The following is a 72089-nucleotide window of genomic DNA, read 5'->3' on the forward strand; positions in this document are numbered from 1 at the left end:
CCAAGTGTGTCTAGTGTTGGGGTCTCACAGAGACTCCGAGGTACCACAGCATCCTGCTGCCCAGAACCGGTTCACCCCTCACCTCAAGGGGGCTCAGCCTCTGGATTCATGGGAATTGAAGTGGGTACAGGTGATGGGATATCACCTCCAAGACTGAGTTATGCCAAGTCCATGACCCCTGTCTGCATCCCTGTCTCCAGCACCACTCCCCCCTCTCTCTTTCCTCCTCAGAGCAAACAAATCCATTTAGCAAGTGTGTCCTGTGATAAAGACATGACGGTCACCCATCCTCTCATTACAAAAACACTGAGGCTCAGCCAACATGGATCCTACAGGGAACACAGGCATAAACTCAGACTCCGATCCTCCCAGCCGAGCCTCAGTGGAGCCTGGACTCCCAGCCTCCTGAGTCAAGGAAACAGAGGTTCCTAGCCGAGCCACCTTGGATGCAGCCGCACACAAACTGAACTCATCAATGCCCCTTGCTCTCAGTTGTGAGTAAGAGGGGAAGTGGTGTTTCACAACCCTGGACATCAAGTGCAGTCTCCAGGCTTTGGGGTGTGCCCTGGCCTCTGTCTATCTGCCCAGGCTCTCCAACCCACACTGGCCTCTTACCCAACCTCCTCCTAGGGCCAAACTCAATCCTGCCTCTCAATTTCTGCTGCCTTCCCCAACACACTGCTCCCCAAAATGAGCAGGGCTGGCTCTCGGTTATCATGCTGGTGCCAGCAGCAATGCCACCCCACTGACATAATTCTGAGTCCCAACCTAGGCACTCCAGCTGTCTTTGCCACACCTGGCCTGTTTGGGCTCTGGCTCTTGCTCTTTTCTTTCATGTGCATGTGTTTTGAGGTTTTAAGTTTCTCCCACTGCAGAACTGCAGCTGTGGCAGGGTAGAGCTCATGAGGGTGACATTCTGAGCCACATCCAATCCCATCAGGACTGTTCACTGGGGTGACTGCTGGAACACAGTGATGAGTGAACACATGGGAGGTGGTTGGACCCACCTTGCCTCTGAGTGGCTTCCTTTCAGGACAGGAATGTAGGCATGGGAGCCCCTGGCGTGGGATGCTTTGCACAAGGCGTGACCATGGGCTCTCTTTCCTGGCAAAAATGGCTCCACTCAGCATGGAGAGCACTGTCATTCCTGGTGGCTAACAACAGCCCTGGACCCCAGAAAGGAACCCACACTCAAGATTAACGTCTGAGTGTGCGTGTCCTCGAGGAAATGAGGTCTCCTGATCCCAGGTGCAAAGGGGTAAGTCCTCTAACTCCAGGGGCCATGAAGGGACATCTGAGTTTCCCTCGTCCTTCTTTCCCTCTCTAACTAACCACAGTTAGGACCCTGGCCTCATTCCCCAGTGAGGATCATTAGGCTCCATAAAGGACAGTCTCTAAGATGCTCAGTGGACCAACACCCTCTGCACAACCCATAACCCTATTCACCCAAGAGGCAAGAGGATTTCTATTCAGGAAAACCAGGAAAGGGAGAGCCTTTCTCAAGGACACAAGGACATTAGTGAGTGAGGGAGTGATTAATGGATGGAGAACTATTTCCAACACCAACTTCCAGGAGCATATATGGCCCCCTGGAGAATTCTGCAGTGTGTTGGTGATTAAGGAGAACGTGTGAATTCAGGGGTCACTAGGTCCTCTCAGCCATAAGGAGGGAAACTGCCATAAAGGAACTAGGACAAGGGTGCGAGGAATGCTCACTGGTGGGAGATCGGAAGGAAGGAAAGTGTACTCATTAGAAAAGTGTCGCCTGAAAATTCTTAGCCAGCCAAAAGTCATGCGAACTTGTGTGGGAAAAGAGTCTTTGCACAGTGATGAAGCTAAGAGCTCACATGATGGAACACAGCATCAACTGGGACCAAATCCAATATCTGATATTCTTGTAGGAAGAGGAGAGTCTGGACCCAGATACCAGGGAGACTGGGGGATACCGGATATGTGAGGTTGGAGCCAGGGCGGGATGCCCATATGGGAACCACAGATCGTGGGCAGCAATAGGAGAGTGGGCAAGGGCTGGGAGAGTTGGGGAGACAGTCCCCTTGAAACCTGGGAGGGGTTATGGCACTGGGACAGCCCAACACCTACTGTGTTGAGCCTCTGGAGCTCAACGGAAGACACTTCCTCTGTTGTCGGCCACCCAGTTAACAGAGTTTGGTTGCAGCAGCCTAGGACCCAGCTGAAGGTCTGAGCATGTTGGCCATGCAGGTTGGATCTGGACCACAGACACCCTCATCAGAGATTGTAGGGTCTCAGCCCTGAGGCAAGACAGGCACTAAGTCAGGCCAGGTGGGGAAACGGATAGGCACACACTCTGGGGGCTGGTGCCTGTGTTACTGGGAGCACTTCTGATCGCAATTCCCTGATCTGCTGCCAACACAGGCTACAGAGGAGGGTACAGAAACACAGACCACGGATCTGCCCCACTCAGTGGGCCCAGGCCAACACCACACCCAGCAGCCTCGTGCCATACCCAATGAGTCTCGAAGCGGCCCCCTCTTCCCATCCTGAGAGCTCTTCCCTTCCTCATGTGCCAATAGCTCCCTACTGTCACTGGCAATATCTACTCTGTGAGATGTCAACATCCGTGGGTACTGTTCTCTCATCCCAGGACAGTGTGGTCCCACACACCCTGGTGAAATGGGCCACCTGGAGGCTGGACCTGGAGGTTGTTGAGGCTGAATGGCAGCGGTGGTCCTCTGGCACTTAATATTATTTAAGTTAAAAAAAAAAAACAAAAACAAAAACAAAAAACGGGTCTTGGTGCTCAAAAATGTTTGATTTGCATATTCTCATCCCCTAACCCCAATATTTTCATTATTTCCTCACATATGAAATCTTACTAGCATAAAGGTAATTTCGTATTAAACAAAGTGGATTGAAATAACATTGGTAAAAATAATCAATCACCATACTTTCAATTTTTGTTCTTCTTTCCTATTTGAAACCACTTGGATACAAGAGAACAGAGGACAGACTCATGGAAATGCTTGAAATGACAAGAAGCTCCCACTCAAGCTCAGCATTCAGTCCTGGACAGGGTAAGACCAGGCCACTTTGACATCTGTGCCAAAGAGTCTACCAGACAGAATCCTCTGACTGATCCCTGACTGAGCCATAGGAACTGGCTAGAAAAGCCTTCACATCCTCAATACATTCTTCACGTCAGAATACTTGACAACCATTGATATCCATCTCTCGTTAACTTGCTCCCCAGCCAACCATTCTTCAACAAATTCAAAGGAGTAACTCATGCAAGCACACAGAAAGGGGTGTTCACTACACACATCCATGTGCGAAAAAGACAACTGGTATTTCTTGTTTGGGCTATTTCAAATGAAATCCCTTCTGCATGACCTCCACAAACCAAAGGAAAATATTTGTGAAATTCCCACGTAGAAGACAAGATACACTTGCCAAGGAGGCAGTGGCAAGAATTTTGACACTCCAAATGTAGAGTGTGTGTTTAGGAAGCAGTCACAGTTTCCATGAGAGAGTCCCATGAAATCAATTAGGAAGATCCATGCTCTAGCCCTACCATGCAAGTGATGTGACTTGAAAGAGTCACTTAGTCTTAGTAACCATCATCACTAACAACTAAGTCAATGAATAAAGGTCCTCAGGTGCCAAGCTACAAAATGTGGGATGAGCATGGATGAGGATGGGTGGGAGAAGTCTCCAACTCTAACACAATTAGGGAAGGATGTGCTGACCTCAAGTGGCTGGGGGGCTGGGATCCTGCCACAGAAGGGGATTCCAAACCTCACATCCCCTGACCCAGGCCAGAAGACCAGGTAGAGTCCAAGGACCCTGGGGTGGCCCAATGGCAATAAAGGTCAAAAGGAACTAGGGATCTGCCTGGTCCCTCAATCCCCTACTCTGAGCAGGGCTGCATGACGAGGCCAGAGGCCATCCACAGCAATCTGCCTTTACAGGAAAACAGGGACTGCAGGCTGCCTCTGGCTCACTGAATCAGGGTGGTGTTTTCATAAAGCAAGACCACTTCCTCACATTTGACCAGCAGCTCATGTGTTGACAGCACAATGACTGACTTGACTCAGGCCCTGATGAATGAAATAGAAAATTCATAGCAAACCCATCTTTAGCTCTTCCACATCATCAGGGGCTCTGATTCAATTCCGTCCAGAAAGGTGTCTGAAATGATTTCTAAACATGCTGGGGACTCACCTCTGTGTGGAACTTTTCAGGAAAAAGGGGATCAAATCTCATGAAGCAACTCTTCTCTCTTCTAGCCCATGGGCAATGCAAGGAACCTGCATGATACCAGAGGCTCACTTCTCCCTTCTCATGTCTTCTGGAAAGGATTCGTTAATGCTTCCTGCAAGGTGAAGCAGAAGCCTGCATCCCCAGCTGCACAGAAGTGTTTTAGGGCAGTGTCTCCCTTAAAACCCAAAAATAAAAAAACAGGTCATTCAACAGGCACATGGATTCGAGTACATGTTCAATGATCCCTCCTCCCTGGAGCCTTCCACATGCCCATCTTCCACATTCACAGAGCAATGCTTGGCCATTCTCAAGACCAGGAGACCATGATGCTCATCACCAGGAAGTCAATAAGGAACATGAAGAGAGCAGCATGGATTGCAGAAGGTGGCACATCAAGGATCTTCAGCTCTGCTGCTAGAACACAAGAGCTTAACTTCAGTATTGACTTTTTGCCAACTACCAAGTACGATAGCAGTGTCAAGCCCAATATGCAGATATGCAAGTAGTAGGTGACACCCCGCATCCATTCACAAAAGTGGGCAACATCTGCATCAGAACAAGGAAGTATCTTACCCTTACTCATAAAAATCATCAGAAACAAAATAAAATGGATGCAAGACTTCTCATTTCACTATTAGGTAGCTGTTGGAATTCCCTATTAAATAATACCTCCTCCAAAATAAAAAGTATCTCAGACATGTGTCAACTATTCAATGGATGACATTTTAAAAACTATGGACTTTACTTAATATTTATGTATGCTATATCCCTGCCTAAGGCTCTATGAGAAAGGAGCACATAGAATTGGATCTTTGAAAATCTCACATTTGCTGATAAATATTACTGCTGATCTCAGGCATGGCGAAGTGAAAAGTGGGACTTTGGATATTCCAAGAATGCTATGTTGTGGGATTGGTGTCCCTGATTCATACATAGCATATGGTTTCTATGAAATCCAGTGAGGGAGCAGGAGTAACGAAGCTGATTGCACAGATGACCTCAGGGAATACTGACAGATAGGCCAAATGAAAAATATGCTCCAGCTAACCATTGGTATTTGGGCTTCTGATCCCAGTCCTGTTTTTAAAAAAGGTGCAGACAGGCAGTGTTCATTAAAAACTGTCTACCATGTAAAAGTGGGTAATTTAAATGGCATCTAGTTACACATCTGATAGAATGGTCTGGCAACATATGAATTTCATTCTAACAACAACAACAACAACAAAACATAGAAAATGAGACATAAAGATAAAACCTTGTCTTCACCAGGATGCCTAAAAATAGGTTTTATTTGGCTCATGCCAATAAATATCTTTCAATAGAATTTCTGATTTCTGAATGAATCCATTCAACTTCATACTGCACAGATCACAAGGTTTTCTTTACAGAATATTCTCTTCTTCTTCTTAAAGCCTCACATAGAAAATGTCTCACAGGACATAGGAGGGGAATGACCCAAAGGATGAGAGAATGGCTGGAACCGTTCTCAAATGTGCCCATGTAGCCTAAAGTTTGAAGGCATCTAATTGTACTCTAAAACAATTATGAACCTATTCGATCCATTATTAATAAATATCACCACTTTACCACTTGAACCAAATCACAGAAAATTGGAAACAGATGATCATTGGCTTTGATACCTTTACTTCTGTTTCATTACTCAGAGTCGATCAACTCTATACTTCAAGTGACACAGATTTATTACAGAATGCCTAAGACCCTAAGGATCTATTTCAGCTCAGCCCATGGTATTGCTTCATTATTTTATTATTTTGTAAGTAATAAAATATAACTTCATGTTGGATGATATATTCAAGCCATGAATATATCATCCAACATTGTTCTTCCCAAAATATTAGCCCAATTTCTGCGCGCGCTCACTTACTGTTCAGGAATTTTACTAATTGTTTGAAGGTTCTAGAGGACCTGTTAGACTCCTAATGGACAAACCATACAACATACTCCAGAGAACGGACGAGTGCCATAAGAAGAAAATAAGGTCAGCCTACAGCAATGGGCAGCTGCCTGCCCTCGGCTGGGAGGAGCCCTGGCCATGGCACCAGGGCTGCTGGGCAGCAGAAGCCTCCACAGCCCTGCAGGGAGCCTGGAGCACAGCTCTGCCTAACCATGCTCAGCCCTGGACAGATGCACATGAGTTCCCATCACAGGCTCGAGTGTGACAGTCCCAGGTGCATGCCTGTCATGCCAGCCACCAGGGAGGCTGAGGCAAGAGGAACGTTTGAGGTCAGCCTTGGCAACTTAGACCCCGAGGCAAAGGGGAAATACTTTTACAGGGGTCTCTGAGGGTGTAGCTCAGGTAGGTCACTTGCCTCACAGGCTCAAGGCCCTGGGTTCAATCCCCAGAACCCACGTACACACAAAAAGTGAACTTGGAATATTGTTTAAAATGATGGGTCAGGTACACACAAGGACTTCAATATGACCTCTCAGAGGAGCTCAATTTGAGATCAGACTGAACAAAAGACCACCTGGACCATTGACTCAGTGTCTGAAACCCTCTGTGAGCATGGGAAGCACTGCTGGCAAGACACCAGAGGGCCAAAGCACTTGTGCCCCCTGCAGGGGCGTCTCTTGTCTACCGCCAAAGACTGTTCCCCTCCTGGGGCAGCTGAGAGCAAGCTGGGCCTTGGAGCAAGGACTAGTGCTTTAGATATAGACTATGCAAGCAAGGGGCAATGTCTTTAATAAAACTAAAATTAAAAAGTCACATTGAAAAAATTTTAAAAAGAAGAAAATAAGGTCAAGTAGAGGAAGCCCATTTTCACAGGAAAAAATCCCCCAGTGAAAAGCATCAGAATAGATACCAAGAAAAATACCAACAAACACAGTGTGCTCCCCCTATGTATCTACTCAACATGCAAAAGTTAGAAAGCTAGATAATACAATCCTGGCCACAGGTAGAGCTATGCATAAGAGCCACCTGGCAGTGCTTAGTCAAAGAAGTAAACATGCACACTTTGACCTAGAAATTCCACCTGTGTGTAAACCAGGCGGTGCTTAAGCAGTTTCACAAGGGGACATGCACAGGGAAATTTATCCTCAGGTTCTTATAGAGTTGTCTGTGCTTACAGGGAGTTGATGGTTGTCAAGATGCCCACAGCTGCGAAAGTCAAAAGCTAAAAAAATAATAGATGCCAACCTGGATATATTAATAATCCCGTATCTATGATCACCTTCATAAGGTAGCTTCCCAACTTCTGTGTGGAAGTGTGTTTCTCCTTGGCCCTTACACTGTTGTGGAGACCACTAGGAGTTCAGGTTTGTGCAGGATCATCTGACCTGGACTTTTGGCAAGACCTGTACAGCCCTCACACATGCTCAGATGCTACAGGACTTTTCAGACCAGTCCAGACAACAGTAGGCATCCATTCATTGTCTGCACTCTACAGATTCCTAGATGCACGACATTCATTACCATCAAATGCAGAATTTTCATCAAAAACTAATATATATATATATATATATCATTCCAATCTGAATCAAGAAAATCGGAAATATCCCCAAATCCAAAGAGTGGATCCCCATTGTGATGCTACAAGTTGAAAATTCCACAGCTGACCTCATGGGATGGTTCACAGTCAAAAGACAGCTGCATGAATAATATTACATGACCTTCCTGCTATGTGAAAAGTGGCATGTGAAGTACACATGCATGTCTTCCTCAGACATGGGTTCATTTGCAAGACACCTTGTGCAATTGAAAATACTCCAAAAGGGGAGAAATCAGAACTATGTCTCCAAAGTATTTCAGCAGAGACCAACTCCATCTGTCTATCTATCTCTCAGTGAGTGTGTGTGCTCTTGTGTGTGTTTGTGTGTCTTTGTTTGTGTTTGTACCATCATAGCTGATACTTCATTGCCCCCATTGGAAAACTGACTCAGATAATGCCATCTGCCAAACTCCTAAAAACCAAAGTTCTTGCTGATAGAATGAAACATTCCTTCCTGTTGGTTTGGATGTGTCCTTTAGGAATCACTGCTACATTTAGTATACTCAAATCATCACAGTAGATCAGGTAACAAAAACATATATATTTTAAAATAATAATAATATATTAATGGAAACAACAAATACAGGATAGAGTAACAACTGTGTTACTAAACAAGGTCAAGGACAATGGCAAACTATAGATTCAAACTTTGATGAAAATAGTAATCAATGTAAATATTCCTGGGCTGCCTCAGCCCCGCCCAGGCACACAGCAACAGAATGGTTTTGCAAGCATCCTCAGGAGGGCAGGAGCCTTCTTTGCAGGACGAGAGGGAGGTTGAGGCTCGATCCACCCATCATTCTTTTGGGAGAGGCTCCTTTTCCTCAGCACAAAGTTGGATTTTTTGTGAGGATTCTTGGCATAAAATACGTTGGCCTCTGCTGGAATCCTCAGCTCTGGGGAGAGAGGGGTGTACAAAAAGAAGGTGGCACTCAGGAGGTGCTCCCTAGGACACGCCAACATCTGAGAGCCTGTGCCAGAAAAGGACAGAGCCACACACCTGAGAGCTCTCCAATTCAGCACCAATACCAACAAAGACAGCCTCCACAGTCCTCCCTGAGGAAGAACTAGGCAGAGCACTTCAACAGACCTAATGTCTGTTCCTACCGAAGGCTTTGGACTCCAGAATATCTCAGGTCCTCTTGCATCTGCCAACGCACACCACTAGGGTTTGCATCTGAAATCTCCCACAAAAGGCTCCTGTGCCGAAGATTCAGTCCCCACATGAGCCATCTTCATAGGTGGGTTTGGAGGGAAGCATTGGATGGTGAGTGCTCTGATGTCAACATGAAATTCTCATTCAAGATGAATACACTACTGGGGGGTGGGAGGGACTGGAAGAAAGGTTGAGCATGGTTGGAGTAAGACCTAAACAGGGTTGTGCCCTGGGCAACAGTACCTTGTTCCTGTTGGCTCCACTGAATCCTCATTCTCCAAGGAGAGGTCCTCCCTCTCCATCTTTCTCTCTCTCCCTCTCTGCCAGCCTCGTTCTCTCTCTCCCAGTCTATGCCTTTGTGGCAAGGGCTGAGGAGCTCTCCACTGCCACATACTAGAGCTTTATGGACAGCCTCAGTGCACAACCAAAGAGAAAGCTATGAAACCCAGAGAAAAAAGGCCTAGGATTCCTCCTCTGAGTTATTTTCCTCAAGTATGGCCACAGTGAGGACAGGCTGACCAGCACGGATACCACGTTAGAGCCATGCTTCTGCGTTGGTGGAGCCCGCCTCCATGTGAACCAGGCTTCTGAGAATGGAGGCCACATTCCAAATACTGCCCTACTGAGAACAATGGTTCCAAAGACCAGCAAAGGGACTGCTTCCCTCCAACATGGTGTATGGCCCAGTGGTGCCATGACCCCGAGTGGGGGAATACAACAGCCGCTTCTCCTTCCTCTGAACATGTGTTTCCTGTCGCCCTCCTCTAACCTAGAGCCTGTTCTCCATCCCTTCTGGGTTGGATGTGGAGATCTCTGCTATGAATTTCTTAGGCTACCAAGGCCCCAGACAGACTTCCTCTTCCATAGACTCTACTAACCTAACAGTAGGTTAAGATAGGAGACAAGTGATCCTAGAACTCATAGGGATGGTGGTCTTCAGGGTACATAGGCTGGGATAATGGCTGCTGTGGTGTTTGGCTCACAAAAACCAACCAACCAACCAACGAAAAAGCGCTGGCATTATTATCAGATGAGCTCTGTGGCTACGTGCTCAGGAAGCCCTCATCTGACTTTAGTTAGGGATCACAACCTGGCTATTGTGATCACTCCTTGCCTAGTGGACTCAGGTGCGTAAGACCATGGAATTTATGCAAAAACAGATGATTCAGGCTGTCTCCCAGGCTGTGTTTTCTTCCCAATTTCATCCTGTTACTGCTTGCTAGAATCCTGGCAATGCTCTGCCCAGGCAGTGGTTTTTTGGTCACACAGAAGGCTTTCAATAGTACTGCTTCAGTCCACAAAATGCCAGTTCCCTCTTTAGCCCATGCATTCCCATGTTCCTTTGAAACCACTCCTATCCCAGACCATGAAAACATACTGCTCCTGGAGAGAGGCTTTCCTCCTCACTCCTCAAAGATGTCAGCTTTGGATGCCTGTTCATGTCCAGGGGAGGGCACCTGGTGGGGAGCCGCAATATCCACCGGGGTATACCATTGGACCTCAAGACCTTCCACCAGCAGAAGTGCAGTTGGCTTTGTGCACGAACCCAACACACCTGTTGGAGTGTTCTTGGGGGTCAGAGACTACTCTTTGTTGCTAAGAGTTGACCTGAGTCCACATCCTGACCCTTGCTCTCTGCTATCTGATTGTCTCACTTACTCTGACGGCGAGAGATGATTTGGCCCAGCTCATAATCCTCTGGATTCTCCTCAGTAAGGAAGTGTAGGTCGAGGGCGCTGCGGATGACGACAGGAGCCCTATCGTGGCAGGTCACCTGGAACAGCATGGGAGACAGGCCTTCAGGAAATGGGCCTTGAAGTGACTACTCAAGGACAGTGGGCAGGGGCATTCTGGAGGCACCTCCACTCTAAATACAAGGGCAACATCCATGACCCTACTACCCGAGGCTGACCTCCTGCTCATCGTGTGGGCTCTTCCCACAGGCTACTAGCCCAATCCTTGTACATAGGACTTCCTGGGCCTGCCATTGCTCTTTGTGGAGCTGCACTCCTCTCGGAGTGAAAGGACCCCACTACCTGCATACAGATGCAATCTCATCCCACAAGTTGGGAGGAATGGGACAATAGCCTCCAAGATCCCAGGTCTGCCCGAGGATGCAGGCGGCATTGGGAATGGCCTAGGCACAAAACCTAGAGGCTTTGGTCTGGATTGCCAGGGCCAAAAACAGACCCAGGAACATGACCACACACAGGAGAGCTGAAAGATAGCCACGAGAGCTCCTGGCCTCCAGAGGCTCAGTGCTGGCTGGGATGTAGGAGGGCACCTCATCCGGCAAGGGTGGTCATTGGGTTACCTGGACATTTAGTGTGCTTGCTCCACATCCATATCGACTCTGCAGAGAGACTCTCTCAGCTCCTTGTTCAAGGAACATGGAGAACCTCACACTGCTGTCCTCCTCCATAGACGTCAGCATCCCATACAAGGGAACCTGCAACCTAGTTCCTGTCCTATTCTCATCTGTCACCCATACCTGTCCCTGCCCTTCTGGACTGCATGCTGCCACCTGACACACAGACTCCCTCAGACATGGCAGTGGACAAGCTGCTGCACTCGCTCATCTCAGCTCCAGCCCTTCACACTGACCTCTCCCTTCTTGATTCCCATCTATCCTCCTGATCATCCAGAAGCTCCAAATTCAAGAGGGCATGAGTAGTCCATGGTATTGGACCAGTGTCTGCTCCCCACCCAGGTGTAAGCACCACGGGACACCCCTGCTCCCAGGCTTACCAGAACACTCTTGGCCATCTCTGGACTTTGTGTTTCTAAGTGGACACGAATTAAGCAGGTGTCTCCCACCTGCTTGTGGGAAAGCGGCCTGGAGGACTTGCAGGTTGATTCTGAGAACTGTGGGGGATGGAACATCAGCAAACCCAGAAACAGAAAGCCACCCCAGACTGTCAGTTGGCTCTATGGGCTTCCAGCAAATATGTCCAGGTGCTGAGGCTTCTTATTTCCTCAGGTCGGAGTGGAATGGCAGCACATGCACAGCTTGAATAAGGTAGGTGTTTACCTCCTTTCCCTTGACCTGGGGGCGTTTCCTCACGATGAAATATTGTATTCCCAGATTCATGGACAGACACACGAGTGAGTGGTCAGAGACCTTGATTTCTGCAGAGCGAAGTGGAGAGAATTGTTAGGTGGCACTCAAGGATTATACCACAAAACACCCACAACCCCTGAGAGTCTCCGCCAGGCCCATCACACTTTGGTATTTTGGGGCCAAGGCCCACTTTCTATTGGCTGTCAGTTATCCTGAGCCCACTGTGGATCATGTCTCCCCACTGTCTGATTGTCCTACTTACTCTCATCCTCAGACATCATATACAGCAGCTCAAAGTTGTCCACATCCTCATGCTGCAACAAATTTTGGTCCAAGGCCCTGCGGATGAGGCTTGTCACCGTCTCCTGAAAGGTCACCTGGATCAGGGTGGGACAAATGTCATCAGAGAATGGCTTTTAGAAGAGCTACCCAGAAGACTGTGGTCAAACATTCAGGAGAAATCTCAGCTACATATACAAGGGCACAATCTTGTTATCCTGCTACCTGAGTGTGTCCTCCATATACCACCTGGGTTCTTGCAATGTGCTACTAGAACAATCCTGGTACAAATATCTGCCTGTACCTGCCATCTCCCCTCCCCCTGGGGAGCCACATTCCACTCATGTCAAAGGACCAAACTGCCTATGCACAGACACACTCTCATCTCACTGAGATGAGAGCAATGGGCCAGGGATCTGCGCACCAAGTGTGATCTGGGATGCAGGCTGCCTTTGTGGGTGCAAGAGGCAGATGCACTGAAAATTTGGGTCCTGACTGCCACGACACAAAACAGACTCAGATACAAGAGTGTGCACTTGAGTGCTTCATGATAGCGTTGAGAGGCCCTGGCCTCTGGAAGCTCGGTGCGGGTCTGGTTGTCATGATGTACTTGACTCAGCACTGGCAGTCACTGAACATGTCTCCTCTGCAGCTGGACACCTGCAGCATTAGCGTGTCTACTGCACATCCATAGAAATTCTGCCAAGAACCCCTTTAGCTCCGTATTTACATACATGCAAAGCCTAACATTCCGAAGCTTTGGCATGACCCCCCAGGTGATCCCGACCCCAAATTCCTACACCTAGTCATGCTAAGGAGGTTCTCTTCCCTGCCACCAGGAACACATCCCCTCCTACACATGTGACAAGTCACTGCCACCTCCTCTGCTCCAACTTCACTCATTGAGAATACCAAGTTCTAGGCACTGCAGCCTGCACCCTGGACATATCTCTGCCTTCATCTGTCCACAGCACTTCCGTCTGCACTTCTGGCCTGCAAAACCCACAATACACAGGCCCACTCACCACTGAAGCTGGGCATGCTGATGCTCTCCCTCCTCAGGTCAAGCCCTTAAGACGGACCTCTCTCTTCTTTATTTCCCACCATAGCCCTGGGGTTGGCTGTGTCTCCTGCCTTCCACTGTGTGGACACCCAGGAGGCAGCCCTGCTGTCGGGCTTACCGGGATGCGCTTTGTCTCCCTCAGGCTCTGTCCCTCTAGGAGGACGTGAACAACGCGGCTGTCTTCCACCTGCTCGCTGGAGTGAAGCAGTGAGGAGCTGCTACTCACAGCTGCTGGGGTCCTGGATGCCACTGCCACAGAAGGTTCCAAGAACTGTGGGGGATGACAACATCAGCAAAGCCCAGCAACTGCACCCCACCCAGCCTGGCAGTTGGCTCTGTGGGCATTCTACAACATCCATCCAGAACCTGAGGTTCTTGTCCCCTTGGAGGATGTGGAGTGGCACCAGGAGTAAAGACTGAAGAAGGTGGCTGTTTTGGGAACAAGAGATCCAGCACCTGCTGGGTGGGGATGAAATCCCAGGAGATTAACCCCATGTTGCTGCTGAAATGTAGGTTCCTCCCACAAATGACAGGCAGGAGCTCATTCCTAAGCTGGTCCTGCCTGTAAGGTTCAAGGCTCTGAACCCTGAAGGGCTCCTCCGTGTTCTGATCATTTTCACCCTGGGTTGGGACCAAGAATGGTGGGTTCAAAATGGAAATGGTGACAAACAGAAAAATGACTTGTGCCAATACACTAGAGTCAAAGCACAATGGGACAGTTCCCATCAGTACAAACACACACACACACACACACACACACACACACACACACACACACACAGAGTCAGAATAGGAGTCCTGGGCCATTCATCAGGGATCAGACTAGAGGGCCTGCTGGGCTCACCTGCCCTGTGCTACTCACTGTTACTCTTGAGCTCCTCTGCGACAATCGCCAGAGGCTCTGGCGTCTAAGATGAAGCCTCACCCAGTGTATCCACAAAAGGGCTAGTTGGCCCCCCTGAGATTCCTGGGAGCCTGAGGCTCGGCATTGTCTGCAACCACAGGAGAACATCCTTCTCCCTCCAGTGGCTCCAACCAAGTGAGCTCGGATGGCTTGGTCAGTGAAGTGGGTGCCTGGATACCAGGGTTCCATGTTCTGTTTGATCCATTGTCAAGGCAATGATGTCATTTCCTGTGCCCATACCTGAGCCTCTTTTCACATAAGACCACTTTCAACAGCCCTATGGGCTGCCGATTTCTCCTCCATGCCTACCCATCTCAGGTGCGCAGGTGTTCACCAACAACTACCCAAACATCCCCACCAGCATCTGCCCTGCTTGGTGCCACTAGAGTTCCAGCTTGGAGCCTTCAAAAATGCATTCACAACCAGTCCTTCCCTCTCAGCAGCTTTTGGACCCTGGTCCCATCATTGTGCAACTCATGGTGTGCCCAGTCTTTTCTGGAAAGTAGGGTAGCATCTAATCTCTAGGGTTTATTGTGTCTATTGGCCCATAACACCCTCTGTTCTCTCTGAAACCAGAGATGGGACTCACAGGTGGCTAAAGCACAAATGTAGAGATGGGATAATCACAAGAAAGGGAGAGACAAAGAATGCACCCTAACTCAATCAGGCCTGTGTCCCACACAGGGACATGGCCAATGTCCGTCCCATCGTGGCTGCAGTTCCCTCTCTACACCATGGCAAGTTGGAGGGGACTGAGATGCAGAGGCTGCTCCCCTCTGCCACACAACTTCCCAAGGCTTCTCCTAAGATTTCAAAAGGGCCAAGTGTGTCTAGTGTTGGGGTCTCACAGAGACTCCGAGGTACCACAGCATCCTGCTGCCCAGAACCGGTTCACCCCTCACCTCAAGGGGGCTCAGCCTCTGGATTCATGGGAATTGAAGTGGGTACAGGTGATGGGATATCACCTCCAAGACTGAGTTATGCCAAGTCCATGACCCCTGTCTGCATCCCTGTCTCCAGCACCACTCCCCCCTCTCTCTTTCCTCCTCAGAGCAAACAAATCCATTTAGCAAGTGTGTCCTGTGATAAAGACATGACGGTCACCCATCCTCTCATTACAAAAACACTGAGGCTCAGCCAACATGGATCCTACAGGGAACACAGGCATAAACTCAGACTCCGATCCTCCCAGCCGAGCCTCAGTGGAGCCTGGACTCCCAGCCTCCTGAGTCAAGGAAACAGAGGTTCCTAGCCGAGCCACCTTGGATGCAGCCGCACACAAACTGAACTCATCAATGCCCCTTGCTCTCAGTTGTGAGTAAGAGGGGAAGTGGTGTTTCACAACCCTGGACATCAAGTGCAGTCTCCAGGCTTTGGGGTGTGCCCTGGCCTCTGTCTATCTGCCCAGGCTCTCCAACCCACACTGGCCTCTTACCCAACCTCCTCCTAGGGCCAAACTCAATCCTGCCTCTCAATTTCTGCTGCCTTCCCCAACACACTGCTCCCCAAAATGAGCAGGGCTGGCTCTCGGTTATCATGCTGGTGCCAGCAGCAATGCCACCCCACTGACATAATTCTGAGTCCCAACCTAGGCACTCCAGCTGTCTTTGCCACACCTGGCCTGTTTGGGCTCTGGCTCTTGCTCTTTTCTTTCATGTGCATGTGTTTTGAGGTTTTGAGTTTCTCCCACTGCAGAACTGCAGCTGTGGCAGGGTAGAGCTCATGAGGGTGACATTCTGAGCCACATCCAATCCCATCAGGACTGTTCACTGGGGTGACTGCTGGAACACAGTGATGAGTGAACACATGGGAGGTGGTTGGACCCACCTTGCCTCTGAGTGGCTTCCTTTCAGGACAGGAATGTAGGCATGGGAGCCCCTGGCGTGGGATGCTTTGCACAAGGCGTGACCATGGGCTCTCTTTCCTGGCAAAAATGGCTCCACTCAGCATGGAGAGCACTGTCATTCCTGGTGGCTAACAACAGCCCTGGACCCCAGAAAGGAACCCACACTCAAGATTAACGTCTGAGTGTGCGTGTCCTCGAGGAAATGAGGTCTCCTGATCCCAGGTGCAAAGGGGTAAGTCCTCTAACTCCAGGGGCCATGAAGGGACATCTGAGTTTCCCTGGTCCTTCTCTCCCTCTCTAACTAACCACAGTTAGGACCCTGGCCTCATTCCCCAGTGAGTATCATTAGGCTCCATAAAGGACAGTCTCTAAGATGCTCAGTGGACCAACACCCTCTGCACAACCCATAACCCTATTCACCCAAGAGGCAAGAGGATTTCTATTCAGGAAAACCAGGAAAGGGAGAGCCTTTCTCAAGGACACAAGGACATTAGTGAGTGAGGGAGTGATTAATGGATGGAGAACTATTTCCAACACCAACTTCCAGGAGCATATATGGCCCCCTGGAGAATTCTGCAGTGTGTTGGTGATTAAGGAGAACGTGTGAATTCAGGGGTCACTAGGTCCTCTCAGCCATAAGGAGGGAAACTGCCATAAAGGAACTAGGACAAGGGTGCGAGGAATGCTCACTGGTGGGAGATCGGAAGGAAGGAAAGTGTACTCATTAGAAAAGTGTCGCCTGAAAATTCTTAGCCAGCCAAAAGTCGTGCGAACTTGTGTGGGAAAAGAGTCTTTGCACAGTGATGAAGCTAAGAGCTCACATGATGGAACACAGCATCAACTGGGACCAAATCCAATATCTGATATTCTTGTAGGAAGAGGAGAGTCTGGACCCAGATACCAGGGAGACTGGGGGATACCGGATATGTGAGGTTGGAGCCAGGGCGGGATGCCCATATGGGAACCACAGATCGTGGGCAGCAATAGGAGAGTGGGCAAGGGCTGGGAGAGTTGGGGAGACAGTCCCCTTGAAACCTGGGAGGGGTTATGGCACTGGGACAGCCCAACACCTACTGTGTTGAGCCTCTGGAGCTCAACGGAAGACACTTCCTCTGTTGTCGGCCACCCAGTTAACAGAGTTTGGTTGCAGCAGCCTAGGACCCAGCTGAAGGTCTGAGCATGTTGGCCATGCAGGTTGGATCTGGACCACAGACACCCTCATCAGAGATTGTAGGGTCTCAGCCCTGAGGCAAGACAGGCACTAAGTCAGGCCAGGTGGGGAAACGGATAGGCACACACTCTGGGGGCTGGTGCCTGTGTTACTGGGAGCACTTCTGATCGCAATTCCCTGATCTGCTGCCAACACAGGCTACAGAGGAGGGTACAGAAACACAGACCACGGATCTGCCCCACTCAGTGGGCCCAGGCCAACACCACACCCAGCAGCCTCGTGCCATACCCAATGAGTCTCGAAGCGGCCCCCTCTTCCCATCCTGAGAGCTCTTCCCTTCCTCATGTGCCAATAGCTCCCTACTGTCACTGGCAATATCTACTCTGTGAGATGTCAACATCCGTGGGTACTGTTCTCTCATCCCAGGACAGTGTGGTCCCACACACCCTGGTGAAATGGGCCACCTGGAGGCTGGACCTGGAGGTTGTTGAGGCTGAATGGCAGCGGTGGTCCTCTGGCACTTAATATTATTTAAGTTAAAAAAAAAAACAAAAACAAAAACAAAAAACGGGTCTTGGTGCTCAAAAATGTTTGATTTGCATATTCTCATCCCCTAACCCCAATATTTTCATTATTTCCTCACATATGAAATCTTACTAGCATAAAGGTAATTTCGTATTAAACAAAGTGGATTGAAATAACATTGGTAAAAATAATCAATCACCATACTTTCAATTTTTGTTCTTCTTTCCTATTTGAAACCACTTGGATACAAGAGAACAGAGGACAGACTCATGGAAATGCTTGAAATGACAAGAAGCTCCCACTCAAGCTCAGCATTCAGTCCTGGACAGGGTAAGACCAGGCCACTTTGACATCTGTGCCAAAGAGTCTACCAGACAGAATCCTCTGACTGATCCCTGACTGAGCCATAGGAACTGGCTAGAAAAGCCTTCACATCCTCAATACATTCTTCACGTCAGAATACTTGACAACCATTGATATCCATCTCTCGTTAACTTGCTCCCCAGCCAACCATTCTTCAACAAATTCAAAGGAGTAACTCATGCAAGCACACAGAAAGGGGTGTTCACTACACACATCCATGTGCGAAAAAGACAACTGGTATTTCTTGTTTGGGCTATTTCAAATGAAATCCCTTCTGCATGACCTCCACAAACCAAAGGAAAATATTTGTGAAATTCCCACGTAGAAGACAAGATACACTTGCCAAGGAGGCAGTGGCAAGAATTTTGACACTCCAAATGTAGAGTGTGTGTTTAGGAAGCAGTCACAGTTTCCATGAGAGAGTCCCATGAAATCAATTAGGAAGATCCATGCTCTAGCCCTACCATGCAAGTGATGTGACTTGAAAGAGTCACTTAGTCTTAGTAACCATCATCACTAACAACTAAGTCAATGAATAAAGGTCCTCAGGTGCCAAGCTACAAAATGTGGGATGAGCATGGATGAGGATGGGTGGGAGAAGTCTCCAACTCTAACACAATTAGGGAAGGATGTGCTGACCTCAAGTGGCTGGGGGGCTGGGATCCTGCCACAGAGGGGGATTCCAAACCTCACATCCCCTGACCCAGGCCAGAAGACCAGGTAGAGTCCAAGGACCCTGGGGTGGCCCAATGGCAATAAAGGTCAAAAGGAACTAGGGATCTGCCTGGTCCCTCAATCCCCTACTCTGAGCAGGGCTGCATGACGAGGCCAGAGGCCATCCACAGCAATCTGCCTTTACAGGAAAACAGGGACTGCAGGCTGCCTCTGGCTCACTGAATCAGGGTGGTGTTTTCATAAAGCAAGACCACTTCCTCACATTTGACCAGCAGCTCATGTGTTGACAGCACAATGACTGACTTGACTCAGGCCCTGATGAATGAAATAGAAAATTCATAGCAAACCCATCTTTAGCTCTTCCACATCATCAGGGGCTCTGATTCAATTCCGTCCAGAAAGGTGTCTGAAATGATTTCTAAACATGCTGGGGACTCACCTCTGTGTGGAACTTTTCAGGAAAAAGGGGATCAAATCTCATGAAGCAACTCTTCTCTCTTCTAGCCCATGGGCAATGCAAGGAACCTGCATGATACCAGAGGCTCACTTCTCTCTTCTCGTGTCTTCTGGAAAGGATTCGTTAATGCTTCCTGCAAGGTGAAGCAGAAGCCTGCATCCCCAGCTGCACAGAAGTGTTTTAGGGCAGTGTCTCCCTTAAAACCCAAAAATAAAAAAACAGGTCATTCAACAGGCACATGGATTCGAGTACATGTTCAATGATCCCTCCTCCCTGGAGCCTTCCACATGCCCATCTTCCACATTCACAGAGCAATGCTTGGCCATTCTCAAGACCAGGAGACCATGATGCTCCTCACCAGGAAGTCAATAAGGAACATGAAGAGAGCAGCATGGATTGCAGAAGGTGGCACATCAAGGATCTTCAGCTCTGCTGCTAGAACACAAGAGCTTAACTTCAGTATTGACTTTTTGCCAACTACCAAGTACGATAGCAGTGTCAAGCCCAATATGCAGATATGCAAGTAGTAGGTGACACCCCGCATCCATTCACAAAAGTGGGCAACATCTGCATCAGAACAAGGAAGTATCTTACCCTTACTCATAAAAATCATCAGAAACAAAATAAAATGGATGCAAGACTTCTCATTTCACTATTAGGTAGCTGTTGGAATTCCCTATTAAATAATACCTCCTCCAAAATAAAAAGTATCTCAGACATGTGTCAACTATTCAATGGATGACATTTTAAAAACTATGGACTTTACTTAATATTTATGTATGCTATATCCCTGCCTAAGGCTCTATGAGAAAGGAGCACATAGAATTGGATCTTTGAAAATCTCACATTTGCTGATAAATATTACTGCTGATCTCAGGCATGGCGAAGTGAAAAGTGGGACTTTGGATATTCCAAGAATGCTATGTTGTGGGATTGGTGTCCCTGATTCATACATAGCATATGGTTTCTATGAAATCCAGTGAGGGAGCAGGAGTAACGAAGCTGATTGCACAGATGACCTCAGGGAATACTGACAGATAGGCCAAATGAAAAATATGCTCCAGCTAACCATTGGTATTTGGGCTTCTGATCCCAGTCCTGTTTTTAAAAAAGGTGCATACAGGCAGTGTTCATTAAAAACTGTCTACCATGTAAAAGTGGGTAATTTAAATGGCATCTAGTTACACATCTGATAGAATGGTCTGGCAACATATGAATTTCATTCTAACAACAACAACAACAACAAAACATAGAAAATGAGACATAAAGATAAAACCTTGTCTTCACCAGGATGCCTAAAAATAGGTTTTATTTGGCTCATGCCAATAAATATCTTTCAATAGAATTTCTGATTTCTGAATGAATCCATTCAACTTCATACTGCACAGATCACAAGGTTTTCTTTACAGAATATTCTCTTCTTCTTCTTAAAGCCTCACATAGAAAATGTCTCACAGGACATAGGAGGGGAATGACCCAAAGGATGAGAGAATGGCTGGAACCGTTCTCAAATGTGCCCATGTAGCCTAAAGTTTGAAGGCATCTAATTGTACTCTAAAACAATTATGAACCTATTCGATCCATTATTAATAAATATCACCACTTTACCACTTGAACCAAATCACAGAAAATTGGAAACAGATGATCATTGGCTTTGATACCTTTACTTCTGTTTCATTACTCAGAGTCGATCAACTCTATACTTCAAGTGACACAGATTTATTACAGAATGCCTAAGATCCTAAGGATCTACGTTAGCTCAGCCCATGGTATTGCTTCATTATTTTATTATTTTGTAAGTAATAAAATATAACTTCATGTTGGATGATATATTCAAGCCATGAATGTATCATCCAACATTGTTCTTCCCAAAATATTAGCCCAATTTCTGCGCGCGCTCACTTACTGTTCAGGAATTTTACTAATTGTTTGAAGGTTCTAGAGGACCTGTTAGACTCCTAATGGACAAACCATACAACATACTCCAGAGAACGGACGAGTGCCATAAGAAGAAAATAAGGTCAGCCTACAGCAATGGGCAGCTGCCTGCCCTCGGCTGGGAGGAGCCCTGGCCATGGCACCAGGGCTGCTGGGCAGCAGAAGCCTCCACAGCCCTGCAGGGAGCCTGGAGCACAGCTCTGCCTAACCATGCTCAGCCCTGGACAGATGCACATGAGTTCCCATCACAGGCTCGAGTGTGACAGTCCCAGGTGCATGCCTGTCATGCCAGCCACCAGGGAGGCTGAGGCAAGAGGAACGTTTGAGGTCAGCCTTGGCAACTTAGACCCCGAGGCAAAGGGGAAATACTTTCACAGGGGTCTCTGAGGGTGTAGCTCAGGTAGGTCACTTGCCTCACAGGCTCAAGGCCCTGGGTTCAATCCCCAGAACCCACGTACACACAAAAAGTGAACTTGGAATATTGTTTAAAATGATGGGTCAGGAACACACAAGGACTTCAATATGACCTCTCAGAGGAGCTCAATTTGAGATCAGACTGAACAAAAGACCACCTGGACCATTGACTCAGTGTCTGAAACCCTCTGTGAGCATGGGAAGCACTGCTGGCAAGACACCAGAGGGCCAAAGCACTTGTGCCCCCTGCAGGGGTGTCTCTTGTCTACCGCCAAAGACTGTTCACCTCCTGGGGCAGCTGAGAGCAAGCTGGGCCTTGGAGCAAGGACTAGTGCTTTAGATATAGACTATGCAAGCAAGGGGCAATGTCTTTAATAAAACTAAAATTAAAAAGTCACATTGAAAAAATTTTAAAAAGAAGAAAATAAGGTCAAGTAGAGGAAGCCCATTTTCACAGGAAAAAATCCCCCAGTGAAAAGCATCAGAATAGATACCAAGAAAAATACCAACAAAAACAGTGTGCTCCCACTATGTATCTACTCAACCTGCAAAAGTTAGAAAGCTAGATAATACAATCCTGGCCACAGGTAGAGCTATGCAGAAGAGCCACCTGGCAGTGCTTAGTCAAAGAAGTAAACATGCACACTTTGACCTAGAAATTCCACCTGTGTGTAAACCAGGCGGTGCTTAAGCAGTTTCACAAGGGGACATGCACAGGGAAATTTATCCTCAGGTTCTTATAGAGTTGTCTGTGCTTACAGGGAGTTGATGGTTGTCAAGATGCCCACAGCTGCGAAAGTCAAAAGCTAAAAAAATAATAGATGCCAACCTGGATATATTAATAATCCCGTATCTATGATCACCTTCATAAGGTAGCTTCCCAACTTCTGTGTGGAAGTGTGTTTCTCCTTGGCCCTTACACTGTTGTGGAGACCACTAGGAGTTCAGCTTTGTGCAGGATCATCTGACCTGGACTTTTGGCAAGACCTGTACAGCCCTCACACATGCTCAGATGCTACAGGACTTTTCAGACCAGTCCAGACAACAGTAGGCATCCATTCATTGTCTGCACTCTACAGATTCCTAGATGCACGACATTCATTACCATCAAATGCAGAATTTTCATCAAAAACTAATATATATATCATTCCAATCTGAATCAAGAAAATCGGAAATATCCCCAAATCCAAAGAGTGGATCCCCATTGTGATGCTACAAGTTGAAAATTCCACAGCTGACCTCATGGGATGGTTCACAGTCAAAAGACAGCTGCATGAAAAATATTACATGACCTTCCTGCTATGGGAAAAGTGGCATGTGAAGTACACATGCATGTCTTCCTCAGACATGGGTTCATTTGCAAGACACCTTGTGCAATTGAAAATACTCCAAAAGGGGAGAAATCAGAACCATGTCTCCAAAGTATTTCAGCAGAGACCAACTCCATCTGTCTATCTATCTCTCAGTGAGTGTGTGTGCTCTTGTGTGTGTTTGTGTGTCTTTGTTTGTGTTTGTACCATCATAGCTGATACTTCATTGCCCCCATTGGAAAACTGACTCAGATAATGCCATCTGCCAAACTCCTAAAAACCAAAGTTCTTGCTGATAGAATGAAACATTCCTTCCTGTTGGTTTGGATGTGTCCTTTAGGAATCACTGCTACATTTAGTATACTCAAATCATCACAGTAGATCAGGTAACAAAAACATATATATTTTAAAATAATAATAATATATTAATGGAAACAACAAATACAGGATAGAGTAACAACTGTGTTACTAAACAAGGTCAAGGACAATGGCAAACTATAGATTCAAACTTTGAAGAAAATAGTAATCAATGTAAATATTCCTGGGCTGCCTCAGCCCCGCCCAGGCACACAGAAACAGAATGGTTTTGCAAGCATCCTCAGGAGGGCAGGAGCCTTCTTTGCAGGACGAGAGGGAGGTTGAGGCTCGATCCACCCATCATTCTTTTGGGAGAGGCTCCTTTTCCTCAGCACAAAGTTGGATTTTTTGTGAGGATTCTTGGCATAAAATACGTTGGCCTCTGCTGGAATCCTCAGCTCTGGGGAGAGAGGGGTGTACAAAAAGAAGGTGGCACTCAGGAGGTGCTCCCTAGGACATGCCAACGTCTGAGAGCCTGTGCCAGAAATGGCCAGAGCTACACACCTGAGAGCTCTCCAATTCAGCACCAATACCTACAAAGACAGCCTCCACAGTCCTCCCTGAGGAAGAACTAGGCAGAGCACTTCAACAGACCTAATGTCTGTTCCTACCGAAGGCTTTGGACTCCAGAATATCTCAGGTCCTCTTGCATCTGCCAAAGCACACCACTAGGGTTTGCATCTGAAATCTCCCACAAAAGGCTCCTGTGCCGAAGATTCAGTCCCCACATGAGCCATCTTCATAGGTGGGTTTGAAGGGAAGCACTGGATGGTGAGTGCTCTGATGTCAACATGAAATTCTCATTCAAGATGAATACACTACTGGGGGGTGGGAGGGACTGGAAGAAAGGTTGAGCATGGTTGGAGTAAGACCTAAACAGGGTTGTGCCATGGGCAACAGTACCTTGTTCCTGTTGGCTCCACTGAATCCTCATTCTCCAAGGAGAGGTCCTCCCTCTCCATCTTTCTCTCTCTCCCTCTCTGCCAGCCTCGTTCTCTCTCTCCCAGTCTATGCCTTTGTGGCAAGGGCTGAGGAGCTCTCCACTGCCACACACTAGAGCTTTATGGACAGCCTCAGTGCACAACCAAAGAGAAAGCTATGAAACCCAGAGAAAAAAGGCCTAGGATTCCTCCTCTGAGTTATTTTCCTCAAGTATGGCCACAGTGAGGACAGGCTGACCAGCGCGGATACCACGTTAGAGCCATGCTTCTGCGTTGGTGGAGCCCGCCTCCATGTGAACCAGGCTTCTGAGAATGGAGGCCACATTCCAAATACTGCCCTACTGAGAACAATGGTTCCAAAGACCAGCAAAGGGACTGCTTCCCTCCAACATGGTGTATGGCCCAGTGGTGCCATGACCCCGAGTGGGGGAATACAACAGCCGCTTCTCCTTCCTCTGAACATGTGTTTCCTGTCGCCCTCCTCTAACCTAGAGCCTGTTCTCCATCCCTTCTGGGTTGGATGTGGAGATCTCTGCTATGAATTTCTTAGGCTACCAAGGCCCCAGACAGACTTCCTCTTCCATAGACTCTACTAACCTAACAGTAGGTTAAGATAGGAGACAAGTGATCCTAGAACTCATAGGGATGGTGGTCTTCAGGGTACATAGGCTGGGATAATGGCTGCTGTGGTGTTTGGCTCACAAAAACCAACCAACCAACCAACGAAAAAGCGCTGGCATTATTATCAGATGAGCTCTGTGGCTACGTGCTCAGGAAGCCCTCATCTGACTTTAGTTAGGGATCACAACCTGGCTATTGTGATCACTCCTTGCCTAGTGGACTCAGGTGCGTAAGACCATGGAATTTATGCAAAAACAGATGATTCAGGCTGTCTCCCAGGCTGTGTTTTCTTCCCAATTTCATCCTGTTACTGCTTGCTAGAATCCTGGCAATGCTCTGCCCAGGCAGTGGTTTTTTGGTCACACAGAAGGCTTTCAATAGTACTGCTTCAGTCCACAAAATGCCAGTTCCCTCTTTAGCCCATGCATTCCCATGTTCCTTTGAAACCACTCCTATCCCAGACCATGAAAACATACTGCTCCTGGAGAGAGGCTTTCCTCCTCACTCCTCAAAGATGTCAGCTTTGGATGCCTGTTCATGTCCAGGGGAGGGCACCTGGTGGGGAGCCGCAATATCCACCGGGGTATACCATTGGACCTCAAGACCTTCCACCAGCAGAAGTGCAGTTGGCTTTGTGCACGAACCCAACACACCTGTTGGAGTGTTCTTGGGGGTCAGAGACTACTCTTTGTTGCTAAGAGTTGACCTGAGTCCACATCCTGACCCTTGCTCTCTGCTATCTGATTGTCTCACTTACTCTGACGGCGAGAGATGATTTGGCCCAGCTCATAATCCTCTGGATTCTCCTCAGTAAGGAAGTGTAGGTCGAGGGCGCTGCGGATGACGACAGGAGCCCTATCGTGGCAGGTCACCTGGAGCAGCATGGGAGACAGGCCTTCAGGAAATGGGCCTTGAAGTGACTACTCAAGGACAGTGGGCAGGGGCATTCTGGAGGCACCTCCACTCTAAATACAAGGGCAACATCCATGACCCTACTACCCGAGGCTGACCTCCTGCTCATCGTGTGGGCTCTTCCCACAGGCTACTAGCCCAATCCTTGTACATAGGACTTCCTGGGCCTGCCATTGCTCTTTGTGGAGCTGCACTCCTCTCGGAGTGAAAGGACCCCACTACCTGCATACAGATGCAATCTCATCCCACAAGTTGGGAGGAATGGGACAATAGCCTCCAAGATCCCAGGTCTGCCCGAGGATGCAGGCGGCATTGGGAATGGCCTAGGCACAAAACCTAGAGGCTTTGGTCTGGATTGCCAGGGCCAAAAACAGACCCAGGAACATGACCACACACAGGAGAGCTGAAAGATAGCCACGAGAGCTCCTGGCCTCCAGAGGCTCAGTGCTGGCTGGGATGTAGGAGGGCACCTCATCCGGCAAGGGTGGTCATTGGGTTACCTGGACATTTAGTGTGCTTGCTCCACATCCATATCGACTCTGCAGAGAGACTCTCTCAGCTCCTTGTTCAAGGAACATGGAGAACCTCACACTGCTGTCCTCCTCCATAGACGTCAGCATCCCATACAAGGGAACCTGCAACCTAGTTCCTGTCCTATTCTCATCTGTCACCCATACCTGTCCCTGCCCTTCTGGACTGCATGCTGCCACCTGACACACAGACTCCCTCAGACATGGCAGTGGACAAGCTGCTGCACTCGCTCATCTCAGCTCCAGCCCTTCACACTGACCTCTCCCTTCTTGATTCCCATCTATCCTCCTGATCATCCAGAAGCTCCAAATTCAAGAGGGCATGAGTAGTCCATGGTATTGGACCAGTGTCTGCTCCCCACCCAGGTGTAAGCACCACGGGACACCCCTGCTCCCTGGCTTACCAGAACACTCTTGGCCATCTCTGGACTTTGTGTTTCTAAGTGGACACGAATTAAGCAGGTGTCTCCCACCTGCTTGTGGGAAAGCGGCCTGGAGGACTTGCAGGTTGATTCTGAGAACTGTGGGGGATGGAACATCAGCAAACCCAGAAACAGAAAGCCACCCCAGACTGTCAGTTGGCTCTATGGGCTTCCAGCAAATATGTCCAGGTGCTGAGGCTTCTTATTTCCTCAGGTCGGAGTGGAATGGCAGCACATGCACAGCTTGAATAAGGTAGGTGTTTACCTCCTTTCCCTTGACCTGGGGGCGTTTCCTCACCATGAAATATTGTATTCCCAGATTCATGGACAGACACACGAGTGAGTGGTCAGAGACCTTGATTTCTGCAGAGCGAAGTGGAGAGAATTGTTAGGTGGCACTCAAGGATTATACCACAAAACACCCACAACCCCTGAGAGTCTCCGCCAGGCCCATCACACTTTGGTATTTTGGGGCCAAGGCCCACTTTCTCTTGGCTGTCAGTTATCCTGAGCCCACTGTGGATCATGTCTCCCCACTGTCTGATTGTCCTACTTACTCTCATCCTCAGACATCATATACAGCAGCTCAAAGTTGTCCACATCCTCATGCTGCAACAAATTTTGGTCCAAGGCCCTGCGGATGAGGCTTGTCACCGTCTCCTGAAAGGTCACCTGGATCAGGGTGGGACAAATGTCATCAGAGAATGGCTTTTAGAAGAGCTACCCAGAAGACTGTGGTCAAACATTCAGGAGAAATCTCAGCTACATATACAAGGGCACAATCTTGTTATCCTGCTACCTGAGTGTGTCCTCCATATACCACCTGGGTTCTTGCAATGTGCTACTAGAACAATCCTGGTACAAATATCTGCCTGTACCTGCCATCTCCCCTCCCCCTGGGGAGCCACATTCCACTCATGTCAAAGGACCAAACTGCCTATGCACAGACACACTCTCATCTCACTGAGATGAGAGCAATGGGCCAGGGATCTGCGCACCAAGTGTGATCTGGGATGCAGGCTGCCTTTGTGGGTGCAAGAGGCAGATGCACTGAAAATTTGGGTCCTGACTGCCACGACACAAAACAGACTCAGATACAAGAGTGTGCACTTGAGTGCTTCATGATAGCGTTGAGAGGCCCTGGCCTCTGGAAGCTCGGTGCGGGTCTGGTTGTAATGATGTACTTGACTCAGCACTGGCAGTCACTGAACATGTCTCCTCTGCAGCTGGACACCTGCAGCATTAGCGTGTCTACTGCACATCCATAGAAATTCTGCCAAGAACCCCTTTAGCTCCGTATTTACATACATGCAAAGCCTAACATTCCGAAGCTTTGGCATGACCCCCCAGGTGATCCCGACCCCAAATTCCTACACCTAGTCATGCTAAGGAGGTTCTCTTCCCTGCCACCAGGAACACATCCCCTCCTACACATGTGACAAGTCACTGCCACCTCCTCTGCTCCAACTTCACTCATTGAGAATACCAAGTTCTAGGCACTGCAGCCTGCACCCTGGACATATCTCTGCCTTCATCTGTCCACAGCACTTCCGTCTGCACTTCTGGCCTGCAAAACCCACAATACACAGGCCCACTCACCACTGAAGCTGGGCATGCTGATGCTCTCCCTCCTCAGGTCAAGCCCTTAAGACGGACCTCTCTCTTCTTTATTTCCCACCATAGCCCTGGGGTTGGCTGTGTCTCCTGCCTTCCACTGTGTGGACACCCAGGAGGCAGCCCTGCTGTCGGGCTTACCGGGATGCGCTTTGTCTCCCTCAGGCTCTGTCCCTCTAGGAGGACGTGAACAACGCGGCTGTCTTCCACCTGCTCGCTGGAGTGAAGCAGTGAGGAGCTGCTACTCACAGCTGCTGGGGTCCTGGATGCCACTGCCACAGAAGGTTCCAAGAACTGTGGGGGATGACAACATCAGCAAAGCCCAGCAACTGCACCCCACCCAGCCCGGCAGTTGGCTCTGTGGGCATTCTACAACATCCATCCAGAACCTGAGGTTCTTGTCCCCTTGGAGGATGTGGAGTGGCACCAGGAGTAAAGACTGAAGAAGGTGGCTGTTTTGGGAACAAGAGATCCAGCACCTGCTGGGTGGGGATGAAATCCCAGGAGATTAACCCCATGTTGCTGCTGAAATGTAGGTTCCTCCCACAAATGACAGGCAGGAGCTCATTCCTAAGCTGGTCCTGCCTGTAAGGTTCAAGGCTCTGAACCCTGAAGGGCTCCTCCGTGTTCTGATCATTTTCACCCTGGGTTGGGACCAAGAATGGTGGGTTCAAAATGGAAATGGTGACAAACAGAAAAATGACTTGTGCCAATACACTAGAGTCAAAGCACAATGGGACAGTTCCCATCAGTACAAACACACACACACACACACACACACACACACACACACACACACAGAGTCAGAATAGGAGTCCTGGGCCATTCATCAGGGATCAGACTAGAGGGCCTGCTGGGCTCACCTGCCCTGTGCTACTCACTGTTACTCTTGAGCTCCTCTGCGACAATCACCAGAGGCTCTGGCGTCTAAGATGAAGCCTCACCCAGTGTATCCACAAAAGGGCTAGTTGGCCCCCCTGAGATTCCTGGGAGCCTGAGGCTCGGCATTGTCTGCAACCACAGGAGAACATCCTTCTCCCTCCAGTGGCTCCAACCAAGTGAGCTCGGATGGCTTGGTCAGTGAAGTGGGTGCCTGGATACCAGGGTTCCATGTTCTGTTTGATCCATTGTCAAGGCAATGATGTCATTTCCTGTGCCCATACCTGAGCCTCTTTTCACATAAGACCACTTTCAACAGCCCTATGGGCTGCCGATTTCTCCTCCATGCCTACCCATCTCAGGTGCGCAGGTGTTCACCAACAACTACCCAAACATCCCCACCAGCATCTGCCCTGCTTGGTGCCACTAGAGTTCCAGCTTGGAGCCTTCAAAAATGCATTCACAACCAGTCCTTCCCTCTCAGCAGCTTTTGGACCCTGGTCCCATCATTGTGCAACTCATGGTGTGCCCAGTCTTTTCTGGAAAGTAGGGTAGCATCTAATCTCTAGGGTTTATTGTGTCTATTGGCCCATAACACCCTCTGTTCTCTCTGAAACCAGAGATGGGACTCACAGGTGGCTAAAGCACAAATGTAGAGATGGGATAATCACAAGAAAGGGAGAGACAAAGAATGCACCCTAACTCAATCAGGCCTGTGTCCCACACAGGGACATGGCCAATGTCCGTCCCATCGTGGCTGCAGTTCCCTCTCTACACCATGGCAAGTTGGAGGGGACTGAGATGCAGAGGCTGCTCCCCTCTGCCACACAACTTCCCAAGGCTTCTCCTAAGATTTCAAAAGGGCCAAGTGTGTCTAGTGTTGGGGTCTCACAGAGACTCCGAGGTACCACAGCATCCTGCTGCCCAGAACCGGTTCACCCCTCACCTCAAGGGGGCTCAGCCTCTGGATTCATGGGAATTGAAGTGGGTACAGGTGATGGGATATCACCTCCAAGACTGAGTTATGCCAAGTCCATGACCCCTGTCTGCATCCCTGTCTCCAGCACCACTCCCCCCTCTCTCTTTCCTCCTCAGAGCAAACAAATCCATTTAGCAAGTGTGTCCTGTGATAAAGACATGACGGTCACCCATCCTCTCATTACAAAAACACTGAGGCTCAGCCAACATGGATCCTACAGGGAACACAGGCATAAACTCAGACTCCGATCCTCCCAGCCGAGCCTCAGTGGATCCTGGACTCCCAGCCTCCTGAGTCAAGGAAACAGAGGTTCCTAGCCGAGCCACCTTGGATGCAGCCGCACACAAACTGAACTCATCAATGCCCCTTGCTCTCAGTTGTGAGTAAGAGGGGAAGTGGTGTTTCACAACCCTGGACATCAAGTGCAGTCTCCAGGCTTTGGGGTGTGCCCTGGCCTCTGTCTATCTGCCCAGGCTCTCCAACCCACACTGGCCTCTTACCCAACCTCCTCCTAGGGCCAAACTCAATCCTGCCTCTCAATTTCTGCTGCCTTCCCCAACACACTGCTCCCCAAAATGAGCAGGGCTGGCTCTCGGTTATCATGCTGGTGCCAGCAGCAATGCCACCCCACTGACATAATTCTGAGTCCCAACCTAGGCACTCCAGCTGTCTTTGCCACACCTGGCCTGTTTGGGCTCTGGCTCTTGCTCTTTTCTTTCATGTGCATGTGTTTTGAGGTTTTGAGTTTCTCCCACTGCAGAACTGCAGCTGTGGCAGGGTAGAGCTCATGAGGGTGACATTCTGAGCCACATCCAATCCCATCAGGACTGTTCACTGGGGTGACTGCTGGAACACAGTGATGAGTGAACACATGGGAGGTGGTTGGACCCACCTTGCCTCTGAGTGGCTTCCTTTCAGGACAGGAATGTAGGCATGGGAGCCCCTGGCGTGGGATGCTTTGCACAAGGCGTGACCATGGGCTCTCTTTCCTGGCAAAAATGGCTCCACTCAGCATGGAGAGCACTGTCATTCCTGGTGGCTAACAACAGCCCTGGACCCCAGAAAGGAACCCACACTCAAGATTAACGTCTGAGTGTGCGTGTCCTCGAGGAAATGAGGTCTCCTGATCCCAGGTGCAAAGGGGTAAGTCCTCTAACTCCAGGGGCCATGAAGGGACATCTGAGTTTCCCTGGTCCTTCTCTCCCTCTCTAACTAACCACAGTTAGGACCCTGGCCTCATTCCCCAGTGAGTATCATTAGGCTCCATAAAGGACAGTCTCTAAGATGCTCAGTGGACCAACACCCTCTGCACAACCCATAACCCTATTCACCCAAGAGGCAAGAGGATTTCTATTCAGGAAAACCAGGAAAGGGAGAGCCTTTCTCAAGGACACAAGGACATTAGTGAGTGAGGGAGTGATTAATGGATGGAGAACTATTTCCAACCCCAACTTCCAGGAGCATATATGGCCCCCTGGAGAATTCTGCAGTGTGTTGGTGATTAAGGAGAACGTGTGAATTCAGGGGTCACTAGGTCCTCTCAGCCATAAGGAGGGAAACTGCCATAAAGGAACTAGGACAAGGGTGCGAGGAATGCTCACTGGTGGGAGATCGGAAGGAAGGAAAGTGTACTCATTAGAAAAGTGTCGCCTGAAAATTCTTAGCCAGCCAAAAGTCGTGCGAACTTGTGTGGGAAAAGAGTCTTTGCACAGTGATGAAGCTAAGAGCTCACATGATGGAACACAGCATCAACTGGGACCAAATCCAATATCTGATATTCTTGTAGGAAGAGGAGAGTCTGGACCCAGATACCAGGGAGACTGGGGGATACCGGATATGTGAGGTTGGAGCCAGGGCGGGATGCCCATATGGGAACCACAGATCGTGGGCAGCAATAGGAGAGTGGGCAAGGGCTGGGAGAGTTGGGGAGACAGTCCCCTTGAAACCTGGGAGGGGTTATGGCACTGGGACAGCCCAACACCTACTGTGTTGAGCCTCTGGAGCTCAACGGAAGACACTTCCTCTGTTGTCGGCCACCCAGTTAACAGAGTTTGGTTGCAGCAGCCTAGGACCCAGCTGAAGGTCTGAGCATGTTGGCCATGCAGGTTGGATCTGGACCACAGACACCCTCATCAGAGATTGTAGGGTCTCAGCCCTGAGGCAAGACAGGCACTAAGTCAGGCCAGGTGGGGAAACGGATAGGCACACACTCTGGGGGCTGGTGCCTGTGTTACTGGGAGCACTTCTGATCGCAATTCCCTGATCTGCTGCCAACACAGGCTACAGAGGAGCGTACAGAAACACAGACCACGGATCTGCCCCACTCAGTGGGCCCAGGCCAACACCACACCCAGCAGCCTCGTGCCATACCCAATGAGTCTCGAAGCGGCCCCCTCTTCCCATCCTGAGAGCTCTTCCCTTCCTCATGTGCCAATAGCTCCCTACTGTCACTGGCAATATCTACTCTGTGAGATGTCAACATCCGTGGGTACTGTTCTCTCATCCCAGGACAGTGTGGTCCCACACACCCTGGTGAAATGGGCCACCTGGAGGCTGGACCTGGAGGTTGTTGAGGCTGAATGGCAGCGGTGGTCCTCTGGCACTTAATATTATTTAAGTTAAAAAAAAAAAACAAAAAACAAAAACAAAAACAAAAAAAGGGTCTTGGTGCTCAAAAATGTTTGATTTGCATATTCTCATCCCCTAACCCCAATATTTTCATTATTTCCTCACATATGAAATCTTACTAGCATAAAGGTAATTTCGTATTAAACAAAGTGGATTGAAATAACATTGGTAAAAATAATCAATCACCATACTTTCAATTTTTGTTCTGCTTTCCTATTAGAAACCACTTGGATACAAGAGAACAGAGGACAGACTCATGGAAATGCTTGAAATGACAAGAAGCTCCCACTCAAGCTCAGCATTCAGTCCTGGACAGGGTAAGACCAGGCCACTTTGACATCTGTGCCAAAGAGTCTACCAGACAGAATCCTCTGACTGATCCCTGACTGAGCCATAGGAACTGGCTAGAAAAGCCTTCACATCCTCAATACATTCTTCACGTCAGAATACTTGACAACCATTGATATCCATCTCTCGTTAACTTGCTCCCCAGCCAACCATTCGTCAACAAATTCAAAGGAGTAACTCATGCAAGCACATAGAAAGGGGTGTTCACTACACACATCCATGTGCGAAAAAGACAACTGGTATTTCATGTTTGGGCTATTTCAAATGAAATCCCTTCTGCATGACCTCTACAAACCAAAGGAAAATATTTGTGAAATTCCCACGTAGAAGACAAGATACACTTGCCAAGGAGGCAGTGGCAAGAATTTTGACACTCCAAATGTAGAGTGTGTGTTTAGGAAGCAGTCACAGTTTCCATGAGAGAGTCCCATGAAATCAATTAGGAAGATCCATGCTCTAGCCCTACCATGCAAGTGATGTGACTTGAAAGAGTCACTTAGTCTTAGTAACCATCATCACTAACAACTAAGTCAATGAATAAAGGTCCTCAGGTGCCAAGCTACAAAATGTGGGATGAGCATGGATGAGGATGGGTGGGAGAAGTCTCCAACTCTAACACAATTAGGGAAGGATGTGCTGACCTCAAGTGGCTGGGGGGGCTGGGATCCTGCCACAGAGGGGGATTCCAAACCTCACATCCCCTGACCCAGGCCAGAAGACCAGGTAGAGTCCAAGGACCCTGGGGTGGCCCAATGGCAATAAAGGTCAAAAGGAACTAGGGATCTGCCTGGTCCCTCAATCCCCTACTCTGAGCAGGGCTGCATGACGAGGCCAGAGGCCATCCACAGCAATCTGCCTTTACAGGAAAACAGGGACTGCAGGCTGCCTCTGGCTCACTGAATCAGGGTGGTGTTTTCATAAAGCAAGACCACTTCCTCACATTTGACCAGCAGCTCATGTGTTGAGAGCACAATGACTGACTTGACTCAGGCCCTGATGAATGAAATAGAAAATTCATAGCAAACCCATCTTTAGCTCTTCCACATCATCAGGGGCTCTGATTCAATTCCGTCCAGAAAGGTGTCTGAAATGATTTCTAAACATGCTGGGGACTCACCTCTGTGTGGAACTTTTCAGGAAAAAGGGGATCAAATCTCATGAAGCAACTCTTCTCTCTTCTAGCCCATGGGCAATGCAAGGAACCTGCATGATACCAGAGGCTCACTTCTCTCTTCTCATGTCTTCTGGAAAGGATTCGTTAATGCTTCCTGCAAGGTGAAGCAGAAGCCTGCATCCCCAGCTGCACAGAAGTGTTTTAGGGCAGTGTCTCCCTTAAAACCCAAAAATAAAAAAACAGGTCATTCAACAGGCACATGGATTCGAGTACATGTTCAATGATCCCTCCTCCCTGGAGCCTTCCACATGCCCATCTTCCACATTCACAGAGCAATGCTTGGCCATTCTCAAGACCAGGAGACCATGATGCTCATCACCAGGAAGTCAATAAGGAACATGAAGAGAGCAGCATGGATTGCAGAAGGTGGCACATCAAGGATCTTCAGCTCTGCTGCTAGAACACAAGAGCTTAACTTCAGTATTGACTTTTTGCCAACTACCAAGTACGATAGCAGTGTCAAGCCCAATATGCAGATATGCAAGTAGTAGGTGACACCCCGCATCCATTCACAAAAGTGGGCAACATCTGCATCAGAACAAGGAAGTATCTTACCCTTACTCATAAAAATCATCAGAAACAAAATAAAATGGATGCAAGACTTCTCATTTCACTATTAGGTAGCTGTTGGAATTCCCTATTAAATAATACCTCCTCCAAAATAAAAAGTATCTCAGACATGTGTCAACTATTCAATGGATGACATTTTAAAAACTATGGACTTTACTTAATATTTATGTATGCTATATCCCTGCCTAAGGCTCTATGAGAAAGGAGCACATAGAATTGGATCTTTGAAAATCTCACATTTGCTGATAAATATTACTGCTGATCTCAGGCATGGCGAAGTGAAAAGTGGGACTTTGGATATTCCAAGAATGCTATGTTGTGGGATTGGTGTCCCTGATTCATACATAGCATATGGTTTCTATGAAATCCAGTGAGGGAGCAGGAGTAACGAAGCTGATTGCACAGATGACCTCAGGGAATACTGACAGATAGGCCAAATGAAAAATATGCTCCAGCTAACCATTGGTATTTGGGCTTCTGATCCCAGTCCTGTTTTTAAAAAAGGTGCAGACAGGCAGTGTTCATTAAAAACTGTCTACCATGTAAAAGTGGGTAATTTAAATGGCATCTAGTTACACATCTGATAGAATGGTCTGGCAACATATGAATTTCATTCTAACAACAACAACAACAACAAAACATAGAAAATGAGACATAAAGATAAAACCCTGTCTTCACCAGGATGCCTAAAAATAGGTTTTATTTGGCTCATGCCAATAAATATCTTTCAATAGAATTTCTGATTTCTGAATGAATCCATTCAACTTCATACTGCACAGATCACAAGGTTTTCTTTACAGAATATTCTCTTCTTCTTCTTAAAGCCTCACATAGAAAATGTCTCACAGGACATAGGAGGGGAATGACCCAAAGGATGAGAGAATGGCTGGAACCGTTCTCAAATGTGCCCATGTAGCCTAAAGTTTGAAGGCATCTAATTGTACTCTAAAACAATTATGAACCTATTCGATCCATTATTAATAAATATCACCACTTTACCACTTGAACCAAATCACAGAAAATTGGAAACAGATGATCATTGGCTTTGATACCTTTACTTCTGTTTCATTACTCAGAGTCGATCAACTCTATACTTCAAGTGACACAGATTTATTACAGAATGCCTAAGATCCTAAGGATCTATTTTAGCTCAGCCCATGGTATTGCTTCATTATTTTATTATTTTGTAAGTAATAAAATATAACTTCATGTTGGATGATATATTCAAGCCATGAATATATCATCCAACATTGTTCTTCCCAAAATATTAGCCCAATTTCTGCGCGCGCTCACTTACTGTTCAGGAATTTTACTAATTGTTTGAAGGTTCTAGAGGACCTGTTAGACTCCTAATGGACAAACCATACAACATACTCCAGAGAACGGACGAGTGCCATAAGAAGAAAATAAGGTCAGCCTACAGCAATGGGCAGCTGCCTGCCCTCGGCTGGGAGGAGCCCTGGCCATGGCACCAGGGCTGCTGGGCAGCAGAAGCCTCCACAGCCCTGCAGGGAGCCTGGAGCACAGCTCTGCCTAACCATGCTCAGCCCTGGACAGATGCACATGAGTTCCCATCACAGGCTCGAGTGTGACAGTCCCAGGTGCATGCCTGTCATGCCAGCCACCAGGGAGGCTGAGGCAAGAGGAACGTTTGAGGTCAGCCTTGGCAACTTAGACCCCGAGGCAAAGGGGAAATACTTTTACAGGGGTCTCTGAGGGTGTAGCTCAGGTAGGTCACTTGCCTCACAGGCTCAAGGCCCTGGGTTCAATCCCCAGAACCCACGTACACACAAAAAGTGAACTTGGAATATTGTTTAAAATGATGGGTCAGGTACACACAAGGACTTCAATATGACCTCTCAGAGGAGCTCAATTTGAGATCAGACTGAACAAAAGACCACCTGGACCATTGACTCAGTGTCTGAAACCCTCTGTGAGCATGGGAAGCACTGCTGGCAAGACACCAGAGGGCCAAAACACTTGTGCCCCCTGCAGGGGTGTCTCTTGTCTACCGCCAAAGACTGTTCCCCTCCTGGGGCAGCTGAGAGCAAGCTGGGCCTTGGAGCAAGGACTAGTGCTTTAGATATAGACTATGCAAGCAAGGGGCAATGTCTTTAATAAAACTAAAATTAAAAAGTCACATTGAAAAAATTTTAAAAAGAAGAAAATAAGGTCAAGTAGAGGAAGCCCATTTTCACAGGAAAAAATCCCCCAGTGAAAAGCATCAGAATAGATACCAAGAAAAATACCAACAAACACAGTGTGCTCCCCCTATGTATCTACTCAACATGCAAAACTTAGAAAGCTAGATAATACAATCCTGGCCACAGGTAGAGCTATGCAGAAGAGCCACCTGGCAGTGCTTAGTCAAAGAAGTAAACATGCACACTTTGACCTAGAAATTCCACCTGTGTGTAAACCAGGCGGTGCTTAAGCAGTTTCACAAGGGGACATGCACAGGGAAATTTATCCTCAGGTTCTTATAGAGTTGTCTGTGCTTACAGGGAGTTGATGGTTGTCAAGATGCCCACAGCTGCGAAAGTCAAAAGCTAAAAAAATAATAGATGCCAACCTGGATATATTAATAATCCCGTATCTATGATCACCTTCATAAGGTAGCTTCCCAACTTCTGTGTGGAAGTGTGTTTCTCCTTGGCCCTTACACTGTTGTGGAGACCACTAGGAGTTCAGCTTTGTGCAGGATCATCTGACCTGGACTTTTGGCAAGACCTGTACAGCCCTCACACATGCTCAGATGCTACAGGACTTTTCAGACCAGTCCAGACAACAGTAGGCATCCATTCATTGTCTGCACTCTACAGATTCCTAGATGCACGACATTCATTACCATCAAATGCAGAATTTTCATCAAAAACTAATATATATATCATTCCAATCTGAATCAAGAAAATCGGAAATATCCCCAAATCCAAAGAGTGGATCCCCATTGTGATGCTACAAGTTGAAAATTCCACAGCTGACCTCATGGGATGGTTCACAGTCAAAAGACAGCTGCATGAAAAATATTACATGACCTTCCTGCTATGTGAAAAGTGGCATGTGAAGTACACATGCATGTCTTCCTCAGACATGGGTTCATTTGCAAGACACCTTGTACAATTGAAAATACTCCAAAAGGGGAGAAATCAGAACCATGTCTCCAAAGTATTTCAGCAGAGACCAACTCCATCTGTCTATCTATCTCTCAGTGAGTGTGTGTGCTCTTGTGTGTGTTTGTGTGTCTTTGTTTGTGTTTGTACCATCATAGCTGATACTTCATTGCCCCCATTGGAAAACTGACTCAGATAATGCCATCTGCCAAACTCCTAAAAACCAAAGTTCTTGCTGATAGAATGAAACATTCCTTCCTGTTGGTTTGGATGTGTCCTTTAGGAATCACTGCTACATTTAGTATACTCAAATCATCACAGTAGATCATGTAACAAAAACATATATATTTTAAAATAATAATAATATATTAATGGAAACAACAAATACAGGATAGAGTAACAACTGTGTTACTAAACAAGGTCAAGGACAATGGCAAACTATAGATTCAAACTTTGAAGAAAATAGTAATCAATGTAAATATTCCTGGGCTGCCTCAGCCCCGCCCAGGCACACAACAACAGAATGGTTTTGCAAGCATCCTCAGGAGGGCAGGAGCCTTCTTTGCAGGATGAGAGGGAGGTTGAGGCTCGATCCACCCATCATTCTTTTGGGAGAGGCTCCTTTTCCTCAGCACAAAGTTGGATTTTTTGTGAGGATTCTTGGCATAAAATACGTTGGCCTCTGCTGGAATCCTCAGCTCTGGGGAGAGAGGGGTGTACAAAAAGAAGGTGGCACTCAGGAGGTGCTCCCTAGGACATGCCAACATCTGAGAGCCTGTGCCAGAAAAGGCCAGAGCCACACACCTGAGAGCTCTCCAATTCAGCACCAATACCAACAAAGACAGCCTCCACAGTCCTCCCTGAGGAAGAACTAGGCAGAGCACTTCAACACACCTAATGTCTGTTCCTACCGAAGGCTTTGGACTCCAGAATATCTCAGGTCCTCTTGCATCTGCCAAAGGACACCACTAGGGTTTGCATCTGAAATCTCCCACAAAAGGCTCCTGTGCCGAAGATTCAGTCCCCACATTAGCCATCTTCATAGGTGGGTTTGGAGGGAAGCACTGGATGGTGAGTGCTCTGATGTCAACATGAAATTCTCATTCAAGATGAATACACTACTGGGGGGTGGGAGGGACTGGAAGAAAGGTTGAGCATGGTTGGAGTAAGACCTAAACAGGGTTGTGCCCTGGGCAACAGTACCTTGTTCCTGTTGGCTCCACTGAATCCTCATTCTCCAAGGAGAGGTCCTCCCTCTCCATCTTTCTCTCTCTCCCTCTCTGCCAGCCTCGTTCTCTCTCTCCCAGTGTATGCCTTTGTGGCAAGGGCTGAGGAGCTCTCCACTGCCACACACTAGAGCTTTATGGACAGCCTCAGTGCACAACCAAAGAGAAAGCTATGAAACCCAGAGAAAAAAGGCCTAGGATTCCTCCTCTGAGTTATTTTCCTCAAGTATGGCCACAGTGAGGACAGGCTGACCAGCGCGGATACCACGTTAGAGCCATGCCTCTGCGTTGGTGGAGCCCGCCTCCATGTGAACCAGGCTTCTGAGAATGGAGGCCACATTCCAAATACTGCCCTACTGAGAACAATGGTTCCAAAGACCAGCAAAGGGACTGCTTCCCTCCAACATGGTGTATGGCCCAGTGGTGCCATGACCCCGAGTGGGGGAATACAACAGCCGCTTCTCCTTCCTCTGAACATGTGTATCCTGTCGCCTTCCTCTAACCTAGAGCCTGTTCTCCATCCCTTCTGGGTTGGATGTGGAGATCTCTGCTATGAATTTCTTAGGCTACCAAGGCCCCAGACAGACTTCCTCTTCCATAGACTCTACTAACCTAACAGTAGGTTAAGATAGGAGACAAGTGATCCTAGAACTCATAGGGATGGTGGTCTTCAGGGTACATAGGCTGGGATAATGGCTGCTGTGGTGTTTGGCTCACAAAAACCAACCAACCAACCAACGAAAAAGCGCTGGCATTATTATCAGATGAGCTCTGTGGCTACGTGCTCAGGAAGCCCTCATCTGACTTTAGTTAGGGATCACAACCTGGCTATTGTGATCACTCCTTGCCTAGTGGACTCAGGTGCGTAAGACCATGGAATTTATGCAAAAACAGATGATTCAGGCTGTCTCCCAGGCTGTGTTTTCTTCCCAATTTCATCCTGTTACTGCTTGCTAGAATCCTGGCAATGCTCTGCCCAGGCAGTGGTTTTTTGGTCACACAGAAGGCTTTCAATAGTACTGCTTCAGTCCACAAAATGCCAGTTCCCTCTTTAGCCCATGCATTCCCATGTTCCTTTGAAACCACTCCTATCCCAGACCATGAAAACATACTGCTCCTGGAGAGAGGCTTTCCTCCTCACTCCTCAAAGATGTCAGCTTTGGATGCCTGTTCATGTCCAGGGGAGGGCACCTGGTGGGGAGCCGCAATATCCACCGGGGTATACCATTGGACCTCAAGACCTTCCACCAGCAGAAGTGCAGTTGGCTTTGTGCACGAACCCAACACACCTGTTGGAGTGTTCTTGGGGGTCAGAGACTACTCTTTGTTGCTAAGAGTTGACCTGAGTCCACATCCTGACCCTTGCTCTCTGCTATCTGATTGTCTCACTTACTCTGACGGCGAGAGATGATTTGGCCCAGCTCATAATCCTCTGGAGTCTCCTCAGTAAGGAAGTGTAGGTCGAGGGCGCTGCGGATGACGACAGGAGCCCTATCCTGGCAGGTAACCTGGAGCAGAATGGGAGACAGGCCTTCAGGAAATGGGCCTTGAAGTAACTACTCAAGGACAGTGGGCAGGGGCATTCTGGAGGCACCTCCACTCTAAATACAAGGGCAACATCCATGACCCTACTACCCGAGGCTGACCTCCTGCTCATCGTGTGGGCTCTTCCCACAGGCTACTAGCCCAATCCTTGTACATAGGACTTCCTGGGCCTGCCATTGCTCTTTGTGGAGCTGCACTCCTCTCGGAGTGAAAGGACCCCACTACCTGCATACAGATGCAATCTCATCCCACAAGTTGGGAGGAATGGGACAATAGCCTCCAAGATCCCAGGTCTGCCCGAGGATGCAGGCGGCATTGGGAATGGCCTAGGCACAAAACCTAGAGGCTTTGGTCTGGATTGCCAGGGCCAAAAACAGACCCAGGAACATGACCACACACAGGAGAGCTGAAAGATAGCCACGAGAGCTCCTGGCCTCCAGAGGCTCAGTGCTGGCTGGGATGTAGGAGGGCACCTCATCCGGCAAGGGTGGTCATTGGGTTACCTGGACATTTAGTGTGCTTGCTCCACATCCATATCAACTCTGCAGAGAGACTCTCTCAGCTCCTTGTTCAAGGAACATGGAGAACCTCACACTGCTGTCCTCCTCCATAGACGTCAGCATCCCATACAAGGGAACCTGCAACCTAGTTCCTGTCCTATTCTCATCTGTCACCCATACCTGTCCCTGCCCTTCTGGACTGCATGCTGCCACCTGACACACAGACTCCCTCAGACATGGCAGTGGACAAGCTGCTGCACTCGCTCATCTCAGCTCCAGCCCTTCACACTGACCTCTCCCTTCTTGATTCCCATCTATCCTCCTGATCATCCAGAAGCTCCAAATTCAAGAGGGCATGAGTAGTCCATGGTATTGGACCAGTGTCTGCTCCCCACCCAGGTGTAAGCTCCACGGGACACCCCTGCTCCCAGGCTTACCAGAACACTCTTGGCCATCTCTGGACTTTGTGTTTCTAAGTGGACACGAATTAAGCAGGTGTCTCCCACCTGCTTGTGGGAAAGCGGCCTGGAGGACTTGCAGGTTGATTCTGAGAACTGTGGGGGATGGAACATCAGCAAACCCAGAAACAGAAAGCCACCCGAGACTGTCAGTTGGCTCTATGGGCTTCCAGCAAATATGTCCAGGTGCTGAGGCTTCTTATTTCCTCAGGTCGGAGTGGAATGGCAGCACATGCACAGCTTGAATAAGGTAGGTGTTTACCTCCTTTCCCTTGACCTGGGGGCGTTTCCTCACCATGAAATATTGTATTCCCAGATTCATGGACAGACACACGAGTGAGTGGTCAGAGACCTTGATTTCTGCAGAGCGAAGTGGAGAGAATTGTTAGGTGGCACTCAAGGATTATACCACAAAACACCCACAACCCCTGAGAGTCTCCGCCAGGCCCATCACACTTTGGTATTTTGGGGCCAAGGCCCACTTTCTCTTGGCTGTCAGTTATCCTGAGCCCACTGTGGATCATGTCTCCCCACTGTCTGATTGTCCTACTTACTCTCATCCTCAGACATCATATACAGCAGCTCAAAGTTGTCCACATCCTCATGCTGCAACAAATTTTGGTCCAAGGCCCTGCGGATGAGGCTTGTCACCGTCTCCTGAAAGGTCACCTGGATCAGGGTGGGACAAATGTCATCAGAGAATGGCTTTTAGAAGAGCTACCCAGAAGACTGTGGTCAAACATTCAGGAGAAATCTCAGCTACATATACAAGGGCACAATCTTGTTATCCTGCTACCTGAGTGTGTCCTCCATATACCACCTGGGTTCTTGCAATGTGCTACTAGAACAATCCTGGTACAAATATCTGCCTGTACCTGCCATCTCCCCTCCCCCTGGGGAGCCACATTCCACTCATGTCAAAGGACCAAACTGCCTATGCACAGACACACTCTCATCTCACTGAGATGAGAGCAATGGGCCAGGGATCTGTGCACCAAGTGTGATCTGGGATGCAGGCTGCCTTTGTGGGTGGAAGAGGCAGATGCACTGAAAATTTGGGTCCTGACTGCCACGACACAAAACAGACTCAGATACAAGAGTGTGCACTTGAGTGCTTCATGATAGGTTTGAGAGGCCCTGGCCTCTAGAAGCTCGGTGCGGGTCTGGTTGTCATGATGTACTTGACTCAGCACTGGCAGTCACTGAACATGTCTCCTCTGCAGCTGGACACCTGCAGCATTAGCGTGTCTATTGCACATCCATAGAAATTCTGCCAAGAACCCCTTTAGCTCCGTATTTACATACATGCAAAGCCTAACATTCCGAAGCTTTGGCGTGACCCCCCAGGTGATCCCGACCCCAAATTCCTACACCTAGTCATGCTAAGGAGGTTCTCTTCCCTGCCACCAGGAACACATCCCCTCCTACACATGTGACAAGTCACTGCCACCTCCTCTGCTCCTACTTCACTCATTGAGAATACCAAGTTCTAGGCACTGCAGCCTGCACCCTGGACATATCTCTGCCTTCATCTGTCCACAGCACTTCCGTCTGCACTTCTGGCCTGCAAAACCCACAATACACAGGCCCACTCACCACTGAAGCTGGGCATGCTGATGCTCTCCCTCCTCAGGTCAAGCCCTTAAGACGGACCTCTCTCTTCTTTATTTCCCACCATAGCCCTGGGGTTGGCTGTGTCTCCTGCCTTCCACTGTGTGGACACCCAGGAGGCAGCCCTGCTGTCGGGCTTACCGGGATGCGCTTTGTCTCCCTCAGGCTCTGTCCCTCTAGGAGGACGTGAACAACGCGGCTGTCTTCCACCTGCTCGCTGGAGTGAAGCAGTGAGGAGCTGCTACTCACAGCTGCTGGGGTCCTGGATGCCACTGCCACAGAAGGTTCCAAGAACTGTGGGGGATGACAACATCAGCAAAGCCCAGCAACTGCACCCCACCCAGCCTGGCAGTTGGCTCTGTGGGCATTCTACAACATCCATCCAGAACCTGAGGTTCTTGTCCCCTTGGAGGATGTGGAGTGGCACCAGGAGTAAAGACTGAAGAAGGTGGCTGTTTTGGGAACAAGAGATCCAGCACCTGATGGGTGGGGATGAAATCCCAGGAGATTAACCCCATGTTGCTGCTGAAATGTAGGTTCCTCCCACAAATGACAGGCAGGAGCTCATTCCTAAGCTGGTCCTGCCTGTAAGGTTCAAGGCTCTGAACCCTGAAGGGCTCCTCCGTGTTCTGATCATTTTCACCCTGGGTTGGGACCAAGAATGGTGGGTTCAAAATGGAAATGGTGACAAACAGAAAAATGACTTGTGCCAATACACTAGAGTCAAAGCACAATGGGACAGTTCCCATCAGTACAAACACACACAAGCACACACACACACACACACACACACACACACACACACACACAGAGTCAGAATAGGAGTCCTGGGCCATTCATCAGGGATCAGACTAGAGGGCCTGCTGGGCTCACCTGCCCTGTGCTACTCACTGTTACTCTTGAGCTCCTCTGCGACAATCGCCAGAGGCTCTGGCGTCTAAGATGAAGCCTCACCCAGTGTATCCACAAAAGGGCTAGTTGGCCCCCCTGAGATTCCTGGGAGCCTGAGGCTCGGCATTGTCTGCAACCACAGGAGAACATCCTTCTCCCTCCAGTGGCTCCAACCAAGTGAGCTCGGATGGCTTGGTCAGTGAAGTGGGTGCCTGGATACCAGGGTTCCATGTTCTGTTTGATCCATTGTCAAGGCAATGATGTCATTTCCTGTGCCCATACCTGAGCCTCTTTTCACATAAGACCACTTTCAACAGCCCTATGGGCTGCCGATTTCTCCTCCATGCCTACCCATCTCAGGTGCGCAGGTGTTCACCAACAACTACCCAAACATCCCCACCAGCATCTGCCCTGCTTGGTGCCACTAGAGTTCCAGCTTGGAGCCTTCAAAAATGCATTCACAACCAGTCCTTCCCTCTCAGCAGCTTTTGGACCCTGGTCCCATCATTGTGCAACTCATGGTGTGCCCAGTCTTTTCTGGAAAGTAGGGTAGCATCTAATCTCTAGGGTTTATTGTGTCTATTGGCCCATAACACCCTCTGTTCTCTCTGAAACCAGAGATGGGACTCACAGGTGGCTAAAGCACAAATGTAGAGATGGGATAATCACAAGAAAGGGAGAGACAAAGAATGCACCCTAACTCAATCAGGCCTGTGTCCCACACAGGGACATGGCCAATGTCCGTCCCATCGTGGCTGCAGTTCCCTCTCTACACCATGGCAAGTTGGAGAGGACTGAGATGCAGAGGCTGCTCCCCTCTGCCACACAACTTCCCAAGGCTTCTCCTAAGATTTCAAAAGGGCCAAGTGTGTCTAGTGTTGGGGTCTCACAGAGACTCCGAGGTACCACAGCATCCTGCTGCCCAGAACCGGTTCACCCCTCACCTCAAGGGGGCTCAGCCTCTGGATTCATGGGAATTGAAGTGGGTACAGGTGATGGGATATCACCTCCAAGACTGAGTTATGCCAAGTCCATGACCCCTGTCTGCATCCCTGTCTCCAGCACCACTCCCCCCTCTCTCTTTCCTCCTCAGAGCAAACAAATCCATTTAGCAAGTGTGTCCTGTGATAAAGACATGACGGTCACCCATCCTCTCATTACAAAAACACTGAGGCTCAGCCAACATGGATCCTACAGGGAACACAGGCATAAACTCAGACTCCGATCCTCCCAGCCGAGCCTCAGTGGAGCCTGGACTCCCAGCCTCCTGAGTCAAGGAAACAGAGGTTCCTAGCCGAGCCACCTTGGATGCAGCCACACACAAACTGAACTCATCAATGCCCCTTGCTCTCAGTTGTGAGTAAGAGGGGAAGTGGTGTTTCACAACCCTGGACATCAAGTGCAGTCTCCAGGCTTTGGGGTGTGCCCTGGCCTCTGTCTATCTGCCCAGGCTCTCCAACCCACACTGGCCTCTTACCCAACCTCCTCCTAGGGCCAAACTCAATCCTGCCTCTCAATTTCTGCTGCCTTCCCCAACACACTGCTCCCCAAAATGAGCAGGGCTGGCTCTCGGTTATCATGCTGGTGCCAGCAGCAATGCCACCCCACTGACATAATTCTGAGTCCCAACCTAGGCACTCCAGCTGTCTTTGCCACACCTGGCCTGTTTGGGCTCTGGCTCTTGCTCTTTTCTTTCATGTGCATGTGTTTTGAGGTTTTGAGTTTCTCCCACTGCAGAACTGCAGCTGTGGCAGGGTAGAGCTCATGAGGGTGACATTCTGAGCCACATCCAATCCCATCAGGACTGTTCACTGGGGTGACTGCTGGAACACAGTGATGAGTGAACACATGGGAGGTGGTTGGACCCACCTTGCCTCTGAGTGGCTTCCTTTCAGGACAGGAATGTAGGCATGGGAGCCCCTGGCGTGGGATGCTTTGCACAAGGCGTGACCATGGGCTCTCTTTCCTGGCAAAAATGGCTCCACTCAGCATGGAGAGCACTGTCATTCCTGGTGGCTAACAACAGCCCTGGACCCCAGAAAGGAACCCACACTCAAGATTAACGTCTGAGTGTGCGTGTCCTCGAGGAAATGAGGTCTCCTGATCCCAGGTGCAAAGGGGTAAGTCCTCTAACTCCAGGGGCCATGAAGGGACATCTGAGTTTCCCTTGTCCTTCTTTCCCTCTCTAACTAACCACAGTTAGGACCCTGGCCTCATTCCCCAGTGAGGATCATTAGGCTCCATAAAGGACAGTCTCTAAGATGCTCAGTGGACCAACACCCTCTGCACAACCCATAACCCTATTCACCCAAGAGGCAAGAGGATTTCTATTCAGGAAAACCAGGAAAGGGAGAGCCTTTCTCAAGGACACAAGGACATTAGTGAGTGAGGGAGTGATTAATGGATGGAGAACTATTTCCAACCCCAACTTCCAGGAGCATATATGGCCCCCTGGAGAATTCTGCAGTGTGTTGGTGATTAAGGAGAACGTGTGAATTCAGGGGTCACTAGGTCCTCTCAGCCATAAGGAGGGAAACTGCCATAAAGGAACTAGGACAAGGGTGCGAGGAATGCTCACTGGTGGGAGATCGGAAGGAAGGAAAGTGTACTCATTAGAAAAGTGTCGCCTGAAAATTCTTAGCCAGCCAAAAGTCGTGCGAACTTGTGTGGGAAAAGAGTCTTTGCACAGTGATGAAGCTAAGAGCTCACATGATGGAACACAGCATCAACTGGGACCAAATCCAATATCTGATATTCTTGTAGGAAGAGGAGAGTCTGGACCCAGATACCAGGGAGACTGGGGGATACCGGATATGTGAGGTTGGAGCCAGGGCGGGATGCCCATATGGGAACCACAGATCGTGGGCAGCAATAGGAGAGTGGGCAAGGGCTGGGAGAGTTGGGGAGACAGTCCCCTTGAAACCTGGGAGGGGTTATGGCACTGGGACAGCCCAACACCTACTGTGTTGAGCCTCTGGAGCTCAACGGAAGACACTTCCTCTGTTGTCGGCCACCCAGTTAACAGAGTTTGGTTGCAGCAGCCTAGGACCCAGCTGAAGGTCTGAGCATGTTGGCCATGCAGGTTGGATCTGGACCACAGACACCCTCATCAGAGATTGTAGGGTCTCAGCCCTGAGGCAAGACAGGCACTAAGTCAGGCCAGGTGGGGAAACGGATAGGCACACACTCTGGGGGCTGGTGCCTGTGTTACTGGGAGCACTTCTGATCGCAATTCCCTGATCTGCTGCCAACACAGGCTACAGAGGAGGGTACAGAAACACAGACCACGGATCTGCCCCACTCAGTGGGCCCAGGCCAACACCACACCCAGCAGCCTCGTGCCATACCCAATGAGTCTCGAAGCGGCCCCCTCTTCCCATCCTGAGAGCTCTTCCCTTCCTCATGTGCCAATAGCTCCCTACTGTCACTGGCAATATCTACTCTGTGAGATGTCAACATCCGTGGGTACTGTTCTCTCATCCCAGGACAGTGTGGTCCCACACACCCTGGTGAAATGGGCCACCTGGAGGCTGGACCTGGAGGTTGTTGAGGCTGAATGGCAGCGGTGGTACTCTGGCACTTAATATTATTTAAGTTAAAAAAAAAAACAAAAACAAAAACAAAAAACGGGTCTTGGTGCTCAAAAATGTTTGATTTGCATATTCTCATCCCCTAACCCCAATATTTTCATTATTTCCTCACATATGAAATCTTACTAGCATAAAGGTAATTTCGTATTAAACAAAGTGGATTGAAATAACATTGGTAAAAATAATCAATCACCATACTTTCAATTTTTGTTCTGCTTTCCTATTAGAAACCACTTGGATACAAGAGAACAGAGGACAGACTCATGGAAATGCTTGAAATGACAAGAAGCTCCCACTCAAGCTCAGCATTCAGTCCTGGACAGGGTAAGACCAGGCCACTTTGACATCTGTGCCAAAGAGTCTACCAGACAGAATCCTCTGACTGATCCCTGACTGAGCCATAGGAACTGGCTAGAAAAGCCTTCACATCCTCAATACATTCTTCACGTCAGAATACTTGACAACCATTGATATCCATCTCTCGTTAACTTGCTCCCCAGCCAACCATTCTTCAACAAATTCAAAGGAGTAACTCATGCAAGCACACAGAAAGGGGTGTTCACTACACACATCCATGTGCGAAAAAGACAACTGGTATTTCTTGTTTGGGCTATTTCAAATGAAATCCCTTCTGCATGACCTCCACAAACCAAAGGAAAATATTTGTGAAATTCCCACGTAGAAGACAAGATACACTTGCCAAGGAGGCAGTGGCAAGAATTTTGACACTCCAAATGTAGAGTGTGTGTTTAGGAAGCAGTCACAGTTTCCATGAGAGAGTCCCATGAAATCAATTAGGAAGATCCATGCTCTAGCCCTACCATGCAAGTGATGTGACTCGAAAGAGTCACTTAGTCTTAGTAACCATCATCACTAACAACTAAGTCAATGAATAAAGGTCCTCAGGTGCCAAGCTACAAAATGTGGGATGAGCATGGATGAGGATGGGTGGGAGAAGTCTCCAACTCTAACACAATTAGGGAAGGATGTGCTGACCTCAAGTGGCTGGGGGGCTGGAATCCTGCCACAGAGGGGGATTCCAAACCTCACATCCCCTGACCCAGGCCAGAAGACCAGGTAGAGTCCAAGGACCCTGGGGTGGCCCAATGGCAATAAAGGTCAAAAGGAACTAGGGATCTGCCTGGTCCCTCAATCCCCTACTCTGAGCAGGGCTGCATGACGAGGCCAGAGGCCATCCACAGCAATCTGCCTTTACAGGAAAACAGGGACTGCAGGCTGCCTCTGGCTCACTGAATCAGGGTGGTGTTTTCATAAAGCAAGACCACTTCCTCACATTTGACCAGCAGCTCATGTGTTGACAGCACAATGACTGACTTGACTCAGGCCCTGATGAATGAAATAGAAAATTCATAGCAAACCCATCTTTAGCTCTTCCACATCATCAGGGGCTCTGATTCAATTCCGTCCAGAAAGGTGTCTGAAATGATTTCTAAACATGCTGGGGACTCACCTCTGTGTGGAACTTTTCAGGAAAAAGGGGATCAAATCTCATGAAGCAACTCTTCTCTCTTCTAGCCCATGGGCAATGCAAGGAACCTGCATGATACCAGAGGCTCACTTCTCTCTTCTCATGTCTTCTGGAAAGGATTCGTTAATGCTTCCTGCAAGGTGAAGCAGAAGCCTGCATCCCCAGCTGCACAGAAGTGTTTTAGGGCAGTGTCTCCCTTAAAACCCAAAAATAAAAAAACAGGTCATTCAACAGGCACATGGATTCGAGTACATGTTCAATGATCCCTCCTCCCTGGAGCCTTCCACATGCCCATCTTCCACATTCACAGAGCAATGCTTGGCCATTCTCAAGACCAGGAGACCATGATGCTCATCACCAGGAAGTCAATAAGGAACATGAAGAGAGCAGCATGGATTGCAGAAGGTGGCACATCAAGGATCTTCAGCTCTGCTGCTAGAACACAAGAGCTTAACTTCAGTATTGACTTTTTGCCAGCTACCAAGTACGATAGCAGTGTCAAGCCCAATATGCAGATATGCAAGTAGTAGGTGACACCCCGCATCCATTCACAAAAGTGGGCAACATCTGCATCAGAACAAGGAAGTATCTTACCCTTACTCATAAAAATCATCAGAAACAAAATAAAATGGATGCAAGACTTCTCATTTCACTATTAGGTAGCTGTTGGAATTCCCTATTAAATAATACCTCCTCCAAAATAAAAAGTATCTCAGACATGTGTCAACTATTCAATGGATGACATTTTAAAAACTATGGACTTTACTTAATATTTATGTATGCTATATCCCTGCCTAAGGCTCTATGAGAAAGGAGCACATAGAATTGGATCTTTGAAAATCTCACATTTGCTGATAAATATTACTGCTGATCTCAGGCATGGCGAAGTGAAAAGTGGGACTTTGGATATTCCAAGAATGCTATGTTGTGGGATTGGTGTCCCTGATTCATACATAGCATATGGTTTCTATGAAATCCAGTGAGGGAGCAGGAGTAACGAAGCTGATTGCACAGATGACCTCAGGGAATACTGACAGATAGGCCAAATGAAAAATATGCTCCAGCTAACCATTGGTATTTGGGCTTCTGATCCCAGTCCTGTTTTTAAAAAAGGTGCAGACAGGCAGTGTTCATTAAAAACTGTCTACCATGTAAAAGTGGGTAATTTAAATGGCATCTAGTTACACATCTGATAGAATGGTCTGGCAACATATGAATTTCATTCTAACAACAACAACAACAACAAAACATAGAAAATGAGACATAAAGATAAAACCTTGTCTTCACCAGGATGCCTAAAAATATGTTTTATTTGGCTCATGCAAATAAATATCTTTCAATAGAATTTCTGATTTCTGAATGAATCCATTCAACTTCATACTGCACAGATCACAAGGTTTTCTTTACAGAATATTCTCTTCTTCTTCTTAAAGCCTCACATAGAAAATGTCTCACAGGACATAGGAGGGGAATGACCCAAAGGATGAGAGAATAGCTGGAACCGTTCTCAAATGTGCCCATGTAGCCTAAAGTTTGAAGGCATCTAATTGTACTCTAAAACAATTATGAACCTATTCGATCCATTATTAATAAATATCACCACTTTACCACTTGAACCAAATCACAGAAAATTGGAAACAGATGATCATTGGCTTTGATACCTTTACTTCTGTTTCATTACTCAGAGTCGATCAACTCTATACTTCAAGTGACACAGATTTATTACAGAATGCCTAAGATCCTAAGGATCTATTTTAGCTCAGCCCATGGTATTGCTTCATTATTTTATTATTTTGTAGGTAATAAAATATAACTTCATGTTGGATGATATATTCAAGCCATGAATATATCATCCAACATTGTTCTTCCCAAAATATTAGCCCAATTTCTGCGCGCGCTCACTTACTGTTCAGGAATTTTACTAATTGTTTGAAGGTTCTAGAGGACCTGTTAGACTCCTAATGGACAAACCATACAACATACTCCAGAGAACGGACGAGTGCCATAAGAAGAAAATAAGGTCAGCCTACAGCAATGGGCAGCTGCCTGCCCTCGGCTGGGAGGAGCCCTGGCCATGGCACCAGGGTTGCTGGGCAGCAGAAGCCTCCACAGCCCTGCAGGGAGCCTGGAGCACAGCTCTGCCTAACCATGCTCAGCCCTGGACAGATGCACATGAGTTCCCATCACAGGCTCGAGTGTGACAGTCCCAGGTGCATGCCTGTCATGCCAGCCACCAGGGAGGCTGAGGCAAGAGGAACGTTTGAGGTCAGCCTTGGCAACTTAGACCCCGAGGCAAAGGGGAAATACTTTTACAGGGGTCTCTGAGGGTGTAGCTCAGGTAGGTCACTTGCCTCACAGGCTCAAGGCCCTGGGTTCAATCCCCAGAACCCACGTACACACAAAAAGTGAACTTGGAATATTGTTTAAAATGATGGATCAGGTACACACAAGGACTTCAATATGACCTCTCAGAGGAGCTCAATTTGAGATCAGACTGAACAAAAGACCACCTGGACCATTGACTCAGTGTCTGAAACCCTCTGTGAGCATGGGAAGCACTGCTGGCAAGACACCAGAGGGCCAAAGCACTTGTGCCCCCTGCAGGGGCGTCTCTTGTCTACCGCCAAAGACTGTTCCCCTCCTGGGGCAGCTGAGAGCAAGCTGGGCCTTGGAGCAAGGACTAGTGCTTTAGATATAGACTATGCAAGCAAGGGGCAATGTCTTTAATAAAACTAAAATTAAAAAGTCACATTGAAAAAATTTTAAAAAGAAGAAAATAAGGTCAAGTAGAGGAAGCCCATTTTCACAGGAAAAAATCCCCCAGTGAAAAGCATCAGAATAGATACCAAGAAAAATACCAACAAACACAGTGTGCTCCCCCTATGTATCTACTCAACATGCAAAAGTTAGAAAGCTAGATAATACAATCCTGGCCACAGGTAGAGCTATGCAGAAGAGCCACCTGGCAGTGCTTAGTCAAAGAAGTAAACATGCACACTTTGACCTAGAAATTCCACCTGTGTGTAAACCAGGCGGTGCTTAAGCAGTTTCACAAGGGGACATGCACAGGGAAATTTATCCTCAGGTTCTTATACAGTTGTCTGTGCTTACAGGGAGTTGATGGTTGTCAAGATGCCCACAGCTGCGAAAGTCAAAAGCTAAAAAAATAATAGATGCCAACCTGGATATATTAATAATCCCGTATCTATGATCACCTTCATAAGGTAGCTTCCCAACTTCTGTGTGGAAGTGTGTTTCTCCTTGGCCCTTACACTGTTGTGGAGACCACTAGGAGTTCAGCTTTGTGCAGGATCATCTGACCTGGACTTTTGGCAAGACCTGTACAGCCCTCACACATGCTCAGATGCTACAGGACTTTTCAGACCAGTCCAGACAACAGTAGGCATCCATTCATTGTCTGCACTCTACAGATTCCTAGATGCACGACATTCATTACCATCAAATGCAGAATTTTCATCAAAAACTAATATATATATATCATTCCAATCTGAATCAAGAAAATCGGAAATATCCCCAAATCCAAAGAGTGGATCCCCATTGTGATGCTACAAGTTGAAAATTCCACAGCTGACCTCATGGGATGGTTCACAGTCAAAAGACAGCTGCATGAAAAATATTACATGACCTTCCTGCTATGGGAAAAGTGGCATGTGAAGTACACATGCATGTCTTCCTCAGACATGGGTTCATTTGCAAGACACCTTGTGCAATTGAAAATACTCCAAAAGGGGAGAAATCAGAACCATGTCTCCAAAGTATTTCAGCAGAGACCAACTCCATCTGTCTATCTATCTCTCAGTGAGTGTGTGTGCTCTTGTGTGTGTTTGTGTGTCTTTGTTTGTGTTTGTACCATCATAGCTGATACTTCATTGCCCCCATTGGAAAACTGACTCAGATAATGCCATCTGCCAAACTCCTAAAAACCAAAGTTCTTGCTGATAGAATGAAACATTCCTTCCTGTTGGTTTGGATGTGTCCTTTAGGAATCACTGCTACATTTAGTATACTCAAATCATCACAGTAGATCAGGTAACAAAAACATATATATTTTAAAATAATAATATATTAATGGAAACAACAAATACAGGATAGAGTAACAACTGTGTTACTAAACAAGGTCAAGGACAATGGCAAACTATAGATTCAAACTTTGAAGAAAATAGTAATCAATGTAAATATTCCTGGGCTGCCTCAGCCCCGCCCAGGCACACAGCCCCAGAATGGTTTTGCAAGCATCCTCAGGAGGGCTGGAGCCTTCTTTCCAGGACGAGAGGTTGAGGCTGGATCCACCCATCATTCTTTTGGGAGAGGCTCCTTTTCCCCAGCACAAAGTTGGATTTTTTGTGAGGATTCTTGGCATAAAATACGTTGGCCTCTGCTGGAATCCTCAGCTCTGGGGAGAGAGGGGTGTACAAAAAGAAGGTGGCACTCAGGAGGTGCTCCCTAGGACACGCCAACATCTGAGAGCCTGTGCCAGAAAAGGCCAGAGCCACACACCTGAGAGCTCTCCAATTCAGCACCAATACCAACAAAGACAGCCTCCACAGTCCTCCCTGAGGAAGAACTAGGCAGAGCACTTCAACAGACCTAATGTCTGTTCCTACCGAAGGCTTTGGACTCCAGAATATCTCAGGTCCTCTTGCATCTGCCAAAGCACACCACTAGGGTTTGCATCTGAAATCTCCCACAAAAGGTTCCTGTGCCGAAGATTCAGTCCCCACATGAGCCATCTTCATAGGTGGGTTTGGAGGGAAGCACTGGATGGTGAGTGCTCTGATGTCAACATGAAATTCTCATTCAAGATGAATACACTACTGGGGGGTGGGAGGGACTGGAAGAAAGGTTGAGCATGGTTGGAGTAAGACCTAAACAGGGTTGTGCCCTGGGCAACAGTACCTTGTTCCTGTTGGCTCCACTGAATCCTCATTCTCCAAGGAGAGGTCCTCCCTCTCCATCTTTCTCTCTCTCCCTCTCTGCCAGCCTCGTTCTCTCTCTCCCAGTCTATGCCTTTGTGGCAAGGGCTGAGGAGCTCTCCACTGCCACACACTAGAGCTTTATGGACAGCCTCAGTGCACAACCAAAGAGAAAGCTATGAAACCCAGAGAAAAAAGGCCTAGGATTCCTCCTCTGAGTTATTTTCCTCAAGTATGGCCACAGTGAGGACAGGCTGACCAGCGCGGATACCACGTTAGAGCCATGCTTCTGCGTTGGTGGAGCCCGCCTCCATGTGAACCAGGCTTCTGAGAATGGAGGCCACATTCCAAATACTGCCCTACTGAGAACAATGGTTCCAAAGACCAGCAAAGGGACTGCTTCCCTCCAACATGGTGTATGGCCCAGTGGTGCCATGACCCCGAGTGGGGGAATACAACAGCCGCTTCTCCTTCCTCTGAACATGTGTTTCCTGTCGCCCTCCTCTAACCTAGAGCCTGTTCTCCATCCCTTCTGGGTTGGATGTGGAGATCTCTGCTATGAATTTCTTAGGCTACCAAGGCCCCAGACAGACTTCCTCTTCCATAGACTCTACTAACCTAACAGTAGGTTAAGATAGGAGACAAGTGATCCTAGAACTCATAGGGATGGTGGTCTTCAGGGTACATAGGCTGGGATAATGGCTGCTGTGGTGTTTGGCTCACAGAAACCAACCAACCAACCAACGAAAAAGCGCTGGCATTATTATCAGATGAGCTCTGTGGCTACGTGCTCAGGAAGCCCTCATCTGACTTTAGTTAGGGATCACAACCTGGCTATTGTGATCACTCCTTGCCTAGTGGACTCAGGTGCGTAAGACCATGGAATTTATGCAAAAACAGATGATTCAGGCTGTCTCCCAGGCTGTGTTTTCTTCCCAATTTCATCCTGTTACTGCTTGCTAGAATCCTGGCAATGCTCTGCCCAGGCAGTGGTTTTTTGGTCACACAGAAGGCTTTCAATAGTACTGCTTCAGTCCACAAAATGCCAGTTCCCTCTTTAGCCCATGCATTCCCATGTTCCTTTGAAACCACTCCTATCCCAGACCATGAAAACATACTGCTCCTGGAGAGAGGCTTTCCTCCTCACTCCTCAAAGATGTCAGCTTTGGATGCCTGTTCATGTCCAGGGGAGGGCACCTGGTGGGGAGCCGCAATATCCACCGGGGTATACCATTGGACCTCAAGACCTTCCACCAGCAGAAGTGCAGTTGGCTTTGTGCACGAACCCAACACACCTGTTGGAGTGTTCTTGGGGGTCAGAGACTACTCTTTGTTGCTAAGAGTTGACCTGAGTCCACATCCTGACCCTTGCTCTCTGCTATCTGATTGTCTCACTTACTCTGACGGCGAGAGATGATTTGGCCCAGCTCATAATCCTCTGGATTCTCCTCAGTAAGGAAGTGTAGGTCGAGGGCGCTGCGGATGACGACAGGAGCCCTATCGTGGCAGGTCACCTGGAGCAGCATGGGAGACAGGCCTTCAGGAAATGGGCCTTGAAGTGACTACTCAAGGACAGTGGGCAGGGGCATTCTGGAGGCACCTCCACTCTAAATACAAGGGCAACATCCATGACCCTACTACCCGAGGCTGACCTCCTGCTCATCGTGTGGGCTCTTCCCACAGGCTACTAGCCCAATCCTTGTACATAGGACTTCCTGGGCCTGCCATTGCTCTTTGTGGAGCTGCACTCCTCTCGGAGTGAAAGGACCCCACTACCTGCATACAGATGCAATCTCATCCCACAAGTTGGGAGGAATGGGACAATAGCCTCCAAGATCCCAGGTCTGCCCGAGGATGCAGGCGGCATTGGGAATGGCCTAGGCACAAAACCTAGAGGCTTTGGTCTGGATTGCCAGGGCCAAAAACAGACCCAGGAACATGACCACACACAGGAGAGCTGAAAGATAGCCACGAGAGCTCCTGGCCTCCAGAGGCTCAGTGCTGGCTGGGATGTAGGAGGGCACCTCATCCGGCAAGGGTGGTCATTGGGTTACCTGGACATTTAGTGTGCTTGCTCCACATCCATATCGACTCTGCAGAGAGACTCTCTCAGCTCCTTGTTCAAGGAACATGGAGAACCTCACACTGCTGTCCTCCTCCATAGACGTCAGCATCCCATACAAGGGAACCTGCAACCTAGTTCCTGTCCTATTCTCATCTGTCACCCATACCTGTCCCTGCCCTTCTGGACTGCATGCTGCCACCTGACACACAGACTCCCTCAGACATGGCAGTGGACAAGCTGCTGCACTCGCTCATCTCAGCTCCAGCCCTTCACACTGACCTCTCCCTTCTTGTTTCCCATCTATCCTCCTGATCATCCAGAAGCTCCAAATTCAAGAGGGCATGAGTAGTCCATGGTATTGGACCAGTGTCTGCTCCCCACCCAGGTGTAAGCACCACGGGACACCCCTGCTCCCAGGCTTACCAGAACACTCTTGGCCATCTCTGGACTTTGTGTTTCTAAGTGGACACGAATTAAGCAGGTGTCTCCCACCTGCTTGTGGGAAAGCGGCCTGGAGGACTTGCAGGTTGATTCTGAGAACTGTGGGGGATGGAACATCAGCAAACCCAGAAACAGAAAGCCACCCGAGACTGTCAGTTGGCTCTATGGGCTTCCAGCAAATATGTCCAGGTGCTGAGGCTTCTTATTTCCTCAGGTCGGAGTGGAATGGCAGCACATGCACAGCTTGAATAAGGTAGGTGTTTACCTCCTTTCCCTTGACCTGGGGGCGTTTCCTCACCATGAAATATTGTATTCCCAGATTCATGGACAGACACACGAGTGAGTGGTCAGAGACCTTGATTTCTGCAGAGCGAAGTGGAGAGAATTGTTAGGTGGCACTCAAGGATTATACCACAAAACACCCACAACCCCTGAGAGTCTCCGCCAGGCCCATCACACTTTGGTATTTTGGGGCCAAGGCCCACTTTCTCTTGGCTGTCAGTTATCCTGAGCCCACTGTGGATCATGTCTCCCCACTGTCTGATTGTCCTACTTACTCTCATCCTCAGACATCATATACAGCAGCTCAAAGTTGTCCACATCCTCATGCTGCAACAAATTTTGGTCCAAGGCCCTGCGGATGAGGCTTGTCACCGTCTCCTGAAAGGTCACCTGGATCAGGGTGGGACAAATGTCATCAGAGAATGGCTTTTAGAAGAGCTACCCAGAAGACTGTGGTCAAACATTCAGGAGAAATCTCAGCTACATATACAAGGGCACAATCTTGTTATCCTGCTACCTGAGTGTGTCCTCCATATACCACCTGGGTTCTTGCAATGTGCTACTAGAACAATCCTGGTACAAATATCTGCCTGTACCTGCCATCTCCCCTCCCCCTGGGGAGCCACATTCCACTCATGTCAAAGGACCAAACTGCCTATGCACAGACACACTCTCATCTCACTGAGATGAGAGCAATGGGCCAGGGATCTGCGCACCAAGTGTGATCTGGGATGCAGGCTGCCTTTGTGGGTGCAAGAGGCAGATGCACTGAAAATTTGGGTCCTGACTGCCACGACACAAAACAGACTCAGATACAAGAGTGTGCACTTGAGTGCTTCATGATAGCTTTGAGAGGCCCTGGCCTCTGGAAGCTCGGTGCGGGTCTGGTTGTAATGATGTACTTGACTCAGCACTGGCAGTCACTGAACATGTCTCCTCTGCAGCTGGACACCTGCAGCATTAGCGTGTCTACTGCACATCCATAGAAATTCTGCCAAGAACCCCTTTAGCTCCGTATTTACATACATGCAAAGCCTAACATTCCGAAGCTTTGGCATGACCCCCCAGGTGATCCCGACCCCAAATTCCTACACCTAGTCATGCTAAGGAGGTTCTCTTCCCTGCCACCAGGAACACATCCCCTCCTACACATGTGACAAGTCACTGCCACCTCCTCTGCTCCAACTTCACTCATTGAGAATACCAAGTTCTAGGCACTGCAGCCTGCACCCTGGACATATCTCTGCCTTCATCTGTCCACAGCACTTCCGTCTGCACTTCTGGCCTGCAAAACCCACAATACACAGGCCCACTCACCACTGAAGCTGGGCATGCTGATGCTCTCCCTCCTCAGGTCAAGCCCTTAAGACGGACCTCTCTCTTCTTTATTTCCCACCATAGCCCTGGGGTTGGCTGTGTCTCCTGCCTTCCACTGTGTGGACACCCAGGAGGCAGCCCTGCTGTCGGGCTTACCGGGATGCGCTTTGTCTCCCTCAGGCTCTGTCCCTCTAGGAGGACGTGAACAACGCGGCTGTCTTCCACCTGCTCGCTGGAGTGAAGCAGTGAGGAGCTGCTACTCACAGCTGCTGGGGTCCTGGATGCCACTGCCACAGAAGGTTCCAAGAACTGTGGGGGATGACAACATCAGCAAAGCCCAGCAACTGCACCCCACCCAGCCTGGCAGTTGGCTCTGTGGGCATTCTACAACATCCATCCAGAACCTGAGGTTCTTGTCCCCTTGGAGGATGTGGAGTGGCACCAGGAGTAAAGACTGAAGAAGGTGGCTGTTTTGGGAACAAGAGATCCAGCACCTGATGGGTGGGGATGAAATCCCAGGAGATTAACCCCATGTTGCTGCTGAAATGTAGGTTCCTCCCACAAATGACAGGCAGGAGCTCATTCCTAAGCTGGTCCTGCCTGTAAGGTTCAAGGCTCTGAACCCTGAAGGGCTCCTCCGTGTTCTGATCATTTTCACCCTGGGTTGGGACCAAGAATGGTGGGTTCAAAATGGAAATGGTGACAAACAGAAAAATGACTTGTGCCAATACACTAGAGTCAAAGCACAATGGGACAGTTCCCATCAGTACAAACACACACAAGCACACACACACACACACACACACACACACACACACACACACAGAGTCAGAATAGGAGTCCTGGGCCATTCATCAGGGATCAGACTAGAGGGCCTGCTGGGCTCACCTGCCCTGTGCTACTCACTGTTACTCTTGAGCTCCTCTGCGACAATCGCCAGAGGCTCTGGCGTCTAAGATGAAGCCTCACCCAGTGTATCCACAAAAGGGCTAGTTGGCCCCCCTGAGATTCCTGGGAGCCTGAGGCTCGGCATTGTCTGCAACCACAGGAGAACATCCTTCTCCCTCCAGTGGCTCCAACCAAGTGAGCTCGGATGGCTTGGTCAGTGAAGTGGGTGCCTGGATACCAGGGTTCCATGTTCTGTTTGATCCATTGTCAAGGCAATGATGTCATTTCCTGTGCCCATACCTGAGCCTCTTTTCACATAAGACCACTTTCAACAGCCCTATGGGCTGCCGATTTCTCCTCCATGCCTACCCATCTCAGGTGCGCAGGTGTTCACCAACAACTACCCAAACATCCCCACCAGCATCTGCCCTGCTTGGTGCCACTAGAGTTCCAGCTTGGAGCCTTCAAAAATGCAATCACAACCAGTCCTTCCCTCTCAGCAGCTTTTGGACCCTGGTCCCATCATTGTGCAACTCATGGTGTGCCCAGTCTTTTCTGGAAAGTAGGGTAGCATCTAATCTCTAGGGTTTATTGTGTCTATTGGCCCATAACACCCTCTGTTCTCTCTGAAACCAGAGATGGGACTCACAGGTGGCTAAAGCACAAATGTAGAGATGGGATAATCACAAGAAAGGGAGAGACAAAGAATGCACCCTAACTCAATCAGGCCTGTGTCCCACACAGGGACATGGCCAATGTCCGTCCCATCGTGGCTGCAGTTCCCTCTCTACACCATGGCAAGTTGGAGGGGACTGAGATGCAGAGGCTGCTCCCCTCTGCCATACAACTTCCCAAGGCTTCTCCTAAGATTTCAAAAGGGCCAAGTGTGTCTAGTGTTGGGGTCTCACAGAGACTCCGAGGTACCACAGCATCCTGCTGCCCAGAACCGGTTCACCCCTCACCTCAAGGGGGCTCAGCCTCTGGATTCATGGGAATTGAAGTGGGTACAGGTGATGGGATATCACCTCCAAGACTGAGTTATGCCAAGTCCATGACCCCTGTCTGCATCCCTGTCTCCAGCACCACTCCCCCCTCTCTCTTTCCTCCTCAGAGCAAACAAATCCATTTAGCAAGTGTGTCCTGTGATAAAGACATGACGGTCACCCATCCTCTCATTACAAAAACACTGAGGCTCAGCCAACATGGATCCTACAGGGAACACAGGCATAAACTCAGACTCCGATCCTCCCAGCCGAGCCTCAGTGGAGCCTGGACTCCCAGCCTCCTGAGTCAAGGAAACAGAGGTTCCTAGCCGAGCCACCTTGGATGCAGCCGCACACAAACTGAACTCATCAATGCCCCTTGCTCTCAGTTGTGAGTAAGAGGGGAAGTGGTGTTTCACAACCCTGGACATCAAGTGCAGTCTCCAGGCTTTGGGGTGTGCCCTGGCCTCTGTCTATCTGCCCAGGCTCTCCAACCCACACTGGCCTCTTACCCAACCTCCTCCTAGGGCCAAACTCAATCCTGCCTCTCAATTTCTGCTGTCTTCCCCAACACACTGCTCCCCAAAATGAGCAGGGCTGGCTCTCGGTTATCATGCTGGTGCCAGCAGCAATGCCACCCCACTGACATAATTCTGAGTCCCAACCTAGGCACTCCAGCTGTCTTTGCCACACCTGGCCTGTTTGGGCTCTGGCTCTTGCTCTTTTCTTTCATGTGCATGTGTTTTGAGGTTTTGAGTTTCTCCCACTGCAGAACTGCAGCTGTGGCAGGGTAGAGCTCATGAGGGTGACATTCTGAGCCACATCCAATCCCATCAGGACTGTTCACTGGGGTGACTGCTGGAACACAGTGATGAGTGAACACATGGGAGGTGGTTGGACCCACCTTGCCTCTGAGTGGCTTCCTTTCAGGACAGGAATGTAGGCATGGGAGCCCCTGGCGTGGGATGCTTTGCACAAGGCGTGACCATGGGCTCTCTTTCCTGGCAAAAATGGCTCCACTCAGCATGGAGAGCACTGTCATTCCTGGTGGCTAACAACAGCCCTGGACCCCAGAAAGGAACCCACACTCAAGATTAACGTCTGAGTGTGCGTGTCCTCGAGGAAATGAGGTCTCCTGATCCCAGGTGCAAAGGGGTAAGTCCTCTAACTCCAGGGGCCATGAAGGGACATCTGAGTTTCCCTTGTCCTTCTTTCCCTCTCTAACTAACCACAGTTAGGACCCTGGCCTCATTCCCCAGTGAGGATCATTAGGCTCCATAAAGGACAGTCTCTAAGATGCTCAGTCGACCAACACCCTCTGCACAACCCATAACCCTATTCACCCAAGAGGCAAGAGGATTTCTATTCAGGAAAACCAGGAAAGGGAGAGCCTTTCTCAAGGACACAAGGACATTAGTGAGTGAGGGAGTGATTAATGGATGGAGAACTATTTCCAACACCAACTTCCAGGAGCATATATGGCCCCCTGGAGAATTCTGCAGTGTGTTGGTGATTAAGGAGAACGTGTGAATTCAGGGGTCACTAGGTCCTCTCAGCCATAAGGAGGGAAACTGCCATAAAGGAACTAGGACAAGGGTGCGAGGAATGCTCACTGGTGGGAGATCGGAAGGAAGGAAAGTGTACTCATTAGAAAAGTGTCGCCTGAAAATTCTTAGCCAGCCAAAAGCCGTGCGAACTTGTGTGGGAAAAGAGTCTTTGCACAGTGATGAAGCTAAGAGCTCACATGATGGAACACAGCATCAACTGGGACCAAATCCAATATCTGATATTCTTGTAGGAAGAGGAGAGTCTGGACCCAGATACCAGGGAGACTGGGGGATACCGGATATGTGAGGTTGGAGCCAGGGCGGGATGCCCATATGGGAACCACAGATCGTGGGCAGCAATAGGAGAGTGGGCAAGGGCTGGGAGAGTTGGGGAGACAGTCCCCTTGAAACCTGGGAGGGGTTATGGCACTGGGACAGCCCAACACCTACTGTGTTGAGCCTCTGGAGCTCAACGGAAGACACTTCCTCTGTTGTCGGCCACCCAGTTAACAGAGTTTGGTTGCAGCAGCCTAGGACCCAGCTGAAGGTCTGAGCATGTTGGCCATGCAGGTTGGATCTGGACCACAGACACCCTCATCAGAGATTGTAGGGTCTCAGCCCTGAGGCAAGACAGGCACTAAGTCAGGCCAGGTGGGGAAACGGATAGGCACACACTCTGGGGGCTGGTGCCTGTGTTACTGGGAGCACTTCTGATCGCAATTCCCTGATCTGCTGCCAACACAGGCTACAGAGGAGGGTACAGAAACACAGACCACGGATCTGCCCCACTCAGTGGGCCCAGGCCAACACCACACCCAGCAGCCTCGTGCCATACCCAATGAGTCTCGAAGCGGTCCCCTCTTCCCATCCTGAGAGCTCTTCCCTTCCTCATGTGCCAATAGCTCCCTACTGTCACTGGCAATATCTACTCTGTGAGATGTCAACATCCGTGGGTACTGTTCTCTCATCCCAGGACAGTGTGGTCCCACACACCCTGGTGAAATGGGCCACCTGGAGGCTGGACCTGGAGGTTGTTGAGGCTGAATGGCAGCGGTGGTCCTCTGGCACTTAATATTATTTAAGTTAAAAAAAAAAAAAAAAAAAAAAAAACAAAAAACGGGTCTTGGTGCTCAAAAATGTTTGATTTGCATATTCTCATCCCCTAACCCCAATATTTTCATTATTTCCTCACATATGAAATCTTACTAGCATAAAGGTAATTTCGTATTAAACAAAGTGGATTGAAATAACATTGGTAAAAATAATCAATCACCATACTTTCAATTTTTGTTCTGCTTTCCTATTAGAAACCACTTGGATACAAGAGAACAGAGGACAGACTCATGGAAATGCTTGAAATGACAAGAAGCTCCCACTCAAGCTCAGCATTCAGTCCTGGACAGGGTAAGACCAGGCCACTTTGACATCTGTGCCAAAGAGTCTACCAGACAGAATCCTCTGACTGATCCCTGACTGAGCCATAGGAACTGGCTAGAAAAGCCTTCACATCCTCAATACATTCTTCACGTCAGAATACTTGACAACCATTGATATCCATCTCTCGTTAACTTGCTCCCCAGCCAACCATTCTTCAACAAATTCAAAGGAGTAACTCATGCAAGCACACAGAAAGGGGTGTTCACTACACACATCCATGTGCGAAAAAGACAACTGGTATTTCATGTTTGGGCTATTTCAAATGAAATCCCTTCTGCATGACCTCCACAAACCAAAGGAAAATATTTGTGAAATTCCCACGTAGAAGACAAGATACACTTGCCAAGGAGGCAGTGGCAAGAATTTTGACACTCCAAATGTAGAGTGTGTGTTTAGGAAGCAGTCACAGTTTCCATGAGAGAGTCCCATGAAATCAATTAGGAAGATCCATGCTCTAGCCCTACCATGCAAGTGATGTGACTTGAAAGAGTCACTTAGTCTTAGTAACCATCATCACTAACAACTAAGTCAATGAATAAAGGTCCTCAGGTGCCAAGCTACAAAATGTGGGATGAGCATGGATGAGGATGGGTGGGAGAAGTCTCCAACTCTAACACAATTAGGGAAGGATGTGCTGACCTCAAGTGGCTGGGGGGCTGGGATCCTGCCACAGAGGGGGATTCCAAACCTCACATCCCCTGACCCAGGCCAGAAGACCAGGTAGAGTCCAAGGACCCTGGGGTGGCCCAATGGCAATAAAGGTCAAAAGGAACTAGGGATCTGCCTGGTCCCTCAATCCCCTACTCTGAGCAGGGCTGCATGACGAGGCCAGAGGCCATCCACAGCAATCTGCCTTTACAGGAAAACAGGGACTGCAGGCTGCCTCTGGCTCACTGAATCAGGGTGGTGTTTTCATAAAGCAAGACCACTTCCTCACATTTGACCAGCAGCTCATGTGTTGACAGCACAATGACTGACTTGACTCAGGCCCTGATGAATGAAATAGAAAATTCATAGCAAACCCATCTTTAGCTCTTCCACATCATCAGGGGCTCTGATTCAATTCCGTCCAGAAAGGTGTCTGAAATGATTTCTAAACATGCTGGGGACTCACCTCTGTGTGGAACTTTTCAGGAAAAAGGGGATCAAATCTCATGAAGCAACTCTTCTCTCTTCTAGCCCATGGGCAATGCAAGGAACCTGCATGATACCAGAGGCTCACTTCTCTCTTCTCATGTCTTCTGGAAAGGATTCGTTAATGCTTCCTGCAAGGTGAAGCAGAAGCCTGCATCCCCAGCTGCACAGAAGTGTTTTAGGGCAGTGTCTCCCTTAAAACCCAAAAATAAAAAAACAGGTCATTCAACAGGCACATGGATTCGAGTACATGTTCAATGATCCCTCCTCCCTGGAGCCTTCCACATGCCCATCTTCCACATTCACAGAGCAATGCTTGGCCATTCTCAAGACCAGGAGACCATGATGCTCCTCACCAGGAAGTCAATAAGGAACATGAAGAGAGCAGCATGGATTGCAGAAGGTGGCACATCAAGGATCTTCAGCTCTGCTGCTAGAACACAAGAGCTTAACTTCAGTATTGACTTTTTGCCAACTACCAAGTACGATAGCAGTGTCAAGCCCAATATGCAGATATGCAAGTAGTAGGTGACACCCCGCATCCATTCACAAAAGTGGGCAACATCTGCATCAGAACAAGGAAGTATCTTACCCTTACTCATAAAAATCATCAGAAACAAAATAAAATGGATGCAAGACTTCTCATTTCACTATTAGGTAGCTGTTGGAATTCCCTATTAAATAATACCTCCTCCAAAATAAAAAGTATCTCAGACATGTGTCAACTATTCAATGGATGACATTTTAAAAACTATGGACTTTACTTAATATTTATGTATGCTATATCCCTGCCTAAGGCTCTATGAGAAAGGAGCACATAGAATTGGATCTTTGAAAATCTCACATTTGCTGATAAATATTACTGCTGATCTCAGGCATGGCGAAGTGAAAAGTGGGACTTTGGATATTCCAAGAATGCTATGTTGTGGGATTGGTGTCCCTGATTCATACATAGCAAATGGTTTCTATGAAATCCAGTGAGGGAGCAGGAGTAACGAAGCTGATTGCACAGATGACCTCAGGGAATACTGACAGATAGGCCAAATGAAAAATATGCTCCAGCTAACCATTGGTATTTGGGCTTCTGATCCCAGTCCTGTTTTTAAAAAAGGTGCAGACAGGCAGTGTTCATTAAAAACTGTCTACCATGTAAAAGTGGGTAATTTAAATGGCATCTAGTTACACATCTGATAGAATGGTCGGGCAACATATGAATTTCATTCTAACAACAACAACAACAACAAAACATAGAAAATGAGACATAAAGATAAAACCTTGTCTTCACCAGGATGCCTAAAAATAGGTTTTATTTGGCTCATGCCAATAAATATCTTTCAATAGAATTTCTGATTTCTGAATGAATCCATTCAACTTCATACTGCACAGATCACAAGGTTTTCTTTACAGAATATTCTCTTCTTCTTCTTAAAGCCTCACATACAAAATGTCTCAGAGGACATAGGAGGGCTAAAGTTTGAAGGCATCTAATTGTACTCTAAAACAATTATGAACCTATTCGATCCATTATTAATAAATATCACCACTTTACCACTTGAACCAAATCACAGAAAATTGGAAACAGATGATCATTGGCTTTGATACCTTTACTTCTGTTTCATTACTCAGAGTCGATCAACTCTATACTTCAAGTGACACAGATTTATTACAGAATGCCTAAGATCCTAAGGATCTATTTTAGCTCAGCCCATGGTATTGCTTCATTATTTTATTATTTTGTAAGTAATAAAATATAACTTCATGTTGGATGATATATTCAAGCCATGAATATATCATCCAACATTGTTCTTCCCAAAATATTAGCCCAATTTCTGTGCGCGCTCACTTACTGTTCAGGAATTTTACTAATTGTTTGAAGGTTCTAGAGGACCTGTTAGACTCCTAATGGACAAACCATACAACATACTCCAGAGAACGGACGAGTGCCATAAGAAGAAAATAAGGTCAGCCTACAGCAATGGGCAGCTGCCTGCCCTTGGCTGGGAGGAGCCCTGGCCATGGCACCAGGGCTGCTGGGCAGCAGAAGCCTCCACAGCCCTGCAGGGAGCCTGGAGCACAGCTCTGCCTAACCATGCTCAGCCCTGGACAGATGCACATGAGTTCCCATCACAAGCTCGAGTGTGACAGTCCCAGGTGCATGCCTGTCATGCCAGCCACCAGGGAGGCTGAGGCAAGAGGAACGTTTGAGGTCAGCCTTGGCAACTTAGACCCCGAGGCAAAGGGGAAATACTTTTACAGGGGTCTCTGAGGGTGTAGCTCAGGTAGGTCACTTGCCTCACAGGCTCAAGGCCCTGGTTTCAATCCCCAGAACCCACGTACACACAAAAAGTGAACTTGGAATATTGTTTAAAATGATGGATCAGGTACACACAAGGACTTCAATATGACCTCTCAGAGGAGCTCAATTTGAGATCAGACTGAACAAAAGACCACCTGGACCATTGACTCAGTGTCTGAAACCCTCTGTGAGCATGGGAAGCACTGCTGGCAAGACACCAGAGGGCCAAAGCACTTGTGCCCCCTGCAGGGGCGTCTCTTGTCTACCGCCAAAGACTGTTCCCCTCCTGGGGCAGCTGAGAGCAAGCTGGGCCTTGGAGCAAGGACTAGTGCTTTAGATATAGACTATGCAAGCAAGGGGCAATGTCTTTAATAAAACTAAAATTAAAAAGTCACATTGAAAAAATTTTAAAAAGAAGAAAATAAGGTCAAGTAGAGGAAGCCCATTTTCACAGGAAAAAATCCCCCAGTGAAAAGCATCAGAATAGATACCAAGAAAAATACCAACAAAAACAGTGTGCTCCCACTATGTATCTACTCAACCTGCAAAAGTTAGAAAGCTAGATAATACAATCCTGGCCACAGGTAGAGCTATGCAGAAGAGCCACCTGGCAGTGCTTAGTCAAAGAAGTAAACATGCACACTTTGACCTAGAAATTCCACCTGTGTGTAAACCAGGCGGTGCTTAAGCAGTTTCACAAGGGGACATGCACAGGGAAATTTATCCTCAGGTTCTTATAGAGTTGTCTGTGCTTACAGGGAGTTGATGGTTGTCAAGATGCCCACAGCTGCGAAAGTCAAAAGCTAAAAAAATAATAGATGCCAACCTGGATATATTAATAATCCCGTATCTATGATCACCTTCATAAGGTAGCTTCCCAACTTCTGTGTGGAAGTGTGTTTCTCCTTGGCCCTTACACTGTTGTGGAGACCACTAGGAGTTCAGCTTTGTGCAGGATCATCTGACCTGGACTTTTGGCAAGACCTGTACAGCCCTCACACATGCTCAGATGCTACAGGACTTTTCAGACCAGTCCAGACAACAGTAGGCATCCATTCATTGTCTGCACTCTACAGATTCCTAGATGCACGACATTCATTACCATCAAATGCAGAATTTTCATCAAAAACTAATATATATATCATTCCAATCTGAATCAAGAAAATCGGAAATATCCCCAAATCCAAAGAGTGGATCCCCATTGTGATGCTACAAGTTGAAAATTCCACAGCTGACCTCATGGGATGGTTCACAGTCAAAAGACAGCTGCATGAAAAATATTACATGACCTTCCTGCTATGTGAAAAGTGGCATGTGAAGTACACATGCATGTCTTCCTCAGACATGGGTTCATTTGCAAGACACCTTGTGCAATTGAAAATACTCCAAAAGGGGAGAAATCAGAACCATGTCTCCAAAGTATTTCAGCAGAGACCAACTCCATCTGTCTATCTATCTCTCAGTGAGTGTGTGTGCTCTTGTGTGTGTTTGTGTGTCTTTGTTTGTGTTTGTACCATCACAGCTGATACTTCATTGCCCCCATTGGAAAACTGACTCAGATAATGCCATCTGCCAAACTCCTAAAAACCAAAGTTCTTGCTGATAGAATGAAACATTCCTTCCTGTTGGTTTGGATGTGTCCTCTAGGAATCACTGCTACATTTAGTATACTCAAATCATCACAGCAGATCAGGTAACAAAAACATATATATTTTAAAATAATAATAATATATTAATGGAAACAACAAATACAGGATAGAGTAACAACTGTGTTACTAAACAAGGTCAAGGACAATGGCAAACTATAGATTCAAACTTTGAAGAAAATAGTAATCAATGTAAATATTCCTGGGCTGCCTCAGCCCCGCCCAGGCACACAGCCCCAGAATGGTTTTGCAAGCATCCTCAGGAGGGCTGGAGCCTTCTTTGCAGGACGAGAGGGAGGTTGAGGCTCGATCCACCCATCATTCTTTTGGGAGAGGCTCCTTTTCCTCAGCACAAAGTTGGATTTTTTGTGAGGATTCTTGGCATAAAATACGTTGGCCTCTGCTGGAATCCTCAGCTCTGGGGAGAGAGGGGTGTACAAAAAGAAGGTGGCACTCAGGAGGTGCTCCCTAGGACACGCCAACATCTGAGAGCCTGTGCCAGAAAAGGCCAGAGCCACACACCTGAGAGCTCTCCAATTCAGCACCAATACCAACAAAGACAGCCTCCACAGTCCTCCCTGAGGAAGAACTAGGCAGAGCACTTCAACAGACCTAATGTCTGTTCCTACAGAAGGCTTTGGACTCCAGAATATCTCAGGTCCTCTTGCATCTGCCAAAGCACACCACTAGGGTTTGCATCTGAAATCTCCCACAAAAGGCTCCTGTGCCGAAGATTCAGTCCCCACATGAGTCATCTTCATAGGTGGGTTTGGAGGGAAGCATTGGATGGTGAGTGCTCTGATGTCAACATGAAATTCTCATTCAAGATGAATACACTACTGGGGGGTGGGAGGGACTGGAAGAAAGGTTGAGCATGGTTGGAGTAAGACCTAAATAGGGTTGTGCCCTGGGCAACCGTACCTTGTTCCTGTTGGCTCCACTGAATCCTCATTCTCCAAGGAGAGGTCCTCCCTCTCCATCTTTCTCTCTCTCCCTCTCTGCCAGCCTCGTTCTCTCTCTCCCAGTCTATGCCTTTGTGGCAAGGGCTGAGGAGCTCTCCACTGCCACACACTAGAGCTTTATGGACAGCCTCAGTGCACAACCAAAGAGAAAGCTATGAAACCCAGAGAAAAAAGGCCTAGGATTCCTCCTCTGAGTTATTTTCCTCAAGTATGGCCACAGTGAGGACAGGCTGACCAGCACGGATACCACGTTAGAGCCATGCTTCTGCGTTGGTGGAGCCCGCCTCCATGTGAACCAGGCTTCTGAGAATGGAGGCCACATTCCAAATACTGCCCTACTGAGAACAATGGTTCCAAAGACCAGCAAAGGGACTGCTTCCCTCCAACATGGTGTATGGCCCAGTGGTGCCATGACCCCGAGTGGGGGAATACAACAGCCGCTTCTCCTTCCTCTGAACATGTGTTTCCTGTCGCCCTCCTCTAACCTAGAGCCTGTTCTCCATCCCTTCTGGGTTGGATGTGGAGATCTCTGCTATGAATTTCTTAGGCTACCAAGGCCCCAGACAGACTTCCTCTTCCATAGACTCTACTAACCTAACAGTAGGTTAAGATAGGAGACAAGTGATCCTAGAACTCATAGGGATGGTGGTCTTCAGGGTACATAGGCTGGGATAATGGCTGCTGTGGTGTTTGGCTCACAAAAACCAACCAACCAACCAACGAAAAAGCGCTGGCATTATTATCAGATGAGCTCTGTGGCTACGTGCTCAGGAAGCCCTCATCTGACTTTAGTTAGGGATCACAACCTGGCTATTGTGATCACTCCTTGCCTAGTGGACTCAGGTGCGTAAGACCATGGAATTTATGCAAAAACAGATGATTCAGGCTGTCTCCCAGGCTGTGTTTTCTTCCCAATTTCATCCTGTTACTGCTTGCTAGAATCCTGGCAATGCTCTGCCCAGGCAGTGGTTTTTTGGTCACACAGAAGGCTTTCAATAGTACTGCTTCAGTCCACAAAATGCCAGTTCCCTCTTTAGCCCATGCATTCCCATGTTCCTTTGAAACCACTCCTATCCCAGACCATGAAAACATACTGCTCCTGGAGAGAGGCTTTCCTCCTCACTCCTCAAAGATGTCAGCTTTGGATGCCTGTTCATGTCCAGGGGAGGGCACCTGGTGGGGAGCCGCAATATCCACCGGGGTATACCATTGGACCTCAAGACCTTCCACCAGCAGAAGTGCAGTTGGCTTTGTGTACGAACCCAACACACCTGTTGGAGTGTTCTTGGGGGTCAGAGACTACTCTTTGTTGCTAAGAGTTGACCTGAGTCCACATCCTGACCCTTGCTCTCTGCTATCTGATTGTCTCACTTACTCTGACGGCGAGAGATGATTTGGCCCAGCTCATAATCCTCTGGATTCTCCTCAGTAAGGAAGTGTAGGTCGAGGGCACTGCGGATGACGACAGGAGCCCTATCGTGGCAGGTCACCTGGAGCAGCATGGGAGACAGGCCTTCAGGAAATGGGCCTTGAAGTGACTACTCAAGGACAGTGGGCAGGGGCATTCTGGAGGCACCTCCACTCTAAATACAAGGGCAACATCCATGACCCTACTACCCGAGGCTGACCTCCTGCTCATCGTGTGGGCTCTTCCCACAGGCTACTAGCCCAATCCTTGTACATAGGACTTCCTGGGCCTGCCATTGCTCTTTGTGGAGCTGCACTCCTCTCGGAGTGAAAGGACCCCACTACCTGCATACAGATGCAATCTCATCCCACAAGTTGGGAGGAATGGGACAATAGCCTCCAAGATCCCAGGTCTGCCCGAGGATGCAGGCGGCATTGGGAATGGCCTAGGCACAAAACCTAGAGGCTTTGGTCTGGATTGCCAGGGCCAAAAACAGACCCAGGAACATGACCACACACAGGAGAGCTGAAAGATAGCCACGAGAGCTCCTGGCCTCCAGAGGCTCAGTGCTGGCTGGGATGTAGGAGGGCACCTCATCCGGCAAGGGTGGTCATTGGGTTACCTGGACATTTAGTGTGCTTGCTCCACATCCATATCGACTCTGCAGAGAGACTCTCTCAGCTCCTTGTTCAAGGAACATGGAGAACCTCACACTGCTGTCCTCCTCCATAGACGTCAGCATCCCATACAAGGGAACCTGCAACCTAGTTCCTGTCCTATTCTCATCTGTCACCCATACCTGTCCCTGCCCTTCTGGACTGCATGCTGCCACCTGACACACAGACTCCCTCAGACATGGCAGTGGACAAGCTGCTGCACTCGCTCATCTCAGCTCCAGCCCTTCACACTGACCTCTCCCTTCTTGATTCCCATCTATCCTCCTGATCATCCAGAAGCTCCAAATTCAAGAGGGCATGAGTAGTCCATGGTATTGGACCAGTGTCTGCTCCCCACCCAGGTGTAAGCACCACGGGACACCCCTGCTCCCTGGCTTACCAGAACACTCTTGGCCATCTCTGGACTTTGTGTTTCTAAGTGGACACGAATTAAGCAGGTGTCTCCCACCTGCTTGTGGGAAAGCGGCCTGGAGGACTTGCAGGTTGATTCTGAGAACTGTGGGGGATGGAACATCAGCAAACCCAGAAACAGAAAGCCACCCCAGACTGTCAGTTGGCTCTATGGGCTTCCAGCAAATATGTCCAGGTGCTGAGGCTTCTTATTTCCTCAGGTCGGAGTGGAATGGCAGCACATGCACAGCTTGAATAAGGTAGGTGTTTACCTCCTTTCCCTTGACCTGGGGGCGTTTCCTCACCATGAAATATTGTATTCCCAGATTCATGGACAGACACACGAGTGAGTGGTCAGAGACCTTGATTTCTGC

This window comes from Urocitellus parryii, chromosome Y (assembly GCF_045843805.1).
Source record: "Urocitellus parryii isolate mUroPar1 chromosome Y, mUroPar1.hap1, whole genome shotgun sequence".
In the NCBI taxonomy this organism is placed as follows: Eukaryota; Metazoa; Chordata; class Mammalia; order Rodentia; family Sciuridae; genus Urocitellus; species Urocitellus parryii.